The sequence below is a fragment of the Beta vulgaris genome, chromosome 1 (assembly GCF_026745355.1).
Source record: "Beta vulgaris subsp. vulgaris cultivar EL10 chromosome 1, EL10.2, whole genome shotgun sequence".
Classification (NCBI taxonomy): domain Eukaryota; kingdom Viridiplantae; phylum Streptophyta; class Magnoliopsida; order Caryophyllales; family Amaranthaceae; genus Beta; species Beta vulgaris.
In genome coordinates, this window is record NC_079202.1 from 6,854,194 (window position 1) to 6,926,282 (window position 72,089).

General features: G+C 36.2%; 3 protein-coding genes and 1 long non-coding RNA gene across 5 annotated transcripts in view; 3 read left to right on the forward strand and 1 right to left on the reverse strand.

The window, feature by feature from the left end:
* LOC130592068 (uncharacterized) overlaps nt 1-3,070 on the forward strand; it is a 3,493-nt gene extending 423 nt beyond the window's left edge. Inside the window, exon 2 of the long non-coding RNA XR_008970228.1 lies at nt 2,771-3,070. This is a non-coding gene — a long non-coding RNA (uncharacterized LOC130592068). The remainder of the gene's footprint in view (nt 1-2,770) is intronic.
* Nucleotides 3,071-18,587: 15,517 nt separating this feature from the next.
* Nucleotides 18,588-19,370, reverse strand: LOC130589595 (uncharacterized). Its single transcript, XM_057390920.1, has one exon. It carries the CDS (start codon nt 19,368-19,370, stop codon nt 18,588-18,590), a length of 783 nt encoding a protein of 260 aa, XP_057246903.1.
* Nucleotides 19,371-23,887: 4,517 nt separating this feature from the next.
* On the forward strand, nt 23,888-34,921 carry LOC104905127 (thaumatin-like protein 1b). The gene is made up of 3 exons (XM_010693575.4): nt 23,888-24,232; nt 24,395-25,088; nt 34,222-34,921. The coding sequence occupies exons 1-3, from the start codon at nt 24,169-24,171 to the stop codon at nt 34,433-34,435; spliced, it is 972 nt and encodes a 323-aa protein (XP_010691877.1). The 5' UTR covers nt 23,888-24,168; the 3' UTR covers nt 34,436-34,921.
* Nucleotides 34,922-63,066: 28,145 nt separating this feature from the next.
* The window catches only part of LOC104905128 (DAR GTPase 3, chloroplastic), a 9,288-nt gene continuing 265 nt past the window's right edge, over nt 63,067-72,089 (forward strand). The window contains exons 1-9 of one of the 2 annotated variants that reach the window (XM_010693576.4): nt 63,067-63,318; nt 63,872-64,006; nt 64,116-64,232; nt 64,342-64,485; nt 64,568-64,654; nt 66,259-66,374; nt 67,387-67,568; nt 71,508-71,565; nt 71,721-72,089. The exon at nt 71,721-72,089 is cut by the window's right edge and continues 265 nt beyond it. In XM_010693576.4, coding sequence (XP_010691878.1) covers nt 63,181-63,318; nt 63,872-64,006; nt 64,116-64,232; nt 64,342-64,485; nt 64,568-64,654; nt 66,259-66,374; nt 67,387-67,568; nt 71,508-71,565; nt 71,721-71,850 — 1,107 coding nt within the window. In that variant the 5' untranslated portion in view covers nt 63,067-63,180 and the 3' untranslated portion in view covers nt 71,851-72,089. Of the gene's footprint in view, nt 63,319-63,361; nt 63,531-63,871; nt 64,007-64,115; nt 64,233-64,341; nt 64,486-64,567; nt 64,655-66,258; nt 66,375-67,386; nt 67,569-71,507; nt 71,566-71,720 lie in introns of those variants that run through there. The other variant, XM_010693577.4, reaches the window with a different exon arrangement.

Consider the following 72,089-nt stretch of genomic DNA (forward strand, 5'->3'; position numbering starts at 1 on the left):
CAAGTTAAAAAAAAATTGTGGATTTTTTTTTTGATAATTTTGTTTTCCTTTATTCCATAACCATCAATTCCTTGATAATTTTGGATTGGGTAGTTTGTTATAGTGTTGGGTTTTGATTACATTATCTGTTCCACTATTGTGTTTGCGAGGTATTCTATGAGGACTCTATTATGGGTTTCTGTGTGTAGCTCTACTTATTGGGTATATTTTTTGGTGAAAATAGGGGAAGTCAGGCGTGGCTTTGGAGAGCTATTTGGATTCCAGCCATCAAGGGTCGGTGCTGCTCATGGCACCTTCTCGGGTGGCTGGAGGACTGTCTCAATCTTCAGCAAGTTCTGGTATTTTTTTTCCAAGGAGATGGATAGTCTCAGAATGTAATTAACTCTCACTTGAGTTCGTCTTTTGGGAACTCTGCCAATTCAATTTCTGGAACAGGGCGCTCGAACCTAGGCCCAGATTCTGGTCACGTGAATCAGACAGTTTTGAATAGTGTGACAAATTCAGGGCCAAGTGTTGGAGCTAGTTCTTTGGTCACTGCTGCAAACTCAGGAGGTCCCCAGTTGCAAAGAAGTGCCAACATCAACACAGAATCCTACTTACGATTGCCAGCATCACCAATGTCATTTTCATCCAATAATATTAGTGTTTCTGGTTCCTCTGTGATAGATGGACCAACAGCGGTGCAGCAGGGTTCTCATCATGACCCTAATTCTCAGCAAGCTATTCAGAGTCAACAGCAGTATCCTCAAGGGGCATCTGGTCCTTCATCATTGCAAGGATCTCAAACAGACCAACTCCCGCTTTCAATGGGCTTAAGGATTCCCAACTCATTCATCCATGACCCTGCTAATTTATCCCATCTGCAGAAGAAACCACGGCTGGATGTGAAGCAAGAAGATATCTTGCAGCAGCAGGTTTTTCATCAGTTGCTGCAGAGGCAGGATCCAATGCAGTTGCAAAGCCATAACCCACAGTTGTAGGTTATCCTTCAGCAGCGAAGACTACGACAACAGCAACAAATGTTGCAGGCAATGCCACCAATGCAGCTTGTTCAGTTACAGCAACAGCACCAACAACAACAGTTGAGACAGCATCTTCAACAACAACAAATTGCTGCCATGAAGAATCCTTATGACACTGGAGGTGTATGTGCGCGTCGTCTGATGCAATACCTGTATCATCAACGGCAACGACCACAAGTGAGTTGTTTCCTTTGCTCTTCCTAGCTTATGTTAGATTGTTGACCACTTTAGGTTGTGAAGAGTATAATTTCAAGAATATGGTTTGCTTTCATCTTGTTAGTAGTGTTCCGTTATCATGCAGCCGACCTGTCCTATTGAGGAAGTACATCTTAATGTGAATAGCTTGAATTTGGAGAGTTTAGACTTTGCTTGTCACTTACTGAATGCACTTGACCCTGATTTAGTAACTGTTGCATGTTAGCCTAGCTGTTGAAGTTTCTATAGGCGTAATCTTCTATACCTATAAACGAGCCCAAGTAGACAAGACTCAAGGATATCATACAATCTCTTTCTGAAATGCTTTTCACTTTCCTTTATTAATATGTTGTGGTGTATATGGAAGGCGTTCAGGGTTCGTTCTTTTTCTGTGCTCACATAGTCTGATTGGATTTTATCTATAAACAAATTTCTGGAAATATGTTTGTTGTGTGAGAGCTCATTGGGAAAGAACTTTCTGTATGTGGGTACTGGGTTGTAGTTCATTGCAGTGTCAGATTGATATCATTATTCATCCATAAACTCTTATACTAGTGTAGCCCACATTCATATGTAGCTTCGTGTCCATGACTTGAAAATTGTTATCCAAGATAGTGCTCTGCTTTAGATGGATCCTGGATGCAGATCTTGAGTGAACTATAATTCTATTAGTTGAAGGTGAAAATTTTGATGATGTAAGCTGCAAGTATTGGGGAATTTCAGGATAGTGGAATGGATCATTTTTGTCATCACTAGGTGCTGATTGCTGCTGCAGCTATGTTCTCTAATGATGGCTTTTGCTTGTTTGCATTTCGGCTTTCTATTCATTTCTTCTATTTTCTGATTCTTTTTTCCTGATTTTTAGTTTGGCGGGGGTTGTGATGGGGTGAGAATGTTATTTATGGAGATGGCACTGATGTTGAGTTTTATCCCCCCTTTTCTTGACATTTTGTGGTTTTTTCCTGGACTCTTTCTCCCTAATGCATACCTTATATGAAGCAAATGAGCTGGTCCGAATCAGCTAAAGAGATTACTTTTTGTTTCTTTTGTATGTTTGCGTGTGTTAAATATTGATGCACCAACTTGTCTATATATGACTAGTTAATGAATGTCTATAGTAAGTTATCTTAAACATGTTTTGGTGCTTAATTATGCTCATACGCCTTAGCTAAATTAATATGATTAGCGCAGCTTTGTAGTTTCTTACTTCTATATTCGACTTCCCATCTAACTTTTGTGGTGTCCAAAGGAATATGTAATTATCATTTCTTTTTTGAGTTAAGGTCACTCTCTTATCCTATCTGTCAACAAGAAACTTGCTTTTGGTAATAAGGTTGGAGGTGTGTATTTTTTGAATGTCTTCATGGCTGGTCCTTCCATTCAATTCATTCATTCTTATCTTATCTCTATTGCAGTCAATACCTCACATAAATTATCTTTAGATACTCTTCATGCTAGATTAGGACATAATAGGAGTACTGTAATTTTCTCTCTTTTTTTCTATGTTGTTGATGGTGTACGTTTACTAACTATTACAATGTTTGAATTTTTAGGTGAATGATGAACCAACTGGAGGAGATCAAACGTAGACGTCTCACTATACATACTACGGGCCAGATTTAGTTAGCTATATTATAGTGATGCGGTACTTGGTGGTTAGAAGGAAAATGATCTATTTGTACTTATTAGAAGTATTTGTGGTACTAAAACAAATATTTATTAGTTGGGTTTGATTAAGTACATTAATTTTCGTTAATTAGGATTTGTCATGTATACTCTTAATTTAATTAGTTTTGGAAATTATAATACGGATATGACAATTATTTTTGGCATTTCAAGAGTATTTTTGCATTTGTTGCATCGTTACTAATTTATATCCAGGCTGTAATATTTTTCGGTAGGTTATAGTAATATCGTTGCAATATCCCCACAAAAAATGAAAAAAAAAAATTCTGTCATAAAGGCGTTGCAATAGTTATATGATAGTGTTGCAATGTATACAGAGGCGTTGCTATAGAAGCCAAAATGGGACACAATATGAATATTACGGTCGTTGCAATAGCTATCAGATGGTGTTGCAATAGATACAGAGGCGTTGCAATAGACCTTATAGGTGATGCAACGACTCTTTACATCTATTGCAACGGCTTTGTGGTAGCCGTTGCAATAGGTCCCAAAAGTCGTTGCACTAGGCCTATTGCAACGCCTTCAAATGCAACGGTTCAAAACCGTTGCAATAGGTCTACTGCAACGACTTTTGGGCCTATCGCAACGATTTTTGTGTGTTGCCTTTGCCTTTTAATGTAGTAGTGACACTGCTTTGCACATCAATTTTAGTTGACACAAGTTGCCATTGCTAAGAAGAATTCAAATTATGTTTAGCTTTTTGTTGATGTGCTTGAACCTCTCTTAAATTTGTGGGAGGTTCACCAAAGAGGAGAGAATTTCTTCTAGATAAACAAGCACAACGAGTTGTAGAAGCAGTATCATTGGGTGAACTTGAAACAGGACAGACTTTAATTAAGAATGCGGCTTAGGTAGACTTTGTCACACTCGTTGGGGATCTCACTTCAAAATATTCTTGAATGTTCTCGATTTATATCCTGTAATTCTTCATAAATTTGGAAGTGTTTTCGATACAATTGATCAAATAAAGTACAATCTATTACACATTTGTTGATGCCATTTGATTTTGTGTTTGTGGGACAATTGATGGTCTGTATATTTGGAATTACAAATGAGTTAAATGAGACATTTCAAAAACATGATCAAGATATTGTAAATGCAATGGCGATGGTTGATATAACCAAGTCTAATTTGCAAAAGTCGAGAGATGAAGGGTTGGATTCACATATGGAGAAAGTGACCTATTTTATGGAGATATATGAAATTGAGGTTCCAAGTATGGAGGAGAGATATCTTGTCCCTGGAAGAGGATGTTTAGAGGTGAGACTCTACAAGTGACAAATGATCTTCATCATTTTCGAGTTGAAGTTTTTCTAAGCGTCATTGATCTGCAATTACAAGAACTTGAAATTCGATCTCCAGAGATAACTAAGCAACTACTTCAATGTATGTCTTGCTTTAATCATGGTAACTGGTTTTCTTCCTTTGACAAGAGAAAATTGATTGAACTTGCCAAATTCTATCTGAATGATTTTTCAAGCAGTGAATTGACGTTTTTTAAATTTTCACTTGAGAATTTCATAGTCTCTGTTAGAGAGGATGAAAGATTTTGGAATTTGAAAATTAATGAGCTTTCTATGAAATTGGTTGAGAGGGGAAATCTAAAAGTCAATATCAGGTTTGCTTGCTTTTGAAGTATGTATTGCTTCTTTCCGTTGCAACGACAACTATAGAAAGAGCATTTTCCGGCATGACACAAGTAAAAGATAAATTGTGTAATAGCATGGGAGATTAATTGTTAAATGATTGCTTGATTATTATCAAGCAAGATATTTGTGTTTAAAGGTTAACATTGATGATATTGTAAATGGGTATCAAAATATGAAAACTCGTTGAGAAACAACTGTAACATTTTTTAGGTACTATCTATACTAATATATTAAAAAATATTCCTAAAAATGTATATATGCCCCGTGTCACCATCCATCATTCAATAACATTCTATCCACGTCCTTTTCATATAGTAAAAAAAAAAAAGCATTTTTAATGTGAAGATTTGAACCCACAACCTCAAGCATAATAGAAAGAGATCCAACCATCACTCCACCATATTATAATTCCTTATTTAATCAAAATTAATGATGGTATATGAATGGAAAACTTTTGAAATCCATTATAATGAATGAGATGACTCTTTTAAATGAGTATAAGATGACTTATTTAAGTACTATTAAATTGTAACACAGAAAAATCCCAAGGTATCGCCCGAGCCTAAACACTAGCTAGTTTTATTGGAATATGAACTATGATTAGTCAAAAAAGTTATTTTATTTGAAGTAGTTTTTTATAAAAAAAAAAAATCATGGGTTGGACAATTACATAATCAGTATTAGATAGTTACCCACAATTCGTAAATTCCTGGATTCGTCATAAGTAATAATGAAAATGCCGCAAATATATGTCACGCTGAACATGCTCTAAAATTACATTTTATTTTAAATTTTATTTGAATTGGGCCGCTTTGAATCTACTCATTCAAGTGACCCTTCTCTCATCTGTCTATAAACAAAGCTAACGCAAAATTAATTAATCATGTAAAATATATTATTCTTGATTATGTTTATTTTTTTTTTATCTCTCACATTTTTGCTATAATATTACACTAGAATTTGTAAAGGCACCAGTTGCAAATTAACTAGCCTAACTAATCATAACAATATGTAATCTCTTATCCATGTTTCATAGTGTGAAGGCACTAGCAAAGCATAATTAATCATATATGTAAACTCTTATCCTGGTAATGTCCTGTCCCACTAATCACTATGCTCAATGCTGTACTGATCTATTTGCATCAGCTGATGTAATTTGATTAATGCCATATTTGATGATATAGCATGTTGCCAAGCTTGCTGAAGTAATATGCTTGCCTTTTCTATAATATTTTTAATTTTTTGTGGAATGATATGAGTGGCAAGTTACATTCTTCAACCCGTCACTATGAATAATGATGGGAATTTCCCTCCACTACAATGGAATTTTGTGTATTGTTTGACAAGCATATGATATGTATGTGACTTGATGAAGTTGAGGACGGCTGAATTTGTACTGACTACTGACTAATGTGTCCTCGACTTCTCGTGAATATGGTGTGTTGCACTATAAATGAATTTTATGTATTATTTATATATATCAAAAAGGACATTTGGTGACTATTAAATCTATTGCTAGAAGTTGCCTCTTCTATGACTATAAGTTTAGGAGGGAAAATTTTAATGTATACACCGGTAATTTATGTTTTAATTGTGTTATGAAATACACTTGTTTAATGTAAATTGAATGGAACTTATAGAATTATTGTTAACCTCGTTCCTCGTAATCTAAAAGAATATAATATATTCGTTTCTTTTTAAAAGACCATGCAAAATTATTTGAGAATAAATTAAACTATATCTTACTTTTGATAAGAGGATATATATAATGAATTCACACTTGGGAGGAGATTGTTGAGAACAAGTGTGACTGTGTGATTATATATTATTATGTTTGTCTAAATCGAATATCTACTTTGTAATTTAAGCCGATCAAAACTCTTGTCACAATCAAAAATTTGAGGATAAAATGTCAAATGGGCTATACTAGTGGGCTTTTCGCTTCTTGTCTCTACTATTCTTACAACTAATAACAAAAAGCTATTGGTTTAGATGAGTGCCTTATTTAAGCTGTTTAGGCTCGAGAGGAGCATTGAACCCCTCATCGTGCACGTGTGAGTTATTTGACATAGGAGAATTAAAAAATATATTAATCTTATAAGCTTAATTGCTTAAGTACCTATTCTTTACCTTGTCCCTTTTTAACGATCACAAGAACCAAAAATCAAAATGTAAATAGTTAAACTTTTTTTCTAACAATTTCAAGTTACACTAATAATTAACTACATCTATTTAGTGGGCTAATTACGCGCTCCTAATAAACTTTATAAACAAATAATTGTTAGTCTTAAGTTGCATTCCATCATAAATTAAATTTTATTAGTAGTGGATAAACTATCTATTTAATAAACTAAGTTTTTCCTGATGTCAAATCAATTCAATTCACTCAAAACGGATTTTAATCCAAATCCACCAATTTTGCGGCACCTCCACTGATAGGCTGATAGCCTGGCGCAACCGCGGAAGCATCACATAGTTTTTACCCATATCTCTATTATATAAAGGAAGGGGGGGAGCAATGGTGTCCTCTTTTGAAATGCCTATTTTTGTCCTCCCTCCCTTTCTAAATTACAAAAGGAATGTCAAAATCAAAATTGGTACTCAAAGAAAACTACCAAAAATTAATTTACAACACTTACTCACAAATCAATTAAAAGAAGAAACTTTACAAATCACTCATACAACTGAGAAAATCACGTTATAAAAATCACGCAAATCACTCAAAGAATCGGAAAACTTTATTAAAACTTAAAATTAACATACAAACTAAAACTAATAACCTAGAACGTCAATACATACAAAAACATTTACAAAAAGTTACTTATAAATCACTATTATCAAGAACCATTCACAATTAATGGTGGGTCACGATAAAAATAGGGTGTATTTGTAGTGAAATCGGTATTTAGAAGCTAGACAAGGAAAAAAATTGTTTACTTTTTTTATAGTGTTTAGAATTTAGAAGTTGTACTTAATTCAAAAATAAACAAAAAAATTATAATATTAAAAATCATAAATAAATTCAATAAAATTTCTATTTTGTTCATAGAATTTAACTTTGAAAAGTTAAAAAAAGACAAAAATAATGGTGAGAGACTTAAGTGACAGAAACTAAACCAATCAAATTTTGCAAATGAAAACAATTATACTTCATATATAATGTTCAAATTTTGACTCTTATACCGAAGAAAATCGAGTTTCTGTTTCGAAAAAAATTCAAATTCCACTAACAAGAAAAAAGAAAAGAGGCCTAGGATCCGTAATATTGATAATCTATTGATAATTGATATGCCGACTTTCTTTGATGAAGACAGCAATTGCTTTCAGAAAAAATAAAACAAAAGACAGCAATTGGTAGATGTTACGATCATGTTTTGATTCTTTGCATGAATCAGATAAAAAAACGTGGGCCTTCTGCTGCAGGGTCAAGCCTAGCTCACCTAAGAAAAGCCATTTGTAACTTTGCTCTCCCGAGTCTCGAATGGGTTATTGTCTTTTTTCATTTTTGGACAATAACTAGTTGGTGTCGAGTAATACATTCCGGATTATCTATCAATGTGTATTTAAAGTTTTTCAAAAATAAAAATATATTATTTTGTCTTTATATAATTTTTCCCTCAAAAATAACAAATTGAGTATTGTAGTGTAATTGGTTAGTGCTTTAACATATCAAACGAGAGGTTAAGAGTTTGAGTTTTAAAACAAACATTTTTATTGTTTAATGTCTCATTTGATTGTATGCAGAATGTGAGAATACATGTGGCAGCATGACATTTGTTTGAAAAAAAGAGCTATATGTGTGTTGAGTAAATAATCTTTCAATTCTTTTTAAATAATTTACATAGTAAATTGTTATAACATAAATTATTTATTTGTATAACCCTCAATTTTGATAGAGTACATATATATAGTCATTTATCAAGACTATAAAATGATCGTATTTTTGCAATTAAGGTAATCTGTAAGAACATAACCGATGCAACTTAATGGTGTAATGATTTGATAAGGGAGGTTATAAAAAATTTGAGAGAATTTTTAAAAAATAAGAGTGGAAGTACACTAATATTAGCATTAGATTATTGAGTATTACTATAAATATCACTAGGGGAAAAAAAGGAAGGGTTGCGGAGGAAGGGTTGCGCTTTTTCTACAAGCGCAGCCCTACTAAGTAAAGGGCTGCACTTTTATAAAAAGCGCAGCCCTTCTGACTAAGTAGGGCTGCACTTTTGAAGAAATGCGCAGCCCTTCTTAAAAAAATTTGAAATAAAAAAATCGCGAGCTTTCAAATATTGAGCGGGCTTCAAATATATTATCCCTCCTTCTCTCTCCTCTCTCATGTCCCTCATCCATTTTCCTCCTTCTCTCTCCTCTCTCACGACCCTCCTCCCTTTCCTCCTTCTCTCTCATCCTCTCTTCTCTCTCAAAAACTCCCAGAACAGTTGCTACAAAAAGCCTGAAATGATTTGCACGAATCATGCCGACGGAGTCCGATTGCCTATTGTGATACCTTTTCGGAAGTGGAACGGGCCAACGAGTCAAACACACCGCTACGCCGTGACGTTTAGGCTTTTTAAGCCATCCGAGTTCGTTTAAGGCTCCAAATAGGCATTTTAAGTATTTCCGAATTTTTTTTTCCTTAATTATGTATTAGGGTTTTGTTTTTATGTATTTAAACATTATTAGGTTAATGTTTGGACGTAGTTCTTGTATTTTCAGATCTATAATTTCTTAATCTTTGTTTTGATTAATGTTCTTGTATACTTCTCTTTGTTTTGATTAATGTTCTTGTATACTTCTCTTTGTTTTGATTGATCTTGTATTTTCATCTTCCTTTTGTTTAATGTTCTTGTATTTTCATCTTTGTTTTCATTGATGCTCTTGTATACTTCTCTTTGTTTTGATCTATAATTTCTTCTCTTCTGTATATTAGTTTTTGTTCCTTTTTTTCATTTTCATTTCGTTCTTTTTTTTGTTTTGAGTATTTTCATTTTCGTTTTGTTTCTCTTCTGTATAATTTCAGAAAATATGAGAATATGAGTAAAAAAATGTCAAAAAAAAACTTTTTTTTATTTTTTTTTGGTAGGAAGGGCTGCGCTTTTTAGGTAAAAGCACAGCCCTTCTAGCTTAGAAGGGCTGCGCTTTTACCTAAAAACGCAGCCCTTCTTCATTTTTCCACTAGTGTGTGTGTGTGTGTGTGTGTGTGTGTGTGTGTGTGTGTGTGTGTTGTGTGTGTGGTGTGTGTGTGTGTGTGTGTGTGTGTGTGTGTGTGTGTGTGTGTGTGTGTGTGTGTGTGTGTGTGTGTTCATTTTACGTTTTTGATAACTTAATGTTTTCAACTCATTTTATATTTATGCTCATTTGTTACTTTTTTTTTTGCTCATTTTAGAAAGTTTTTGCTCATTTTTAGTGGTTCTCACGGTTCTTACAATAAGAGGGTTCTCACTACAACCCAACCATATATATATATATATATATATATATATATATATATATTATAAGGGAGGGGGAGGAAGATGGTGTCCCCGTTTAAAAATACTAAATTACCCTTAATGATCTAATGGAATATAAAAATTACAAAAGAAAATAAACAATATAAGAATCGTTTTCCATTGCAATTTTGCATTTTAAGTGAATATAAGACTCTATTTTAAATTGACGCACGCATCGCGTGCATATAAGGCTAGTTGATTAATATTGTAATGGTGGACTATGTGATAGGGACGTGAGAGGGTAAAAAGGGGAAAAAATTCAAATAAGGAATAAAGTAGAAGAGGGAAGATCTTTTGGAAACACACTTAAACGGAAAAAGGGAAGATCTTTAGGAAACGGAGGGAGTAAGTGGTAACAATCATATATTCATATGACAATAATTTAATTTAACTAAGCACATAAAATCAAATAGGCAAATACATGATTAAAAAGAAAGGTACATAAAACATAAAGTTATGTCACGTGACACATACATACTACATTGGAGAGTACTGTCATGTCATGTGGCACCTCCACCTACGCATCTTTCCTTTAATAGAAACGCCTTTGAATATAAACTAAGACCAATTGCCTTAAAGTAAAAATCAAAATGAGAGTATACATACATTATACATTAATAATAATAAAAAAAGACTAATTGCTTCAAAGTTGGAGTCGGATGTCGGAGTCGGACATCAGTCGGAGTCGGGTCGAAGGTGTCAGATGTTTTATGAGATCTGACTCTGACCCTATTCCTACTCGGAGTCAGATGCAGATTATTTTTTTCTCGGTCGACCCGAATTTTTTGCCTCGGATCGGGGCGGACTAGGGTCGGATGATCTGGACTAGATTATCATCCCTACTCAACAATCTCCACGCTTGCTTGCCTAGGAGAGCCTAATTAAAAAGTTTGAAGTCTCTAAAACCCAACTCCCCTTCCATTTTAGATAGGTAGATACAACTTCTTCCAAGCTACTTACCCAATGGACCTTTCTTTCACCACTCTTTTAACCTTATCAATTGAGCAACAAGGGAGTGTAATTCATCACAGAGAGAGCAAGGTAAGTTAAACACACTCATCACATAAATAGGGATAGATTGGGCAATTGTATTCACTAGTAAAATAAATGCTTATTGCTACGGTCAAAAAGTGGCCTATTGCTACGATTTTGGGCGCGCAGCAATTAAGGGGGCAGCAAGAGTTAATTATTATATTGATGCGGTTAAAAACCGCAGCAATATTTGAACATATTGCTGCGGTTCATGGGAAAAACCGCAACAATATTAATATTTTACATCATAATAATACGGCATATTGCTGCGATTTTCTAGGGAAACCGCAGTAATATGATGTATTTAATAATAAAAAAATAGGCATATTGCTGCGATTTCTTCCTGAAACCGCAGCAATGGACGCTGGGTAGTAAAAACATTTTTTTAAAAAAATTTCTCGAGCATAAATTTTTTTGTAGTTTTAGTACCATTATAATATGTTTATAACTACAAAAATTCACTGTTAAAAACACCCAATACAAAATCAAAACTGAAATATAACAGACAAAAACAAATTAAAAACTAAAAACATAAGAAACTATAAAATTAAGAAAATACAATGATATATCTAAGAAACAGTAGCATCAATGAGAAAATTAAACCAAGATATCAATGAGAAAATTAAAATATAGATAAAAATCAAGTGACACTAATAAATCAAAAATAAAAATAAGCAAAACAAAAAAAAAACAGAAAATATATTACAAATACAAAATAAACATCTAAAAATCGAAAAAAAAATACAAATATCACCACTGTCAACACCCATCTTAAATCTGAGGAAAACAAATGTTAAAACTCCAACTGTCAAAAGAAAGCAGTCGAACGTGTTGTTGCAAGCGAGGCTGGTGCCGGACGGCCGACGACGTTGTTGTTGTTGTTGTTGTTGCTGATGACGTTGAGGAGAGAGAGGGGGGTGCGAACGAGGAGTGGAGCGAGTCGAGCGACGAACGGCCGACGAAGTAGCATCAGAGTCGACGAACAACGAGTCGAGCGTAAGGAAGAGGAGAGATCGACGAACGGCCGGTGAAAGGAAGGATGAGAGAGGAAAGAAGAGTGAGGAAGAGGAAGGACGAGTCGAGCTTGAGGAAGAGGAGAGTGAAAGAAGAGGAATTAAAACGGCTGGGTGTGTAGGAAGTCTCGAGAAAAACCCTAATGGGTCGCGGGTCTTGTTTTATAAGAAAATAAGAGTATATTGCTGCGGGTGTTTAATGAAACCGCATCAATATTGTAACGCCCCGACCTCTAAACATCATTTTTAAGTTAATTAATCAATTATTGGCAGCGGAACTTAGATGGTCGGTGCGCTACTGCCGTATTTTCCGTTCGAGAAAATACAAGGCAAACATTCGTTCATGACGCTAAACATATTATGATCATTAAAATAAGCATCTTAATATATTAATATAAATATAAGCATAGATGATTACGTAGTTATAGTTAAACTAAGTTCGTGTTCTAGTGATCATAGATTTAGATTACATAACCAATATAGTTTTCATAATGTAAAGTAGTTGGCCATCCTCACTTCTACGCCATCCCGTCATCTTCATAGTACCTAAAACCAAAAGCAACATCGTGAGCCGAAGCTCAGTAACATACTACCCTAACAACGTAAATTCATTTCAATTCATTTTATTTGCAAACAGGGAGAAGAGAATATAGTAAAACATATTTCAAATTCGTAATGAAATAATAGCAAAGTAAACAATTATAAATAGCATCTGATACTTCATAAGTTCCCATTATCTTTTCATCTTTTAGCTTGGTAACTGGCGAGTATAGACATGTGATGACCCTCAAGGAGCCCAGCTCCCTTTTTGGGTACACCACCATGTGATGATCCTCAAGGAGCCCAGCTCCCTTTTTGGATACACCACCATGCGATGATCCTCAAGGAGCCCCGCTCCCTTTTTGGATACACCGCTCGCACCAAAATAGCATGCGGTACCCCTCAAGGAGCCCAGCTCCCTTTTCGGGTGTACGGCGGGTGCGAAGGTACGTGCACGACCATAAAGTAGATAAGCGTAACATTATACTGCCAGAACCTCTTTCACTTTTATTTATCATGTTTCGTTCGTTTAGCATTCATCGGCATAAGCCATAGATCTTTCATGAATCATACTTGAGCATCAATAACTCATAAGATCATCATTTACGAAACTCATTCGAAAACAATTTAATCCCACAATCCATATAAAAATCACACGAAAATCTTAACATATAATAATTAAACATCATTTCTAAACACATTTCGAAGGGGATCGTGGGTGTTAGCAATAGATGTTACCTCGGTTCCTGCGTAATAACTTGAAAGCCGGGGGAGGCTGTAATATCCTTTCCGTTTAATCTAACCATGAAATGACGACAAAATATAAATATTTGATTTATTTTAACAATTGTCCTTTAGCTATTATTAATCCTTTTTATTATCGAAGATTGTTGTTGTCGCTACATATATTTATTATTTAAGCTTACGTTACTTCAGTTAATAGAATTATAATTAAACTCATCATTTGTTTATACTACTAGGTATCTTATTCAATTTAATAAGTAAATTAGCTTAACAATTTATAATAATTAAAGTTATCGTAGCCCAACTAATCATAAATTACTAATATTCATTTATTATTTCTAGATTACCAGAATAATTTGACAACGAGTGTTACACAACTATATTTATTTAGTTTATAGAACAATTCATCAACTCAATTATGAAATATCTATTAAACTTAACAAACTAAGTATATGAATTTTATTAATTGGTTTAATTAAAACTAAAACCACACCTTAGGCCCATATTAATGAATTACACTTGGGCTCAAACTACAAAAGAAACCAAAGTTTTAAAACAGAAAACATGAAGAGGTTTCTTCATACCTCTCCTTAGTGAGCAGACCAAGAACAGGGGAAAAAAAAAGGGAGTGGAGCGGTGCACTGGAGCTCCGGCAGCAGCGGCACGGCAGCGTGGCTGGGGCGCGGGATTCGGCGGTTCGTCGGAGCAAGATTTCGGCGTTGTGCGTGAGTTCGTCGGCGCACGAGAGAGAGAGAAAACACGAGAGAGAGATGGGGCGAGAGAGAGAAAAGAAGGCGAGCGAAGGTACAGGGAGAGGAGGAAAAGGCGACGTGGTTAGGTGTGGTGGTGGCGCACAGGAGGCGCAGGAATGCGGCGGCGCCGCGGTGGGGCTGCGGTGGCTGACCCGAAACAGAGGAGAAAAAAAAAACAGAAGCTTTGGGGAGTTTTTGGGTGGCTTTTTCCGGCGAGGTTTAGTGGGTTTCCGGCGAAGACTCAAGTGGTTTGAGTGAATGGTTTGAGGAGATGAACATGGCTATTTATAGCCATAGTTGAGTTTCAATTTCTGCCCAAATGAATTGATGGAATTGAATTACCAAAAATGGGTTATTGGGTGATTTTGGTTGAGAAATGAATTTTCTATGAATATGATTTGATTGAGCAAGGATAATCCATTTTAGAGTTAGAGTTCATGGGTGGGTTTGGTATAAAAATCAGATTTTCAGGTGGATTTGAATTGAATTGAAGTTTCTAATTGCAATTGAGTTTGTTTATGTGAAAAAAATTCTGTCATGGGTCAAAATCCATTGTCGGGTTGTTTGGGAAGGAAAAATGAAAAATGGGTTGAATGTTGATGAAAACAATTTCTACTGTTTTCTTTTCTTTTCTTTTTTTTCTTTTTCTTTTTTTTTTTCTTTTTCTTTTTTCCCTTTTTTTTAATTTCAAATACTAACAAAGTTGTTCCAATATTATTGGATTAGTAGTGTATCTAATTTGTTAACTACTTTGTTTCCTTACTCTAATTTATTGTTAATGTTTAATCTAACATAACTTTATTATTATTTGTAACTTTAACGATTTAATTATCATTATGTGGTTATAGAGTAACAAAATTTCAATAATAACTTATGATTAAAGGAAAATTTTAACCACTAATTATTATTATTTAATTTAGGCGAGTTTAAATTTTCGGGATATTACATCCTCTCCCCCTTAGAAAAAGTTTCGTCCTCGAAACTTAGTAATGATAGCCAATAATCATATTTTCATTAACTCATATATACATACAAGCACATAATTTCCAAGTCACATATTCACATGCATATTATGAATAACCTTATAAAATTATCATTTAAGCAAATAGGTGGGGGTATTTCATTTTCATCTGATCTTCTACTTCCCAAGTGGCTTCTGACGACGAATGGTTAGCCCATAAGACTTTTACCATAGGGATTACTTTATTCCTAAGTTGCTTTTCTCTCGATCGAGAATTTCGATTGGTCTTCTTCGTAAGTTAGATCATTTCTAAGCTCTAGGGGCTCGTGTCTAATTACATGATTAGGATCTGGTATGTACTTTCTCAGCATTGATACATGAAAGACATTGTGAACCTATCCAAATCTTTGGCAACGCTAAACGATAAGCCACTTCGTTGACTCGCTCCAAAATCTCGTATGGGCCGATATACCTCGGACTTAGTTTTCCAGACTGTCCAAATCTCATGACACCTTTAGTAGGTGAGATTTTCAGAAAGACATGATCGCCCACCATGAATTCTAGTGGTCTCCTTCGTCGATCTGCATAGTTCTTTTGTCGACTCTGAGCAGCCTTGATCCTTGCTTGAATCAATCGCACTTTTTCAGTTGTTTCTTGTATCAAGTAAGGCCCAATCATTCTAGCTTCGTCTATATCACTCCAACAGAGGGGTGTTCTACACCGTCGTCCATAGAGTGCTTCATAAGGTGCCATCCCGATGCTAGCTTGATGGCTGTTGTTATAAGAAAATTCCACCAGTGGCAAATATTCTCCCAGCTTCCTTGGAAATCTAACATACATGCTCTCAACATGTCTTCGAGAGTCTGAATTGTTCGTTCTGCTGACCATCGGTTGCCGGGTGAAAAGCAGTACTAAAGTCAAGTCTGGTGCCAAGAGCTTTTTGCAATTCTTTCCAAAATTTCGCCTGAAATCGGGAGTCTCGATCAGACACAATTGAACTCGGAACTCCATGTAGTCTGACAATCGTGTTCATATACAACTCCGCTAGCTTATCCAAACTCCAATTATTCCTTATAGCCAAGAAATGAGCGGACTTTGTCAATCTATCTACAATCACCCAAATAGAATTCATGCTTCTAGATGATGGTGGTAATCCCATAATAAAATCCATTGAAATCGAATCCCATTTCCAAGTGGGAACATCTAATGGTTGTAGCAATCCTGCAGGCCTCTGATGCTCGATCTTTATTCTTTGACAAGTCAAGCACTTGAAAAAATTCTGCAACTTCTTGCTTCATATTACTCCACCAGAATGTTTGCTTCAAATCTTTATACAACTTGTTTCCTCCGGTGTACCGAGAAGGACTATTATGGCCTCTTCTAGAATTTTCTTTTTACGACTCATTATTGGGAACACATAGCCTTCCTTGGAATCTCAAAGTACCATCTTCTTGAATCACAAATCCTGGTGATTCCCTTTCTTCACATCATCCTTTGTTTTCTCTAACTCCATATCTTCGCTTGTGCCTCCTTTATTTCTTCCAACACGTCGGCCTTAACTCCAATGCATTCAAACGTGCTTTCTTTCCCTTGAATGATCTCAACTTTCATCTTCCATAGATCCCTTTGGATAGCTTTGGGTAGGGTTAGGATGGTGTTTAAGCGGGGTTTTCGGCTTAGGCATAGCCACAACATTATCCTTTCCAGTGTGATATCAAATGTCGAGATCGTAATCCTTGAGGAGTTCTAGCCATCTACGTTGTCTCAAGTTTAGCTCTTTTTGTGTGAAAATATATTTGAAACTTTTGTGGTCTGTAAAGATTTTCATGGAACACCATAGAGATAGTGTCGCCATATTTTGAGAGCAAACACCACGCTGCTAATTCAAGATCATGGGTTGGGTAGTTTTGTTCGTGTGGTTTTAGTTGTCGGGAAGCATAGGCTATAACTTTATCATTTTGCATTAAGACACACCCTAATCCATGCTTGGAGGCATCACTATACACCACAAAGCCGTCTTTATCAGATGGGAGGGTGAGAACAGGGGCGGAGGTAAGACGCTTCTTCAACTCCTGAAAAGCTGCTTCACTTTCATTGCTCCATTCAAATTTGACAGACTTCTTCACTAATCGGGTTATGGGTAAAGCAATTTTGGAGAGTCTGGACAAATCTTCGATAGATCCAGCTAAACCCATAAAACTTTGGATTTCTGTGACATTAGTGGGTCTAGGCCATTCCATTATAGCCTTTATCTTTTGTGGGTCAACAGAGATTCCGTTCTCTGAAATAATGTGCCCTAAGAAGGCAACTTCTTTAAACCAGAATTCACATTTCTTCAACTTTGCATATAACTTGTTCTCCCTTAATACCTCCAATACTTTTCTCAGTGCTCTTCATGTTCACTCGAACTTCTGAAAACACCAATATGTCGTCAATGAACACTACTACGAACTTGTCGAGGTAGGGTTTGAAAACTCGGTTCATCAAATCCATAAAAACAGCAGGAGCATTGGTCAGCCCGAGCATTACTGTGAACTCGTATTGACCATATCGAGTTCTGAAAGGCAGTTTTCGAGATATCTTCGGGTTGATTCGGAGTTGGTGGTATCCGATCTCAAATCAATCTTCGAGAAAGTGCTGGCACCTCGTAGCTGATCGAAAAGGTCATCAATCGGGGAGTGGATATTTATTTCTTGATGGTGATCTTGTTTAACTCACGATAATCAATGCATAATCGCAAGCTTCCATCTTTCTTTTTCACGAATAACACCGGTGCCCCCAAGGTGAGACGCTAGGTCGAATATACCCTTTCTCAAGTAATCATCTAGTTGCTTCTTTAATTCTTGCAACTCTGCTGGTGCCATTCTGTAAGGTGCCTTGGATATGGGAGCGGATCCTGGAATCAGTCAATGCTAAAATCTATTTCTCTTTGTGGGGGCATGCCAGGTATCTCTTCTGGGAATACGTCAGGATATTCACAAGCTATGGGAATTTCAGACAAAGAAGGTTCAGGGGTCGTTAGGTCTACCATGTTGCAAAGGTATCCCTGACAACCAGTCATGAGAAGTTTGAAGGCTTTTAAGGTTGAGACGATTTTGGGTTTGGTTTTTATCTTCGAAAAGATACCTTACTTCCGTCTGGTTTACTAAGGGTTATTTCATGGTTAAGATAATTTATGTCGGCTTTGTGTTTGGATAACCAATTCATACCTAATATAACATATAAGTCGGTTAATCAAACTGGACTAGGTCAACGAGAAATTACATTGTTGATGAGGTTGAACAATTCTTATATAGGACATCGCATGAAATTGATTCACCGTTTGGAAGAGCAACAGACATAGCAAAGGATTGAGAACATGGTTTGACTTTCAAACTTTTAGCAAATGACGTGGAGACAAATGAATTGAAGCTCCAGAGTCAAAAAGAACATAAGCAGGTATAGAATTGACAGGAAAAGTACCAGTTATGACGGTATCATCGGCTTCTGCTTCTTCTCGTTGCATCATGAATACTCGTGCAGCTTGGGGAGGTCCACGTGGAGGATTACGGTTTGTAGTGCCACCATTTCCACGGTTCTGACCAGTTGGTTCATTTCTCCCATTGACTTGTCCTTGACGCCATTGAGGGCAATCTCGGACCATATGATCTTACTTCCGCACTTGTAACATTCCCTTGTACCAAATCGACATTCCTTCTCAGTATGGTTCCACTTTCCACACTTAGAGCATTTTCGAGTTTGATTCTGATTTCCGAAATTTCCACCTCGATTTCCAGTTTCTTGCCTCTTGAATGACCCATTGTTGGGTTGGTTTTGAAAATTCTTCTTTCTTTTCCCGTTCTCAAAGATCTCTTTTCGAAGCTTGCTTTTTCTTTCAACATTGATAGCCCTATCATAGAGCTCTTGGAATGATGTACTCATGTGCGCTGCGAGTTTCTCCTGAAGGTCAAGATTAAGGCCTTCTTCAAAGCGGTTCATCCTTTGTCGATCCGTCGATACTAAGTCAGGAGCAAATCGAGCAAGCTCGTTGAATATCACAGCATACTCTAACACGGACATACTCCTTTGCTTGAGATGGATGAACTCAGATTCCAATTTGAGTTGCAGGCTTTGAGGGTAAAACTGATTTCTCATTACTCCCTTCAGATTTTCCCATCCGAAGCCGGGTTGACTTTGCATTTCCTTTGCAGTCTTCCACCAAAGGTCTGCTTGCCCTTTGAGATAGAATACCGCGAAATTCACCTTCCATTTTTCAGGGCATTGAGTGACGTCAAATAGTTTCTCCATATGATTAATCCACTCTTCGAACTCCGTAGGATCCGGCTTGCCATCATAGGTCGGTGGTTTGTGAGCAGAAAATCGCCTTAAACATGTTAGAGCACTCTTCTTGCTCTGATTTGGGCTTTTGTCGATTTCCTTGCAAGAGTTCCATCATTACAAGTCTTAATAAGTCTGTTCTGTTATCGTTAGCAACGTCTCCGGTGGCTTCTCCGAAAATGGGGTCACTTCGCAAAGCATCGAGCCTTAACCTCATTTCTTCCAGTGACACATCCGACACGTGATTTCCGTTTCCTCCTTCAGCGTGATCACTCTCACTTGTTGCCATTTTCTATCACATTGAACGTTTCACATTCATATTACTTTTACCGTAATTAAGGCATAGAGCATTCAAAAGCAAAGAAAATTATCCCATTCCCGTTCCTACGCTCACGCTCATGGTTATTCCAATTTTCTTATTCATTAACTTATGAAACTTAAATTTTCATTTATTTTTCCTTAATTATTTTACGTAACTCAACTATTTCTATCATATGATTAATAATATTATCGTCGTTTATTATTTATTACGCCATTTCACCTAAACCATTTTAATATTAACATTAATTTATGTAAAACCATTGCGGTTCTACTTAAGGTTTCAGAAACCTTCGGCTCTGATACCACTCTGTAACGCCCCGACCTCTAAACATCATTTTTAAGTTAATTAATCAATTATTGGAGCGGAACTTAGATGGTCGGTGCACTACTGCCGTATTTTCCGTTCGAGAAAATACAAGGCAAACATTCGTTCATATGACGCTAAACATATTATAATTATTAAAATAAGCATCTTAACATATTAATATAAATATATAAGCATAGATGATTACGTAGTTATAGTTAAACTAAGTTCGTGTTCTAGTGATCATAGATTTAGATTACATAATCAATATAGTTTTCATAATGTAAAGTAGTTGGCCATCCTCACTTCTACGCCATCCCGTCATCTTCATAGTACCTAAAACCAAAAGCAACATCGTGAGCCGAAGCTCAGTAACATACTACCCTAACAACGTAAATTCATTTCAATTCATTTTATTTGCAAACAGGGAGAAGAGAATATAGTAAAACGTATTTCAAATTCGTAATGAAATAATAGCAAAGTAAACAATTATAAATAGCATCGTGATACTTCATACTTGAGCATCAATAAGTCATAAGATCATCATTTACGAAACTCATTCGAAAACAATTTAATCCCACAATCCATATAAGAATCACGTCGTAAAATGCTTAACATAATTGTAAACATCATTTCACAAATACATTTCGAAGGGGATCGTGGGTGTTAGCAATAGATGTTACCTCGGTTCCTGCGTAATAACTTGAAAGCCGGGGGAGGCTGTAATATCCTTTCCGTTTAATCTAACCATGAAATGACGCAACAAAATATAAATATTTGATTTATTTTAACACTTGTCCTTTAGCTATTATTAATCCTTTTTATTATCGAAGATTGTTGTTGTCGCTACATATATTTATTATTTAAGCTTACGTTACTTCAGTTAATAGAATTATAATTAAACTCATCATTTGTTTATACTACTAGGTATCTTATTCAATTTAATAAGTAAATTAGCTTCAACAAGTTTTATAATAATTTAAGTTATCGTAGCCCAACTAATCATAAATTACTAATATTCATTTATTATTTCTAGATTACCAGAATAATTTGACAACGAGTGTTACACAACTATATTTATTTAGTTTATAGAACAATTCATCAACTCAATTATGAAATATCTATTAAACTTAACAAACTAAGTATATGAATTTTATTAATTGGTTTAATTAAAACTAAAACCACACCTTAGGCCCATATTAATGAATTACACTTGGGCTCAAACTACAAAAGAAACCAAAGATTTAAAACAGAAAACATGAAGAGGTTTCTTCATACCTCTCCTTAGTGAGCAGACCAAGAACAGGGGAGAAAAGAAGGGAGTGGAGCGGTGCACTGGAGCTCCGGCAGCAGCGGCACGGCAGCGTGGCTGGGGCGCGGGATTCCGGCGGTTCGTCGGAGCAAGATTTCGGCGTCTCTGTGCGTGAGTTCGTCGGCGCATGAGGAGAGAGAAAACACGAGAGAGAGATGGGGCGAGAGAGAGAAAAGAAGGCGAGCGAAGGTACAGGCGAGAGGAGAGAGAAGGCGACGGTGGTTAGGTGTGGTGGTGGCGCACAGGAGGCGCAGGAATGCGGCGGCGCCGCGGTGGGGCTGCGGTGGCTGACCCGAAACAGAGGAGAATGAAAAAAAAAAAAAAACAGAAGCTTTGGGGGGAGTTTTGGGTGGCTTTTTCCGGCGAGGTTTAGTGGGTTTCCGGCGAAGACTCAAGTGGTTTGAGTGAATGGTTTGAGGAGATGAACATGGCTATTTATAGCCATAGTTGAGTTTCAATTTCTGCCCAAATGAATTGATGGAATTGAATTACCAAAAATGGGTTATTGGGTGATTTTGGTTGAGAAATGAATTTTCTATGAATATGAGTTTGATTGATGAGCAAGGATAATCCATTTTAGAGTTAGAGTTCATGGGTGGGTTTGAGTATAAAAATCAGATTTTTAGGTGGATTTGAATTGAATTGAAGTTTCTAATTGCAATTGAGTTTGTTTATGTGAAAAAAATTCTGTCATGGGTCAAAATCCATTGTCGGGTTGTTTGGGAAGGAAAAAGGAAAAATGGGTTGAATGTTGATGAAAACAATTTCTACTGTTTTCTTTTCTTTTCTTTTTTTTCTTTTTCTTTTTTCCCTTTTTTTTTTATTTCAAATACTAACAAAGTTGTTCCAATATTATTGGATTAGTAGTCTATCTAATTTGTTAACTACTTTGTTTCCTTACTCTAATTTATTGTTAATGTTTAATCTAACATAACTTTATTATTATTTGTAACTTTAACGATTTAATTATCATTATGTGGTTATAGAGTAACAAAATTTCAATAATAACTTATGATTAAAGGAAAATTTTAACCACTAATTATTATTATTTAATTTAGGCGAGTTTAAATTTTCGGGATATTACAAATATTCTTATGAAATTAATGAGGATATTAAAATATTATTTTTTTAATATATTGCTGCGATTTTTTCCAGAAATCGCAGCAATATATCTGGTCAAAAAGTCAAATTTTTTTCGTTGAAAGTATATTGCTGCGGTTTTTGGCCGAAACCGCAGCAATATCTTTATTTTATATTTTACTTTTTTTTAACGTAATATATTGCTGCATATGGGTAAAACTGCAGCAATACCACCGCAGCAATAATCAATTATTCTACTAATGACTTATCATTACCTCCCTTCCCGCATTAAAAAGTAACATCCCCTTCCATTATTGGAACTTTTCCCATATTTTTTTCCTCTATACCCTTAGTGATAACCTTCTTAGACCGCCCAACCACAGTGGATAGCCCCAAATACTTCTCATGACTAGTCACAAATGAACGCCCAAATTTTCAGCTAAGCTCCTACGCGTATTATTCGAGACAACATCACTAAAAGAAAGACCAATTTTAATTTCTCAAGATTCACGTTTTGCCTCAAATCCAACTTGATCATAAGTAACCAAAATATCTTTTACCACCTCCGTTTTCATGTGCTAAGCAATAGAGAAGATTATGCAGTCATCAGCAAACAAAACTTCAAGGGCCCCGACCAATCACTAATCTCATACCTTGAAGGCTACAATTTCCCCCAGCCTTCCTTAATAAGTTAGAGAAGACCTCCTCACATAGAATAAAAAAGGAGACAAAGGATCACCATGTCTAAATACAAGTTGGGTAAATTCCTAATAGGGGTTGCCATTGATGAGCGTAGAAAAAGAAACATACTGCACACAATCCATGACCCTAGCACACCAAGCCTCATCCAATACAAATTTCAGCAACGTAGCTTCCAAAAAATCTTAAGCAATCTTGTAGAAGAAAATACGCAAAAAGTGACTGTTTGTAACACAAATATTGATAAAACGAAAAATCAATCTTCCCGTCGAACTGATGCAGTTTCAATTTTAGATTTGCATTATGTCACGTGTCAATATCATTATACCATATACTTCCTCCGTTTCTAAATAAGTACAACATTTTTGGTTTTCACGTTTCCCAATGTATAATTTTAACCATTAATATCTTCAATTATCAATAAGTAAAAATTATAAAAAGTTGATATTAAAAAAATTCACATCCAGACGAATCTAACAAGATCCCACATAACTATGTTTTTCCTAAAATGTAAATCACCAATGCTAATTAAAGTTTAAACTGGAAATAGTAAACACTATGCAAATGTTGTACATATTTATAGACGGGGGAAGTAATATTTGTAATAATTGTCGGAGATATTTTTCTAAATCACCTCTCCGGAGGCGAATTTAGCTTCTAAAGTGCCCAAGATATTTTTGTGTCGTTTATTTCGTGGCAAAAGTCCAAAAAGAAAAGAGAGAGAAAGGGCGGTTACAATGCATTGGCAAGTAATGGCAAACTACAGAGTAATACAGTCAATCCTAGCCCACTTAACCATTCACCATTGAAAAAGTTTGGTAACTGCGCAACGGAAAAAATCAGTACTACTACTATTTTAATACCACATTCGCCTGATATTTCCTCTTACTTCTCTTTTTCCCTATAAATACCACTTATCCATCCCACCTCCCAAATTCCCATTTTATCAACACTCCATTTTCACACCAAGAAGAAGAAGAGGTTGGGATTTTCCATTTTTCTGGCCTTCCTTAAAAAATCAATCCCCCTCTTTCTTCTCCATTTTCTTAAGCATGTCTCACTCTGTCGTCATTTTCTCTCTCCTCGCCCTTTCTCTCCTCCTCCAACTACTTCCAGGTAAACTTTGTTTCATATCCTCAATTTTTGAGAAAAATTACAAGTTTGATAAGTATCAAATGAATTTTATGTTAATACACTATACCGATTGTACATGTTTTTTATAACTTGAAGTACACATTGTACGCAAAATCATCTAAATCTAGTTTTCCATTATTGCAGGAGATGCAACAACATTTACAATAACAAACAACTGCGACTACACTGTATGGCCTGGATTACTCTCTAACGCAGGAGTAGCACCACTCTCAACTACCGGATTCTCTCTCCAAAAGGGCGAATCAAAATCCATAAACCCACCCTCAAATTGGGCGGGTCGTTTCTGGGGTCGGACCTTCTGTTCCACCGACAAAACCGGTAAATTCTCCTGCTTAACCGGCGATTGTGGGTCAGGAAAAATCGACTGTTCCGGCGCCGGAGCAATCCCACCGGCGACACTTGCCGAGTTCACACTCGACGGTTCAGGCGGGATGGATTTCTACGATGTTAGCCTTGTGGATGGGTACAATCTAGCTATGCTAGTGGCACCGCGCGGCGGGGGTGGACCTAACTGCTCGTTTACTGGTTGCGTGAGTGACTTAAACGGCGCGTGTCCGACGGAATTGAAGGTGATGAGTGAGGAAGAAGAGAGTACAGTCGCGTGTAAAAGCGCGTGTGAGGCTTTTAATAGTCCGCAGTATTGTTGTAGTGGGGCTTATGGATCGCCTGACACGTGTCAGCCTTCGAGTTATTCGTCGGTGTTTAAGAAGGCATGTCCACGCGCTTATAGTTACGCGTATGATGATAAGAGTAGTACTTTTACTTGTAAAGGCTCGCCTGATTATACTATCACCTTCTGCCCTTCGCCAACTACCAGGTAAATTATGTTCTCACCTTTTTTTGTAATCCTTTAATTTTCACTAATTTTGGTAATTTTCTTAGAATTTTTTAGTTGCTAAACTTACTTGCAAATTGCAATACAGCGTGAAATATACTCCCTCCGTGTCATTTCCGTCCGTTTCATTTTAATTATTACACTTTGATATTTTGCACTATTTACAAATTTTACTTTTGAATTATTTGTGATTTATACTTGAATGAAAATATATAGTAAGGATCTTGTTAGATTCATTATAACATGTATTTTATTAATATGTATTTTTTATAATTTTTAGAAATACAAAATTAAAGATGTATTTACTTAAAGTTTCATATTAGCATACGGGAAAAGTGTAAGTGTGTAGGATTAGAATGAAACGAAAAGAGTAATAATAAAAGGTGAGTTAAGGAGTAAGAATATAAAATTTGTCATTTACAAGGTTGTGAGTTACAAGTGTAAGAGCAAATTAGTAAAAATGTTTGTTGATATGTTATATTGAAATTAGCTGTGTGATGGAGGCCCTGCACAACTATAAAGAACTGGGGTTGTGAATTCTGATTTATTGTAGTTATAACTTATGAAGTGAAAAAAACGATAAGAGATATAAAATGCTAAGAAATATAAGTGTTTTTTTAATATTATGCGTTGAGTATAAAGAAATTCGACACCTACACTAAAGAACATATAGTATAGCAAGTTAGCAACTAATAATTAGAGGTCCCGAAATTATTAGGGCCTTGTATGATTGTCCAAGTCGCCTATGTCCAGCAACCGCCTTACTCGATACACTTGTTAATTCACATTTTTTATCATCAATATCTTTAATTTTATATTATTGATAATAATAATATAAATAATATAAATAATATTTTGAATATAAACATTAAGATTATCTCATTAATAAATAAAATTAGGACGTTTATTTTTATAAATTTTTAATTAAAGATGATCAAAATTGATATCTAACTAGTGTAAAAAGTCGATATGATATACTACCTCCGTTTCTTAATAAGTGCAACATTTTCCTTATTTGGAATAGTCACAATAAGCTCAAAATGGCAAAAAAAGTTCAATATTATTACAAATATGCCACCAAAAAGCAAAAGGGGACCACAACTTTTTTGTTTATCACTTGAATTACTCTACTTTATTGTGGTCCCAACTTTCTCTCTCTACATTCCTTGATATTCCCCCACTTTCTCTATGTTGCACTTATTAAGAAACGGAGGAAGTATCTATTACAGATGAAGTAGAGTATAAATGGGAAAAGGGTTGGCTGCTGCTGAGTTAGAGTACTAATGATAATGATGGTAATGTCCTGTGTGAGACTCTGTTGTAATTAGCTTAAACAGTTTGATTTATATAGTCTACAAACTACACCTTGGCCGTATTAGGTAAGAAAAATGTACGGTGGAATTACAAATATATTGGTGGCACAAATTTGACAAGAACCACAAAATCACAAAATGCTTTGTTTATGCTGTATAAAATTATACTCTCTATTCTATGTCAAAGTTGAAAACTTTTGACTAAATAATCAAACTGTGAACTAATATAGGACAGAATATTGTTCAACAAAAAAATTAAATGATAGGTGAAGGAATTATCTCATTAATAATTGCTCTTGTTTGCGTAAAGGGAATGACTTGTAATCTCTAAAGGTTTAATGGGAAATCACTAAAATGGTTATTGTGAATTACATCCGCCATAGACGATTAAACAAGATTTTTGTTATTTGTCTTATTAGTGCCCACTTGAAATCATAAACTATGACGATTAGTTATATAGATGAGTGAATGTCATATGTCAACATGTATGGTTAGTAATGGGGCCACGCACAGATTACCAATTTTGCTTCAACTTTACTCTTAGTGTTTGGATGTAATGTGTACCAACCAGATTCTTAGCTTTCGTTTTCGTAGTTTTTTTTTTTTTTTTTTTTTTTGAGGGGAAAGCTAGCTAACATTAATTCAAGGACAAAGTGTCCATCAAAATATAGGGAGCCACTTCCGGGGGATAGTGGTTCTCCCAGATTTGTTCAACACCAAATGGAGTTAGCTTAGCTAAGTGGTGGGCGACAAAATTCCCATCACGCTTAACATGAGACCATACAATGGAAACAAAGCAATCACAAGAAGAAATAATATTCTGGAGAACAAGATCAATAGCAGCAAGAAACGTGGTCTTCTTCGAAAGTCGGTTTATCACTACTTGGCAGTCAGATTCCACAACAATCTCCTGTAGACCGAATCGCTTGGCCAACCGAAGTGCCATCTCAATGCTTTTGGCTTCCGCAAGATCCGCAGCCCAGCAAGCCCGAACCTTTCGGACACCCGCGAACTGAACCTCCCCATCCGAATTGCGAGCCACCACACTTAGCCCAACCCATCCTTCTACTGCGAGAGAGGCATCAACATTGAGCTTGGTAATTCCCGGCAGTGGAGCAACCCAAACACGAGGGCTGAGACAAGCAGAAGGAGTCCGAGAAGGATAGATATTTTTGGTGTATGCACCATTTTCAGCCACTAAACGATTTACTCGGTCCAGTAAGATGGGAAAAGGTGTGATGGCATCATTAAACACAAGCGCATTCCGTTCACTCCACACAACCCAAGCTAAGAAGGCACCTTTTATACGCACTGCCATATCAACATCTTGAAGGCTAATCAGAGCTTTAGTTATAGGGGCAGCATTGGCGATGGCTCGATAACTCTCACACCCGCTTTCAGCCCATAAATCACGAAGGTAGGGGCAACCAAAAATCGCATGGTTCTGCGATTCAGCTGAGCCGCAGCCGCGAGGGCACAAGTCCTCCTCAATCAGATGGCGGTATTTTAACAAGCTTCGAACAGGAAGGGTTTGAGTACATAACCGCCAGAAGAAGTGTTTAACTTTTGGGCTTACCTCCATACTCCAGACAAATACCCATGCTTGATGGAAATTGTCAATATTACCTCCTTTCCCAAGCATGTAGGCTGTTTTCACCGTGTAACTAGCATGCTTTGTAAAGGCCCAAGTCAACTCATCCTTCGCAGGGAGGGAGCTGAGAGGCGTGCTAAGAATACAACGAACATCTCTCTCATTAAAATGAGCCTCAATCAAGGGAACTTTCCACTCCATTTTTTCGAAATCAATAAGTTCACTTACCATGGTAAAATCATTATGATGCGTGCTAGTAACAAAGCGCCCCAATTCATCTAGCACCCATGGATCCCTCCAAATGTTAACTTGGGAGCCATTTCCCACTCGCCACATTAAGCCTTCCTTTAAGAGAGCCTTCGAACTCCAAATACTACTCCATGAATAACTATTAGATCCCCCAAGAGGAGCATCTAGGAAATCACATTTGGAATAATATTTTGCCTTCATGACTCTAGCAAACAGCGAACTAGGTTCGCGAATCAACCGCCAAGCTTGCCTTCCCAATAGAGCATCATTAAAAACACGAAGATCTTTAAATCCCATGCCACCAAAGCATTTTAAAGTACACATTGCCTCCCAACTCTTCCAGTGTGTCTTACGAGTAGTATCGGAACTACCCCACCAAAATCGAGCCATAGCAGAGTGAATTTTGTTTATAATGGAACAAGGAATTTTGTACACTCCCATAAGATAGGTGGGGATGGCTTGAATCACTGACTTGAGTAACACTTCCTTCCCAGCTCGGGATAATAGTTTCTCCTTCCACCCTTGGAGTTTCTTCCAAATTCTATCCATAAGAGAATCAAAAATTACTTTCTTTGATCGCCCAGAGATAGAAGGGATACCAAGGTATTTCTCATGTCTATCAACCTGCCGCATGTTTAAGAGATTTGTCAACTCATTCCTTTGCATAGAACTAACTCCCCTACTGAAGGAGACCTCCGATTTTTCATAGTTAATTTTCTGACCAGATGCTGATTCATAACAGTTGAGAATATCAACAATAACAGCACATTCCTGACGAGAGGCTCTAGTAAAGAGTAGACTATCATCTGCAAAGAAAAGGTGTGAAATCACTGGACCGCTGCGACTGGCCTTGGCACCATGCAATTGCTTCTCCTGGATCTTTTTCTGAATCATTTTAGAAAAGGCATCAGCAACCATAATAAATAGATACGGAGAGAGAGGGTCACCTTGGCGAAGACCCCGGCCAGGAGTAACAGATCCACATACACCACCATTGATGATAAAGGAATAAGAGACAGAGGATACACATTCCATTATCAAATTCACCCACCGTCCGTCAAAACCCATAGTAAGCAGGAGTTTCCTCAGAAAACCCCATTCCACTCTATCATAAGCCTTGCTCATATCAAGTTTCATAGCAATGGTACCCCCACGACTTCGATTTCTATACTTCATCGAATGAAAAACTTCCATAGCAATAAGAGCATTATCAGTGATAAGACGCCCAGGAACAAAAGCACTCTGGTTCTCAGAGACCAGATTAGGGAGAAACTTTTTCAACCGGATGACCAGAGTTTTCGAAACCAATTTGTAAAGGACATTACATAGGGCAATGGGCCGGAACTCAGCAGCATGAACAGGCGTTTTGACCTTAGGGATCAGAGCAATATTCGTATGATTTACGCAACTGGGAGAGCGAGAGCCATGTAAAATACTACTCACAAAATCAGTGATATCATCGCCAATGATATGCCAGAATTTCTGATAGAAGATAGCATGCATTCCATCAGGCCCAGGAGCCTTTGAGGGATGCATCTGAGAAAGTGCATCATAGATTTCCTCCTTCGTGAAAGGTCTAAGAAGCCATTGGTTACATTCCTCCGATACCACAGGATCAACACAACATAGTACATCATTAAGCTGCATGTCAGATGGGTTAGTAGAAGTGAAAATAGAAGAAAAATAATCAGTGAAAATTCTTTCTAAATTATCAACTTCGTCACACCAAACCCCACAAGAATCAAATAAACCTTTTACATAATTTCGTTTTTTCCGTTGCGAAGCATATGTCACCTCTGACCCTACCTTGAAAGACAGGCCCTCCTCTCTGACCTCGTTGGAGATCCCTACCGTCTGGTCACGCTCCGCCGCGGCGGCCACCCTCCTCAGCCATGGCCGAGGAGATCATCCGTTCTGTTTCCAGCCTCCGTATTGATGAAGAGGAGGATCAAATCCTCGATATCGCAAACCTTAACCCTAATAACGAAAATAACGTTTCCCTTTTGCTGATCGGGAAACTTCTAACCGAGCGATCTTATAATGTTGATGCGTTCAAGAAAACCATTACAACAGTCTGGGCCCCTCAACACGGTCTTGTAATTCGCACCCTCAAACCAAATCTGTATGCGTTTCAATTTTATCATTGGCGCGATATGTCGAAGGTCATGGAGGGGCGCCCTTGGTGTTTCGATAATATGTTAGTGCTCCTTAAAGAGGCCGAAGGCGATGAACAACCGGACCAGGTAATTATTCACCACTCCCCTTTTTGGATTCGTCTAAAAAACCTCCCTTTAAATATGCGTTCTAATGATGTTGTTAAGGCTCTAATCGGTAATATGGGGGAAATTTTAGACATTGAGGATGATGTGTTGGGTATTGGTAGATATAGAAGAGTTAAAGTATTACTTGACGTTAACAAGCCCTTGCGCCGATACCGTAAAATTCGAGATAGAAAGGGTGCTGATCTGCAGGTTGATTTTGCTTATGAGAGACTCCCCTTTTTTTGTTTGGCTTGTGGTATTATGGGGCATGCTGAAAAAGACTGTCATTCTGTGTTTGATGAAGATAAATGTGAAAGACTTGGGTGGCATATGGGGTTAAAGGCAACCCCTAGAAAAGGGAGAAACCGAGAACTGGAGGAAGAAGCCAAGTTTAAGAATTGTAAAAAAGTTCTTTTTGACAATAGGAATGGTGACGTGAAGCATGCTGGGGGAGTATTAATAAAAGAAGCTGATAAACATTTGCATGAGTTAGTTTGTGGTCCCAGTAATAGTGAAGAATTGATTGTTGCTGCAGTGGACATTAATGAACCCACGCTTTCCAAAGCTCCCAACTCCCTGGAGCCCCTGCACGTGGACCCTACCATTAATGAAGGTCCTTTGACTTCACAAAACTCCCCTACTGAAATTTTCTTTTTCTCTAGTGTGAAGGAGGCCTCGGTGGTTAAAAAAAGGGCATGGAAAAGGCTAGCCCGTGGGCCTATGATTGATAAAGGGGGTAGTCAGATGATGGAAATGGACCCAGAATTTATGGTTAACAAAAGGCCCCCAGAACATTCTCTCACTGCAGGTAATTTGACTGATGATGCTACGATGAAGCGCCCCAAGCTTAGTGTGTCTCATGATGTTGTCTATGCTGATTTGGCGGAGGTTGGTGATGACCAACCCCGCCAGTCATTATGAATATTTTGTGCTGGAACTGCCGAGGGATGGGCAACCCTTGGTCAGTTCGTCAGCTCCGGAGGTGGAGTGCTTCTTATGCCCCCGACATATTGTTTTTGTCGGAAACTATGATAAATAAAACTGATGCTGAAGGTTTAAAGAGTCGTTTGGGTTTTTCGAATGCAGTTGGAGTTTCTAGTAGTGGGCGAGCTGGGGGCTTGTGTGTATACTGGAAAGAGGAAGTTCTGTTTTCTCTTGTTTCTTTTTCTCAACATCATATTTGTGGTGATGTCGATGATGGTGGTAAGAAGTGGAGATTTGTGGGAATTTATGGTTGGGCAAAGGAGGAGGAGAAACATCACACCTGGGCTCTTATGCGCCAATTATGTAGAGATTCGAGTCGTCCTATCTTGGTAGGAGGCGATTTTAATGAGATTCTGAGCTATGATGAGAAGGAAGGTGGAGTAAATAGAGTCCGTCGAGAAATGGATAATTTTCGAGATGTTATGAATGATTTGTCGCTCCGGGATCTGGGTTACAATGGATTGTGGTATACGTGGGAACGTGGCAACTCTCCAGCAACTTGCATTCGTGAAAGGTTGGATCGATTTGTCTGCTCGGTTTCTTGGTCTGCTCTGTACCCTCATCATATGGTGGACCATTCTATTCGCTATAAATCGGACCATGTTGCCATTTGTCTTAGGTCCAAAATCCACCAAAGGCCTACTGGGAATCAGCGAAGGTTTTTCTTCGAGACAAGCTGGCTCCTTAACCCAGCTTGTGAAGATGCTGTCCGTGCTGCTTGGACAGATTCTGCGGGTGATGCAGTTCCGGGCCGGTTGGCTTTTATGGCCCAAAAACTAAAAGTTTGGGGTGCTGAAAATGTGGGCAACATTGGGAAATTGTTACAGCGAGCAGAAAAGGACTTAATGCAAATCCAGCAACAGCCCATTTCCACCGTAACTTGCAATGCCCGCATTGCTATTGAGAAAAAACTTGATGAACTCAATGCAAAACATGAAGCTCACTGGTTTATGCGATCTCGTGTGTCAGAGGTTAGAGATGGAGACCGCAATACAAAGTATTTTCATCATAAAGTTTCGTTTTCGTAGATAACATTTCATTTTTGCCCATAAAGTTTTGTTATCTACTAGTAACCTTTATACTCCCAATTCCCCACTATCAAATATGTATTTTAGGAGTGAACATTCCGCTAACAATTTCCTCCAACTCTCAGGCTTGCTTGTAATAGTTGAGTCGGATTAGTTGGTGTAAGCTTTGCATATGATAGAATTCTTTTGTCCTACCATAAAAATATACTCCCTCCGTCCCATAATATAGTGCTTGTTTCTTTTTTACACGGTCTCCAAGACGTAACTTTGACCTTTAATATCTTCAATTTCGTATTAATAAAAAATATAAAAAGTTTATATTATGAAATTACACATTAAGACGAATCTAACAAGATCCCACATGATTATGTTTTTTTGTATATACAAATGAGAATATTCGGTCAAAGATTTTAAAGTTTGATCCATGAAAAATGAAGTAGGCACTATATATTATGGGACGGAGGGAGTACACCAAAGTACTTTATGAGTGAATATTCTGTTGATAATTTCCCTTAACTTTCTAGCTTGATTGTATAGTTGAGTCAAATTAATTGGTGTAAGGATATAGTCTTCAGACTAGGAGTATATCTTTCTTGCTAAACTAGCTAGATATTTCAATAAATCCTCCGTTCTATAATAAATAAAACCCTTATCATTTTAAAACGTTTTAAAATAAATGAAATATTACTTTATTTGGTATTCACCTCCTTCTATTTCTCACCTCATCACATGAATTTCTCTTTTTCTTTTTCTTTTTCTTTTTCTCTATCTCTAATATCTGCTTTCTTCTAAATCCCTATATCAAGACCTTATGTTTCATTTAAAACAGGATAAAGTATAATCTTTTGTTTTACTGAAGAAGTTTTGATTTGATAAAAAAAGAAAAAGGTTACAATTTGCTGATATTTTGGTGTGAGCTGACAGCCTGACAATTCGAACGTTGGGTGGCAATAGTAGTACTGTAGTAGTTCACTCGTTCTTCTCTTTTCCACTAAGAAGTAAGAACAAAAATAAAATGCTCCAGTTTCAGCTGTAGTTTTGTTATTCTTGTCAGAAAGGTAATCTGTCAGTATGTTAAATACGTGTACTTCTCTCATGAAATTCCTTAAATACCCATCATCAATGGAGGATCTGTCATAATTGCATGGGCTTAAGAGTCCTTTCATGTGTTCTATTTAGGGAACGTTGGAGATGCATTTGCAGAAGATACCAAATTTTCACCGTTTTCGAAAATCTTACTTCACTATTCCCCAGGCTTAGTTTCTCCTTTTCACCGTTGGATCATGCAAAGTGCAACGGTCCACACATAGATCTGTTGTTTACTTGGAATTTGGAATCATAAACGAGATATTTTATTTCTGTATAGAAAAAGAAATCATTTACGTTACATGTTACATTATTATGGCTAAATAAGTTGTGTGTCAAGTTGTAAGATTGGTTTTAAATTTATCTTGTGCAATTTTGATTCAATATCCTACTTTGTTTTTGTACATTTTGTTGTTTGAAAAGGAGGTAATGAATTTTTCGTAGTACTATTAAAATTTCTACCATTAGAAATGATTTGCGTTAATGACTAGTATCGTAGTACGTATTGGACATTTCTCTTAAACTCGAATGTTGTGTTTTGCCCAAGGCTATTCTATTGGTTCTAATTTGGACTGTTTTGTTACTTGTGTTTGAATACAATAGCCAAAAGGCATCATCATCGGACAACGACGACGATGAGACACCATCAACACCAACACCGTCATCAGATGTGATAATGAACAGTTCAATGATATATGAAGGTGCTCTGGATGCATCATCATCACTGTCCACATCCATTTATGTCCTACATTCGCGGCTAGTTGCCGGTGGGGTCGCCGCCTTGATAGCCATCTGGCAGTTGTCACAACTCTTATAATTCACATTTAGCCTGTGATGGACGTTGTTATCAGGTCCAAAAATTATAGAGAAAGTCCCAACTAACTTTAACTTATTCGTAGTACAAATTCATTTCCATCAAGAGATGAGGACTTTTGGTCTTTTCCTGGCATATGATCCCCTACTACAGTACTACTTGTGGTAATGGGCTGGTGATGGGCCTTAAATCCTTTCTGGACCAGATGGTGATGATGAACTAATTCATTATAAACCGTGATTGAGAGAGAATTCAGATTATTTGGTGGGTAGTTGAATTTTTTTATTAGTATTCTTTTTTATTTGAGAAAAAATTGAATTAGGTTTATAGTTTTTTTTTCCCTTGAGTGTGATATAGGTTAGACATAGAAGGGATTAGTGATTGTAATATATAGAAGTTGCTATTATTAAGTTGCTACCACTGAGGTTGGTGTTTAGGAATATTATTATTGATTTAATTTTGTCATTCTATTTTATTTTTCTTGGTCTACATTTGGGATGTGTCATGCTTCTTGCTGTCTTGCATATGCCTGTCTATTATGGTAGAGCATAATGTTCATTTTCTTAACATGACATTTAAAATTATGTTGTGGAGAATGATTCGAGATTTACAACTTATTGTATATAATTAGTTTTTCTTGGCTGAGAATATTTCGGGCCTGTTCTTTCCAGTTTATTTTCAGTTCAATTCAGTTCAGATCAGTTCAGTTCAGACCAGTTCAGTTCAGTTCAGTTCAGCTCTTGACAATACTTTTACTCTCACATATCACTATTCATTTCAGTTCAGTTCAGTTCAGATCAGTTCAATTCAGTTCAGTTCAATTCAGTTCAGTTTAATTCAGTTCAGTTCAGTTCAGCTGTTTTATGCCGAAAAGAACAGGCCCGAAATCTCAGGTTCATCAATCTTAGTTCTAATTGATGTTATACAATTTTTTGTTATAGTAATCTCATATTCTTTTAAATTTAATGTCTATTTTTAATATTATATGACTTTTAGTTAAGCCAAATGCCAATGGGTGTTTTTCGGGCACTAGATCAAGAACCTACATTTAAACTCTTTTGTGTTAAAATATCTAGCGCGTTGGGGTATCTATTTGCAGGATCAATTAATCTAATGTTTACTCCAATAAAAACAATCTATTGGTCTTTTTGTCTGTTCTCTGACCTTATTTTCCTTAATTTTCTACAAAACATTGGATAACAAAAGTAACTCAAATTTTTTGTAGTTACTTACATTTAATACGTTTTGCAAGAAACGGAATGAATTGCCGACTAAAGGTGATATATGCCTTGCCATCAAAGATAGTACAGAAATTAAGTAGGTAATTGAAAATTAGAATGCAAGACGAGTTGACTCCAACACGACAGATTTCGTAACTAAAATTCCACTTATGATTCATTTCACTATTAGGAACTGGAATGCTAAACATCGCCTCAAATCTTCTTAAAATCGCCACGATCCCACCAAATTTTCCAACTTTACCTTTTTTTAACAAGTTGGCCAGAAATCGTAATGTGGTGTTAAGTTGCCAACGGAAGTATTTTAATTGGTCTTTCACTCCAAAAAAAAATTTAAGTGGTGTTTCCCCCACAAAAATCCTATTTTAATTGGTCCTTTGTCACAAAAAATCCCAGAAAATTAACATAATGTTGTTTTGACAATTTATAGGATTTGAGAATATATACTTACAAGAGCTGTCAAAAAATGACCTGATGTGACAACTCAACCTGAACCTGTAATGACCTCTAACAAACTTGCGCTTGAAATTTTTGTAAAACAGGTCACCTTAAATCTGACCTGCTATAATAACTGATACCTGATCTTGACTCAATAATCTATGACATAAAAGTAAACCGACACCTGCCCCAAAAAGAACGATAACTGAAGTGATCATATCTGACAACGATTTGACACCTGACCTGATTCGGACCTGAAATCGGTTATAACTCTACTGAACCTGTTATTGTCCTGAACTGTTGCGACTCGTTACCTGATTTACAAGATTTGTTGCGACTTGGTACATGGTTTTACCCGATTTGTTGCTACATGTTACACGGCTTGTTAACTTTTGATAACTCGACTTGTCATTGATTTCACCACATAGTAACATAAACTATAAACTAATACTATTAAAAAAAGGCATATTCAAGCATTGATTTTTAATGAAATAATAAATAATGAAACAAATTTGAAGCAGCGACACACAAGTTTCATGACACGTTCCATACCTTAAGCGATCCGAAACCAAGTATGGCACAACCCATATATAACACAATCTAATAACTAACGACTTGAACTTGACTCGAACCTGACCCAAAACGTTTTTCTCCTGACCTGATAAGTATCTGACCCACGCATGACATGAACCTGAAAGTACCCGTTACAAACTTGTAATAAACCTGACTCGACACCACAAGACCGCGAAAGATGATATGTCCCGCAATTTGGCCGCCTCGAACCCGATCGAACCTGAAAGAAGAAAAAGCCGAGGCAGAGGTGATCGAATTACGACCGTATCCGACCTGCATCTGACATGTTTGATTTATTGGCCTGACACGACATAACTGAACATGACCTAAAACTTGAGATGACCCAACCTGAACTCGACTCGAGTAACTGAATTGTAACTTACAAGGTACCTTTGCCCTTAGCTTTGAGTCCGTTTATAGGTTGCGGATGAGTTAGTTGTTCAAATCGGGTTCAGTTTAGGTTTATATTCAAATGATTAGGTAACTGAATTATCCTGACCGAATAAATGGATATCTGAAGTTTTTGTATGGTCAATTTTACTAGGTTCAGGTTCAACGATATTTTGGGGAAATTTTTGGCTTCTACAATCTGCCATGTATCCCTTTCTTTAATTTTTCAATGGCCCATTCTTGGGTCAACCACCATATATGCATGAATCATGATTCGTCCATATTCCAACAGACCACCATCGATATATAACATTCGGCATTTCTCATCATATATACAAATTACTGCCTCCGTCTCATAATATAGTGCTCAATTCTCATTTTTGACAAGAATTAAGGAAAATTAAGAATTTCACAAAAATATATTTTTTCACAAATGTTTATTGGGTATTTTTGTCTTGGAACTAGTTTTTTTCTTCTTTTTCCTTTAAAATAAAATGAAAGAGTAATAAATATACTTTGAAATGATGTAAAACAATAAATAGCGGCACATATTTTAAAAGAAGGTAGGGGTATTTTGAAAAGTTTTATGTAGAAATGAAGGATAATTTCGTCCAAACAAATTGATAAAAAAGAAATAGGCACAACATTTTGGGACATCCAAAAAGGAATGCAAGTACTATATCATGAGACGGAGGAAGTACCTTATTAAAAAAAAAATTATAGGTCAATAAGCTAAGCCATAAAAATTGGAGCCCAAAAGACTTAAGAACTGCAGTAGGAGGAATAGGAACGCTTGGCGGCTGGGACTGCGAAATTATGGTGCTCGACTAGATTGGGGAAGAGAAAGGCTGATGGCACACAGGGGGGACAAACAGTAAACGAACAACAACAATGCAATACGAAATGGGTTAATTACACACATTTGGATTTGAGAAGGACAATTTATATTAGAAATGGGTTAATTTTGTCATATTCAATTTTTGGATGATTGTAAATGAATGAACTTCGTTGGGTAATACAACTTCTTTTTCCCTTGCTCACCTAAAACAAGAAAACCACAAGAAATTGGCCATTCCAAAACCATGTAGTTGGTTTTGTTATGAATTTAGACACAATCAAGTAGTTAAGCAATCGGTTGAATTAATAACACATGATATTTTGGTACACCTTTTCTAAACGAAGTTACCTAAATGTTGGACATTTAGACGACGATAGTTATATAATTTCTGAAATTAGGCTGCGAATTGTTAATTTGGGTGGTTGTCATGTTAGTAAAGGAACTAAACTCCAAGAACAAATTTAACAAACAAAAGCTGCAAAAGGATTAAGCAGAGAGTGAGACATACTATTGTACGTTGCTTTCAGAAAAGAAAATTTAAAAAATAAATGGCAATTGTGCTGTTCACGTTATGCAAAGCATATCGTATCATTGCGGAATTATGCACAAACACAACCCATTGGGTACATTATGAAATGCATGGTGACCAGAATTATAATTATTTGTTGTTCTTGTTTGGTAGCGAAGCTTGTGAAGAGTTGTTGATTTGAAGCTAATCATCCTAAAATCATAAGACCAATTTAATTATTTTCAACTACTCAATAATATGTGTTTTGACTTTAAACAAACAAAAAAGCTCCATGAACATATTGAAGTCTTAAAGAAGAAAGTGATTAGACCTTGAAAACTATATGTTCCTCTTTTTTTTCTCAAAGATTGGATGATCCATGCCAAGGCTAAGGGGTAACCGCGTTCCGTCGCCGATGATCCTATCCAGCAGCGTCTTCAGCGGCTAGAAGACATGATCGCTAGAATCCCCGGTGTCCCTCGCCCTATGGAGAAAGCGACGCCCAACAGCTATGCAGACTTGCCTTTTGCTGATTTCATTGCCATGGTCGAGGTTCCGAAGCGGTTCTCCATCCCAACGGATGATCACCATCTCGATTCTTCGTAGCATGTGCGAGGCATGCATGTGCAAAGGATTCGGATCGACGTTGCTTGGACCAGCCCTACAGTGGTTCATCCACCTTGGCAACGACACTATATCTTCCTTTGCTCAATTAATTAATATTTTTAATGTACAGTTTGATAGCAGTCATAAGATGGAAAAACAGGCTAGTGACTTACATAGAGTCGTGCAAAAATTTGATAAATCCTTGAAAGAGTTTGTTCACAGGTTTAACAAGGAAAAGGTGTCGATTCCAAATTGCGACGTTAAGACGACGATTGAAGCTTTCTGACGGGAACTGGATGAAGACTCAGATTTATACAAAGAACTTACCAAGCATCTCTGTCCAACATTCGAGGATGCTCAAGCCAAAGCCTTGGCCCAGATCTGGTTGGAGGAAGATATGCAGTCAAGAAAGGAATTCTATGACGTCGATAGCAGGAAGTCGACGCCAAAAAAAGAAAGTTCGTGGCGTCCAAAGCCTTATGATCGTCCATAACAAGTTCATAACGTCCGTCAGACTCGTCAAGCCAACGATTGTGTTGACCCTTGAGTTTTGAAGATGACTTAACCACAAAAGACATATTATATTTTATTTATGATGTTGCTAGGTAATTCATTCTCGAGCATAGAGAATACTTGATCGAAGATTAAAATGGAGAATTAATCAAAGATCGAAGTGAAGATGTTCGAATGATGAAGTATCAAGCTTGAAGTGGATATTAGAATATATTAGGGTGTATTTAATATCTTCTTGTTAAGGTTGATTAAAAGCTCGATTTAGTTTATGTTGAATTCTCAAATGGAACTTGGTTCTGTTCCCATGAAAGTAACATACACTGGCACAGTTAGGAACAAGGTTAAGGAACAGATTTAGAAACGTCTTAAGGAACCCCTAATATTTTCTAAGTGGTGCGCCTAACATTATGTGTGCGCCCAACTAGTTAGGGCCTGTTCTCTTCGTTATAAAACAGCTGAATTAAACTGAACTGAACTTATTGGAGCTTAACTGAACTGAACTGAACTTATCAGAGCTGAACTGAACTGAACTGAACTGAATTGAATTGAATTGAATTAAAATAAAATGAATGTAATAAATATATAAATAATATATTGAACAAGAATAATATGAATATTAAATAATAATTATAAAGATAAGTAATAATAATGAATAATAATAATAGTATTTTGGATATTTTAAATGATAGTTACAAATAAATAATATTAATAATCATAAATTAATAATAATAATAATAATTAATGATAATAATGATAATTAATAATTATTATTTTATATTATTTGTATTAATATATTAATACTTGATGATGATATATAATAACAATAATATCTAAGAAGTAAATTAATATTATTATTTTAATACTTAGATTTAATAATATAAAAATATTTAGTAATAAAAATAATGATTGGGTTGGACCGCAAAAATTACATCATAAACCGTCTTGACGCGATTTGATTGGTTTATGGGCTAAAAAGTGGGTTTATTTGTGCTTTGACCTAAATCATGTTCTCCTAATAATAATAGTAATAATAATGAGTAAAGCTATAATAAAGAAAATAATATATAGAAACAACAACAACAACAACAACAATAATAATAATAATAATAATAATAATAATAATAAAAATAATAATAATAATAATAATAATAATAATAATAATACTTAATAGTAATGATATATATTTAAATAATAATAATGATCATAATAATAATGATGATAATAATAATAATAATAATAATAATAATAATAATAAGAGTAATTAGTAAAATAAATTATACCAACATAATAATAATATTTAACAAAATAATTATAAAAGAATAGAGCTGAACTGATCTAAACTGAACTGAACTTATTGGAGCTGAACTGAACTGAACTGAACTGAAAATAAGCTGGGGAGAACAGGCCCTTAGGTAGGAGTTCTAGGTTAGTTTTGACTAGATCCACTATTTTAGGGAGTTTGTTATTAGTTTGTTAGGAAAAGATTTAAATTGATTTTCTGATTTTATTAGGATAATATCAAGCCATTTTAAATCTTATCTTTTATATTTTAACTAAACTAAAAGATTTTGTTTTCAAAATTAAATATAATTTCCGATTTTAAAAAGATTTTCTTTTTAAATACAAAAATGATTTTCGATTTTAATTAACTTATGTATAAAGATATTCTAAAAACTATTTAAAGAAAATGTTTTAATTACTCCCCAAGGAATCAGTTATCATGCCTAAACACTACTGCTACACGTTTGTAGTTAGTGGTTAGTGGGCCTAGTTAATTATTTTCCAAGTCTTAATTAATTTAATTAGTTTAATTATTCCCAAGTATTTAAAATCACGTAATACTTACCGCTTCTTATTCTTAAGTTAAGTAGTGGTAGTGATGGCCACTGGTGCGGGCTGGACGGGCCGGACCGTGGGCCGTAGCGGGCTGGGCTGAGATTTCACGGCCCAGGACCAGACCGTGAAATTCATGGGTTGGGTGGGCTGGTCCGCGGGCTGAAATGTCTTGGCCTACACCGGTCTGTTATCGGTTTTCACGGTTCGAGAAGCGGTTCTGGCGGTTCGTGGGTCTAGTGGGATGGACCGGGCTGGCATGAGATTTTTTTTTCAAAATTATTTAATCATTGAAATTATTCATTATTGTTATATGAAATCTTTAAAATGAATAAAAATATATACGATTATTAAAATTAATGAATAATTTCATTATTTTAAAATTTGATTGAATTATAATATATGCAATTTGATTAAAATATATACAATTTGATTAAAATATACACAATTTGGTTCAATAATAACTTGGACCGGGCTGGTCTGGTTCATGGGTTTGGCTGGTCCGGTTTCGTGGTCCGGGCTGGACGGTTTTAGTAGCGGGCTTTAGTGGGTTGGGCTCAAGAAATTTGGCCCACGACCCACCCACCAATTTCACGGTTCGAGCTGGGCTGGACCGGGCTTTCTGCGAGCCCGGCCCACACGGCCCACGAGGTGGGCTGGGTTGGATGGGCTGGACTGGCCCGCACTGTTGGCCATCTCTAAGTAGTGGGGTGAGTGGGTTAATTACTTCTCAAGAAATATTTACTATAAACTAATTAATTAATTAAGTCATGGACATCGATCATGGGATAATGGATTAAGTAGTGGATAGTTTATGTCGTGCCTAAGTTCTCTATAAATAGGCGCCTAAACCTTAGAATATATATTTTGTGTCTGACTTAGCTAAATATCCTTAGTTGTCTAACGAGTCAGTGACGTTTCTAAGAGAATTCATACTTACTTTATTCGAGTTATTACTCTTCCATTGTCTTACAAATTGTATTTTTGGGTAAAGGTTTTTAGTGAACTCTTGTAAGTGTGAGAAGCTTTAAGTGAAGCAAGAGAAAGTAACTTCGAGTGAAGTTTGAGAGGAACGATAATTGTGGGAACTGTTGTTGGGAACTTGAGTTTAGGAACTTAAGTTGTGGCTCAGAGAAAAGTAATGGGATTGTAAATAGAGTTGTTTTGGCCTGTTATAATGGAAAGTTTAAGTTAAAATCCCTTGTGGTCGAGGTTGTTTCTTCCTATTGGGCCTAGGAAGTTTATCCTCGCTAAAATCTCTCGTGTTCCCATTGTGTGTTCCCAAGTTAACTTTTAATTCCGCAAAAAGTATAGCTTATTCTCTCACTATAATTCACCCCCCTCTTATAGTGCTCATATTATACATCAGATTGGAAAAACGATCCTAGTCAACAAAATATTTGCAACGACGTCTGACAGTTATTCCATGAAGTTGGAACGCCGTCCATCTAAAACTCTATCATTTTTAATCGTATTATGTTGAGAACAAAAGGGACACCACTACAGGTAAGTAACCAACAAGTTAACTTGAGTTATTCCATTTCATTTTGTTCTTAACATATTCAATTTTCTTCGTATTTTAAGCATTAATTATTTTTATATTATACTAACTTGAGCGTCGTAGGATCGTTTGTTATATGAAGACAGGCATGGGGACGAGGACTCGTTGACAGTCAACTTTGAGACAAATCGAACACCACAATGTTCACATTCACCTGACGTCAACATAACCGTTGACGATGACATCACAGCATGACGTTGACCTTTATTATGATGGCGACAATTTAAGCTGGGGCATCGAGGTTTGACGGCGTTTAGGTGAACACAAAATGACTTTTATACAAAAAGGGACACACACCTTAAGATGTCATCACAACAACATACAAAACACCACACGCAATTAATTAGAAGGGGAAATTTAGCCAATCGTAATAATTAATACTGCAAGTGGTTTCAAACATCAAAGGTACCTACACACATACGTACATAAGACCCTACACTTGACGACATATCCTGGATGACAACGTTTAGTTTTGAAACTAAACCTCTAGTCATGATGGAAAAGTCATATACATACGTACATACATACTTACAAACATACATTTGCATAACCCACAACAAGGATATACAACGACTTTTATACACAAAAACTAACACTGGAAACTAGTTTGTCTCCATGGCATCTTTGTCCTCTGCAACAGGGGGCATATTCAGTAGTTGTCGTCGTCTCAGCAGCGGCAGCGTGCCATCAGGAAGCATGTCATCGAGAGTTCCAAAAGCAACAAGGAACTTATGGATGTCGTCTTTTGGAGTCCATGACGTCGTCTTACCTTCCATCAAGTTATAGCGTCCATTGCTTCCTTCTACGACGTCTCCTTGACGATTTTGGCGTCATCCAGGATGACAACAACAGTAGTTATCGCAGCACTAGTGACGGCGGCAGACGACATGGTGTTCTCTGATGACGACGTCGGCGTCCGAAATGAACAAACATGAAGTCATATAATGGGAGGAGGTGTGTGCAGATATACAAAAGATGGAGAAGTCTTAGGGCATATAATTGTTGTCACTTCCTCAAGCGGTTGAGCAAGTGTCAACAATTAGGGACAATTGTTGGGCCTTAGAATTTACGTGTTGGATTTCAAGTGCAAGGAAATAAGAAGAACCAGTTATTACAAGAGAGCATATGGTGGCAGGAGTGGACTCAATCTTTAACAAATTAAGAGAGGAATAAGGAGATTGTCGAGGAGATAGAGTTGCCCCCTATTTTGAAGGAAGCACTACAACAACAACCAAGACTTTCTTTTGGTCAAATATAAATAGGAGATATGCAATTTATTTTAGGAGGACTAGCTACCATTAACTCTCAGTATTATCTCACTAATATTCTCTCTCTAGCTCCTACACTCTCACAGTGCATTCTAGGCTTTCTAATTAATATTTCCTCTCATCCATTCCATTATTATTCGGCAAAGCTTGAAAGCTAATTGTATTTATGCAGTTATATTGAGTGTGACATCTTCATAGTGAATTGGTGATCAAGAGTATCCCCCGCGGTTTTTCCCATTCCTTGGGTTTTCCGCGTCAACAATTGGTTGTGTTCTTAATATTTTGTTTACATTTTCATTATTCGTTATTTATTCCATATCACATTAGTATATTGTTCTTGTTGTTGGCTCCTCAATACCTTTTGCGTACTTGGTACAAAATCGACATAAACAATTAACGGTTGGAAATTTATTTAAATGGTGAAATTTATGAAATTCCTCTAAATTGGAGACATTTAGGCTTCATAATTACAGTTTTCTTGGATGATTTAAATCCCAGCCCCTTATTCTTACCTCTTTGGCAGCCTCATGTCTACAAACTACCAGGCCCAAAACCCACACCAAACCCGATTGCACCCCAGCTGCACATCCAACATCACTAGTTTCTTGTACTCCCCTTGGCGCGCTCCCTGCCCCAGGCCCACATACTCCCTCAATTTTCGCTGATTGCCACGCGTGATTGCTTTCAACTTTACACCCATCCTATTACTCTCAATTGCAACAAATCCCTCAATCTCGGTACAACCCTCCTCTACATGGGCTTTCACACATTAGGCTCCACGCCCCTCCCCTCACCATATAGCCACAAGATCTAAATCTAGAATTACGCTGCCCAATCCTAAATCAGGTCTTAATTCCATTGTTCCTTTTCCATTACATTGCTCCCCTCTTCCAAAATCTCACAAAACAGTTTTGAATGACCCGGATTGGAACGCGACGATGCATGATGAATATGGTGCTTCAATTAATACATGGACATGGGAATTAGTATCTAGGCCTATGGGTGGTGAATATTGTGAATTGCATGTAGATTTTTACTCACAAAGAAAATGATAAAGGTGACCTTCACATGCACAAAACTCGTCTTGTCTGTGATGGCCGGTCTCAGGAGGTTGGTGTTCATTCTGATGAAACTTTTATGCCTGTTTTCTCTCCCCGCTACTATTCATATCGTGTTTGGGCTAACTATAGCTCGAAACTGGTTTATTCATCAGCTTCATGTAAAAAATGCCTTTTTACTTGGTGACTTACAGGAGACTGTGTATATGAATCAACCCCTCGGCTTGGTTGATATCTCCCTATTATGTTTGTCGCCTTCGTAAGGCTCTCTATGGTCTCAAACAAGCTCCCGGAGCTTGGTATTAGCGTTTTATGCACTTTCTTCTTCAGATGGGGTTTGTTGTTGCTTAGAGTGACAACTCATTATTCACTTTACGTCAGGGTAACGATATGGTATATCTTCTTCTATATGTTGTTGATATTATTTTGTGCACATCGTCTGATTCTTTGTGGGACCGTATCATTGCTCACTATAACTATGGATTTCCTATGTCTGATTCGGGGCCACTGAATTATTTTTTAGGCATTTTTGTTACTCGCACTCCTTCCTACATGCTTCTTTCATAGAAGAACTATGCTCTAGGAAATATTGGAGCATGAAGGCATGGTGACTTGTCGACCTGCAGCGACTCCTGTTGACACCAACTCCTAGCTTAGCGCTGATTGTTGGTCCACCAGTGTCATATCCGACTCAGTATCGTAGTCTGACAGGTGCTTTGCAATACCTTACATTTACTCGTCCAGATATTTATTATCTTATACAACATGTATGTCTTTCTATGCATGCATGATCCCCAGGAGACTCAGTATAATGCATTAAAACGCATCATGCGTTATATTTAGGGAACCATTGATCATGGGTTTATAGCCTACTACTCAGATACGCTTGATTACTTATACTGATGCTGATTGGGGTGGGTGTCCTGACACTCGTCGTTCGACTTCCGAATATTGTTTTCTTGGTGATATCTTAGTTTCATGACAGTCTAAGCGTCATCCTACGCTCTTTAGATCAAGTGCTAAATCAGAATATCGTGGCGTTGCAAACGTTGTTGCGGAAGCTTGTTGGTTATATAATCTTCTTTTAGAGTTACATTGCCCTCTTGGACATACTACTATTTTTATTGTGATAATGTTATTGCTATTTATTTATCTCGCGACCAAGTACAATACCAACTCATCAAACATGTTGAGATGTATATTCAGTTTGTGCGAAAAAGGTTGTGTTGGGTCAGATGCATATTTTGCATGTTCCTAATAAGTATCAGTTTGCTGACTCTTCACTAGAGGTCTTCCGAGCCAATTACTTTTGGAGTCCAAGTCTAGTCTAAGCGTCTTCCCTCCTTCCGCTCCGACTGTGGAGATGTGATATAATACAATATTTTGAAGGATATATTTTATTCTTAGATTTCTAATCTGGATAGATTTATTAATATGTATAAGACTATCTCAAGGTTGTAAACTATAAATATTTATCAATGGTAATCACTCCATTTAAGGATTTTTCCCAAATCTAGCAACCCATTTTCGTAAATGTGAATGTTTTGATGTGTATTTATGATTACCCATCACATTATAAAACAATTATTTTTGAGCTCAACTGCACAATACTATACTAGTCACCACTCACTACTAAATCCAAGTAGTTGTTGCCAAAGACGATGTTTTAAATTATTGTATAATTTGATACTAATAAAAAATTAGCATTCTACAATCAATAATATAACCTTTTTTTGTAACCAAAATCTGATAAGTCATATTTATATATAGTCTTTAGGTGCATTTAGGTTGCATTTTAGAGCATTTGGATTCATATCTAGGTTCATTATTGCATCATATTCTTAAGCTCTGTTATTTTACTCATATTCGGTATGTTTTCTTGTTTTTTTATGAATTTCAGGTATTGAAAACGTATTTGGAGTATGATTAATAAACTTGAGGATTAGGAGTATTTGTAAGAAAGCTACAATGATAAGGATGTTTGAATATGTCATAGTACGAGTTTAAGCGAAAGCAAAATGGAAAATCATTAGAATAAATGTGAAAAAAGAGTTATGTATACTCTTCTGACCATAACTTTTCATTTGCTTCTTAAAATAAAATAACTTCAGGATACATGAAAACTAGACTTGAAGATCTTTCTAATGATAGGTGGCACGCCTCAAGGAGACTTATAGTCAAGGAGTTATGCCTTTCGGAAGATTGCATTGCTTCTGTTGTAATCTACTACTGTACGCGCGTATCATTAATCCGCCTATTTAATGATTAATTTGAGACTTTCCTTATCTTGTAAATTATTTTGCTAGTCATATTAGGTTTTTTAATATTATTTAGACCCCATCGCTATTTACCGTCCGTATTTACTAAAAATCACACTAGTAGAATAAATGCTTATTGCTGCTCCAAAAAGTGTCATATTGCGGCGGTTTTGGCCACGCAGCAATTACAGGGGTAGCAATAGGTAATTACTATATTGTTGTGAAATATTGCTGCGGTTTTTGGGCAAAACCGCAGCAATATATATTTTTTTAATATTAAAAATACAGGTGTATTGCTGCGGTTTCTTCCCGAAACCGCAGCAATATACGCATGGCAGGTAAAATTTTTTTTTTTTCATTACTCAAGCGTAATTTTTGGTAGTTATAATACACTTATAATATAAACATTTTTAAATTCAAGGAGACTATTGCAGTACAATAACAAGACAAAAGTAATTAACCCAAACTATCAAATATTCAATAAAAATAATATTTTACAAACCATAATTACAAAATATATATAAAAAAGAAAATGAAAATAGACTAATACGAAAAAAAATTAAAAAAACGAAAAAGAAAAAATTAGAAATATACAAAGATCTAAATAAAACAGAAGTACAAACCAATGAGACTGTTGCAGTACAATAATAACACAAAATAATTAACCCAAACTGCAATAAATTCAATAAAAATAATATTTACAAACCCTAACTACAAAATATAAAAAAAATAAATAACAGAGCTAATAGGAAAAAATTTAAAAAAACAAAAAAGAAAATACAGAATTCCAGAAAACTAATAATGAAAATTTAAAATTAAAGAAAAAAAGAAAAATATCATTAGATCTTGAAAAGTTTCGGACGAACGGCTTCGGTGCATATTGGTGCGGATGAAGACAACGAACGGTTGGTGGAGACGAAGACGGCGAACGATTGGTGGAGACAGATGAAGACGACGAGCGGTTGATGGAGACGGACGAACATGCCCGCCGATTGGTGGAGACGGACGAAGTTGGGGGGTACGATTTGGTAGAGACGAACTGGTGCGGACGAAATTGGGGATTTTTCGGCGGAAACGAGGAGGGAAAAGAGAGAGGAAGAAGCGATTTCCGGCGGAAACGAGGAGGGAAAAGAGGAAGAGGCGATTTTCGGCGGAAACGAGGAGGGAAAAAGAGAGAGGAAGAGAGAGAGGAAGAGAGAAGAGAGAGAGAGGAAGAGACAAGAGTGGCGTGAAACTGATAAGAGGAGGAGAGAGAGTGAGTTGAGTGAAATCCTAATTTAAGAAGGAAACCCTAGATGTTTATCCTTTTATATTAATTTTAAAAGCCTATTGCTGCGGTTTTTAGAAGGAACCGCAACAATAGGTTCAAATAATATTTTTTATATTATTTTAATATATTGCTGCAGTTTTTGTCAGAAACCGCAGCAATATGTTTGGTCAAATAGTCAAAAATTTTCAAAAAACTTCCACTGAAAACATATTGCTGCGATTTTCGGCCGAAACTGCAGCAATATGATTATTTTATATTTTTCCTTTTTTTTTTACGTTATATATTGCTGCGTATGGGTAAAACCACAGCAATAAGCAATTATTCTACTTGTGTCACCGGTGTTTTTTCCTTTAAATACCCCCATACCCCTCCCCTTTCACCCCACTCTTACTCTCACCTCTCATCTAACTTCACCCCACTACTACTTTCTCACCTCTCGCACTACCACCACCCGACCACCACCCCTAGCGAACCACCACCACCGGAGTCACACTTGCGCACCACCACCACCGGAGGTACACTCTCGTACCACCACCACCAAAACTACCGGAGCACCACCTCACTATCGCGGACCACCACTGTCACAACACCGCCGGAGAAACACAATGTCCGACGAAGAATCGTCAACGCCGCCAACATCACTGGAACATAATGTGGTTAGTCTTTAAATTTTTTTTCCGCCACCAACGTACGATACCAATTTTTTTCGTTTTTTCCACCGAGGAAACGTAACAGAATTTCGTTACATCCACGAAGGAAACGAAATTCCATTCCGTTACCACGGTAACGAAACGAATTTCCGTTTCCTCCATGGAGGAAACGAAGCACATAAAATCTTTAATTCACGCATTATTGAAAATATTTCGAAAATTAATAATAATTTTCTAATTAGCATGGTTGTTGTGAAAATCTCTTAATGTTGTTGATGAACAATTGTTATTAGGTTGTGTAATTATCTATTTAGTTAATATTAAGTTATTAAATTTGAAATAAATATGTTTGCGTATTATTGGAATTATTCTGATAATTAGTTGTTATGTTTTTGTTAGCATATAATAGTCGTGCAAGAATTTGCTAATTTTGTTAATAGATATTATTGAATATTTAGTTGATATTAATAGTTGTGATTAATTAAGTAATTAGTAGTTACGATTAGTAAGTGGTTGATTTAATTAGTCAATATTAATGATTATTGCATGTCAATAGTGATTATATGTTGTCTAACTAGTTAATGTTAAAATATTTGAGGTTTATTTGCCGGATTTTGGGGGTGAATATATAGATTATAATCACATGTTTTATAATGAATTGCTTTGTGATGGAAAAAAAAAGAAGTACAAGCTTGGGTTAAAACAAGGGCACGTTAAATTGGATTTGTGATGGTTATTTCGTCAAATCATAGACTTGAGCCTAGTGGTCTAGAGTATGTTTATATGAAATGTAACCGGGGTGAAAGATATTGGGGAGAAGGTAGAGATCTTAGCATAGAAAAATGTGTAGCTACAAAAACAAAAGCATGTGGATGCAGAGCGAGAGTTATGATAGAGTTTTTGGATTACCCTGATGTAGAGGTGATCAAGGGCCGGGCAGAGTCGAGATTTGGCAAAAAAAAGTGGCCCGTTTTGGGCCAAAGCCACGGGCCGGGCCAAGGTTCGGGCAAAAAAATACGCGCCAAAGCCTGGTAATCTCCCATTTATTAATATGAGAATACTCATTCGTTAATAACGAGTATCACCATTTAATCATAGGAGTACCATTTTGTTCACATAAGTAATTGGATTTTATTTATAAAAGTAACCCCTTATATTGTTACATGGAACTTTAAAATATTATATGATTAGCCTCATTTATTATTGTTACAGTAAACTCGTTTAGTTTTTGGAGTAACCTTGTTTAATCTTATGAGTAACCTATTTTGATTATGAGTAACCTAGTTTAATCTTATGAGTCACCTCATTTTTAACATACTAGTAACCTCTTTTGTTCATACCAATAATCCCAATTGTTTACAAAGGTAACCCCCAATTTATCAATATGATAACCTTATCTATTAATACGAGTAACTCCAATCGTTCACAAAAACAATCCTCATTTATCAATACGAGTAACTTATCTATTTATACGAGTAACCTTATGCGTTTATAAGAGTAAGATCATTTAATAATACGATGATGCTATTTAATCATACGATCGAGTAACTCCAATTGTTCATAAAAGTAACCTTATTTATTCATACGAGTAATTCCATTTATAGATACGAGTAACCCCATTTCTTCAAACGAACAACCCCACTTAATCATGCGATGATCCTATTTAGTCATACGAGTAACCCCAATTGTTCACAAAAGTAACCCCATTCCTTCATACAAGTAACCTAACTTAATCATATGGCAAACCTATTTAATCCTATGAGTAACCTCGATTATTCTCAAAAGTAACCTCATTTATTCATACGAGTAACATCATTCGTTCATATAAGTAACCTCATTTAATCATACGACAACCCTATTTAATCATACGAGTAACCCCAATTGTTGACAAAAGTAACCATATTTCTTCATACGAGTAAGCTCAATCGTCTATAATAGTAAACTGCCAGTATTCTCGTTTGTTATATGAGTACCATATTTATTTATAGAAGTGACACCCTTTTATTGTTAAGTGTTATTTCCCTAGGAACACTACAAGAGGGGGGTGTAGGTGTAGAAATAAACGTAACTTTTTGCTGAAAAAAACTTAAACGAATAAACAAGCTAGAGAACACAAGGCTTTTTACGAGGAAAAACTTCTTGGGCCCAACAAGAAGAAACAACCTCGACCACTAGGGATTTTAAACTCAACTCTTTCACTAATTAGGCCAAACAACTTTGTTACAACCTAATTCTAACTCGAGCCACACCTTGAGTCCTAAACTCAAGTTCCTGAGCCACTGTTCCTTAACAGCAGTTCCTCTCAACTTCACTCGAAGTTTTCTCACTCATATAGGCTTAACTCAAAGCCTCTCTCTTACAGAACTTCACTCAAAGTTCCTTACCCCAAAAACCAAAATACAATTGATCGAAATAAGCTTAGTGGAATTAGAGTAAGAAAGCAAAAAACAAATGGCTATTATGAGAGAATGAAGGCACTGACACTTAATTAGTTAAACTCACTTAATTACTTAGTCAGACACACTTTGGAACTCATTTAGACTCCAATATTTATAGTGATAATCATGAAGAACGGGAGTAAAACTCGATTACATGTTAAGTCCATTAACCCATGATGTTCCTTCCCCTAAGGAAACTTTCTCATCATGTCCCATGATCCCATGATCTCATTTGAACGTGGATTATTTAAGCCACAACTCCTAAAGATTACAGTTTCTTGAGTTTTATCCGAAAATCAGTTAGACATAAAACAGATTTTATTATTAAAACTGAATTTTTAATCTTTAAGAAAATATTATCTTTTAAACAAACTCTTTGAAAAACCGGATAATTATTTTCTTATATTTTCCGGAAAACAAAATCTTTTCCTTAAACAGATTTTCTATTAAAATCGATTTTAAATTAGATAAAACTAATTTCCTATAATTTAGGCATGACTTACTGAATTGCATAATTGTACCGTTTATACTTTTGCACGCCTAAGTCTAGTTCCTTTTATAAACCAAGTTCCTTTAATAGATTCGTTTAGTGCCACTTAGTTTGTTCCTTAGAAAGGAACAAACTCTCATTCTCAAATAAAACTGCCACTGTTCCTTACCATCCTTACTTTGTTCCTTTACACTGGAACTAGAAAATAAAACGCCTAGCTTTTATTCTTCTTGATCCAATGCTTGCTCCAGTATCAACTTATAGAAACTTCTTTACTTAGCCTTTGAAATCCTCTCTTGACTTCTTCCTTGACTTCGTATTCTCCCAGTTCCTTTCATTGATACCTTAAACATCATACACTTAAATAACTCATTAGTTCACTACTTAGTTTGCATCTTTGTTTCTTTGTCGTTATCAAAACTAGGGTTCAACATTAAGAGTAACCACATATTCATACAAGTAACTCCATTTTATTATAAGAGTGACTCTAGTTGTTCATAAGAGTTTGGCTTTCGTAATACGCGAACCAGCTGAGCGATAGCTCTTCGATCGCTATATTCTTGCAATAGCGAAGGCATGGTTCATCCTCTAAGAAAGAGTAGATGCGAAGGTTCGGATCGAAGATCTTCGCGAGACGGCCCAAGCGAAGATCGGCATTCGAAGGCTTGAGGAGCAGCCCTCAAAAGGGAAAGACGCGGAGACGGCAGACTCGCCAGTCAAGCAAATCTTCAAACGATTGCTCTTCCTCACTCTCTGAGGAACAATAAATCTAGGCTTGGTGGCAATGTGGTTTCGGTTCCTCCGGGTTCGGAACATGTTCCTCAAAGATAACATCATTATCTTGTTCCTCTATGTCAACCTTAGGCATTTTCCTTTTGCTTGAGGAACTTGGAGCTATTCTCCCTTGAATGAGCACTCCTTCTTGGACAGAAAGACCAAGTCCATTAAGAGTCTTTTCATTCAAGATGTTCCCTTGTTTGACTCCTAATGTAGGCCAACCAGTAAGTCTCACTTCAAAGTGGTGAAGGAGAGAAGTTATCAATGCACCGTACCCAATAACACAATTATTTTCAATACAGTGGGTAAGATGTTGAATAAAAAGAGAAGGGAAGTTGATTTGAATGTGGTGGTCCAAACAAAACATATAACACATATCTAAGAGACCCACTTCATTCCTCTTTTCAGTGCGAGGAATGAGTGCTCTCCATACCAAGTTGAATGACTTTGTGAAGGGGAGAGAGTAGGTTATGGTTTAGTTTTTTTGACCAGCAGTTCCTCCAAAATATTCACAATTTTGCCTGAGGAAAATTCGGAAAAGAGAGTTCCTTTCCGTTTAAAGTACAAATCAGTTCCTTTGCAAGGAACTTCCCAAACTTTGCCCAATGTGGCTTGATTAAACTTAATTTTCTTTCCTCTAACCTCAGTTGTGCAAAGACCATAGTGTTATAAAATTTGCACAAATTCATCCATAGCTAAAGGAACAAGGCGTTGTTTAAAGGCGAATTCAAACAAGAATTCCATGCCTGTTCCTTTAGAATGGAAGTTAATTCATGAAATTCTACTTATTGCCCATTCTAAATCTACACAAAAACCCAATACATACCTAGATTCGCTTCTTTCACCCGTTTCTTGGAAGATGAAGAAACAGTTCCTTTGGAAGGAACAGGCGTATTCTTCTTCTTCCCCCTGAGTTGTTCCGGGGTTTCTTCTTCATCATCTTCCCCAATTAATTTCTTTTTTGCATGCTCCTTCTTGGAGATTCTAATTGTTGTTCTTTATGGGGTTTCTTGAATTTGTCGGTTTCAAGGGTTTTGGTTGGAGAAGAGAATTTTCCATTTTTGAAGTGTTGGTAGTTTTTGATGTTGGAAAAGGAGAGTTTGCGTGAGTTTTTGCCATGATTTGAGGAAGAGTTGAGGTTTTTATGGAGTATAAGAGGTGTGATGAATTTCGGCTATGGTGAAGATGAAGGTTGGAGGAACACGGTTTCTATAATGTGAATTAAGGAGGAGTTTGCATGTAATAGTGTTTTGACACGCGGGAAAAAAATAAAGCAAATAAAAATAAAAAAAAAGAAAACGAAAAGATGATAAATAGAATCAAGATTTAATTAAATCTGATTCCTTTTATTTTTGGATTTTTCGGATTTTTATGGTTTTAATTTTTGAAAGAAAATAAATGCTAAGGAACTTGTGCTATAGGAACAACTAATGCTACATATCAATGTCCTTCATTCATGCATGTTTCTTACCTTAGGAACAGTAAGGGGAGTATTATGTGACATTTGTGAGTTGTTTAATTTCTTTGAATTCATGTTTATTTTTGAACATTCCAATTTGCAATGGTCTTAGGCAATTAAACACAATTATTTTTAGCACACAAAGTCACTCAAATTGATTCAAACATGGGGGAATGACATAGGAACAATCACTTAATTTTTATTAACCCTAACTCAAGCCTTAATTTTTCATATCTATCTCTTTGCAAAGGCTTAGTTAGTGATATCAGCAATCTGATTCTAGTTTGACAAAACTCAAGTTTAATCAAACCTTTTTCAACATTTTCTCTTAAAAAGTGATGTCTATATGTATATGTTTACTCTAATGATGCACTGGATCTTTAGAATACTATAGCACTGTATTATCACAATAAATAGGAACACAATTCAAAGTTTATTCCATAGTCACTAAGTTGTTGTTTTATCCAAAGCATTTGAGAGCAACATGCAGCAGCAGCTACATATTCTGCTTCAGCAGTGGATAAAGCAACTGTGTTTTGTTTCTTGGTACTCCAAGAAACTAAACTATGACAAAGGAATTGTGCCATACCTGAGGTGGTTTTCCTATTTACAAGATCTCCAGCATAATCTGCATCTGCATATCCTTTTAGTTCGAATGTATCACTTCTTGGATAGTAGAGTCCAAGATCATCTGTTCCTTTAAGATATCTAAGAATTCTCTTCACAGCAGTAAGGTGAGACTCCTTTGGATTTGCTTGAAATCTAGCACAAAACCAACACTGAAAGCTATGTCTGGACGACTAGCAGTTAGATACAAAAGTGAACCAATCATTCCTCTATATTTTGTTTGATCAACACTTGTTCCTATGGAGTCTTCATCTAATCTAGTTGAAGTTCCCATAGGAGTGTGATTTATCTTTGAATTTTCGAGGCCATATTTCTTTAATAGTTCCTTTATGTATTTTTGTTGGTGAACAATTATTTCCTTTTCAGTTTGTTTGATTTGTAGTCCAAGAAAGAAATTTAACTCACCCATCATACTCATTTCAAATTCATTACTCATGAGACTTGAGAATTCTTTGCACAATGTTTCATTAGTAGCTCCGAATATGATGTCATCAACATATATTTGAACAAGCAAAATGTCAGTTCCTTTAGATTTTAGGAACAAGGTTTTATCAACCTTTCCTCTTTTAAAATTGTTTTCTAAAAGGAACTTTGATAATCTCTCATACCATGATCTAGGTGCTTGTTTTAACCCATAAAGAGCTTTATCAAGCTTGTAGACATGATTTGGGAGATTATTATTTTCAAAGCCAGGGGGTTGTTCAACATATACATCTTCATTTAGATAGCCATTTAAAATGCACACTTAACATCCATTTGATATAGTTTAAATCCCATGTAAGCAGCAAATGCAATTAAAATTCTAATGGCTTCTAATCTAGCTACAGGAGCAAAGGTTTCTTCATAATCTATTCCTTCTTGTTGATTATAACCTTTTACTACAAGTCTAGCTTTGTTTCTTACAATGGTTCCATATTCATCTAGTTTGTTTCTAAACACCCATTTTAAGCCAATTATTTTTGTTGTTTAGATGAGGGAACTAGATGCCATACCTTGTTTCTTTCAAACTCATTTAATTCAGCTTGCATGCAGTAATCCAATCAGAGTCAGTTAAGGCTTCTTCATGATTTCTTGGTTCCATCATTGATAGGAACGCATGAAATGCACAAAAGTTCCTTAACTGAGATCTAGTTTGCGTACCTTTGGATATGTCGCTGATTATGAGTTCCTGGATGTGACTTTTGTTGTCTCCAAGGTTTTGGTTGAAACTCTCTTATAGGAACATGTTGTTCCTCATGAGTTCCTTGAGTAGATGAGGAACTCTGATAGTTGTTCCTCTGTTAGCCTCGGTGGACTCAGTTCCTTCATTTTGAGGAAACATCTTCTCCTCCTTGAGGAACAGGAACATCATTGATGTATTATTTTCAAATTCCTCGTTCCTTTCCTCTTTCACTTCTTCTTCTTCTTGTGAATCTGTTCTTTACTTGGTTGTACAACCCATCTCATAGTCATCAACCTGTATGCTTGGATTATATTTGTCAGATTCATCAAAGATTACATGAATGCTTTCTTCAACACACATAGTTCTCTTGTTATATACTCTATAAGCTTTACTATGTGAAGAGTATCCTAAAAATATTGCTTCATCACTCCTTGCATCAAATTTTCCAAGATTATCTTTTCCATTATTATGCACATAACATTTGCAGCCAAATGTTCTAAAATGTGTATTTTGGTTTCTTTCCAAAATAAAGTTCATAAGGAGTTTTATTAATGATAGGTCTCATCATGGCACGATTAATTATGTGACAAGCAGTATTAACAGCTTCAGCCCAAAAGTTCCTTGGAAGTTCACTAGCAATTAACATGGTTCTAGACATTTCCTCCAAAGTTCTATTTTTCCTTTCTACAACACCATTTTGTTGTGGTGTTCTAGGGGCAGAAAAATTATGATCTAGGCCATTATCTCTGCTTAAGTCATCAAATTTATAATTTTCGAATTCTTTGCCATGATCTGATCTAATGTGCATTATTTTATGACCACTTAAGTTTTGAACTCTTTTAGCAAAGACAAGGAACTCATCATAAGTTTCATCTTTACTAGTGAGAAAAATAACCCAAGTATACCTAGAGTAGTCATCTACAATACAAGTACATACCTCTTTCCACTTCTGCTTTGAATTCTCATGGGTCCACATAAGTCCATATGAATTAATTCTAATGGTTTAGTGGTACTTACAATCGTTTTAGATTTGAAAGAGGATCTTACTTGCTTACCTCGTGCACATGCATCACAAACTTGATCAATATGAAATTTTATGGATGGTAATCCTAAAACAAGATCTTTTGATCTAAGTTTCTCAAGTAATGAAAAGCTAGCATGTCCTAGACGCTTGTGCCAAAGAAGTGAATCATCTTCAATAACACTAAGACAAGTTAAATTGATTTGAGGAACAAGGTCTAGATCCACAATGTATGTGTTCCCTTTCCTTGTTCCTTCCAAGATAACCTTCTTAGTTTTAATTTTGATGATCAAGCATTTTTCTTTATCAAATTTTACAGTATTTCCTTTGTCACAGAATTGAGAAATGCTTAATAGTTATGTTTTAGACCTTCAACTAAAAATACATTTTCAATGGAGTGTAGTGGTGACTTACCGACCTTACCCATGGCAACTATGTTACCTTTCTTATTATCACCAAATGTTACACTTCCACCTTCATAGGTTGTGAGTGAGAGAAACTTAGTTTTGTCTCCTGTCATGTGCTTGGAACAACCACTATCGAGATACCATGTGTTGTTCCCCCTCACTCCAACCTGCAAAAATCAACTAGGTGTTAGTTGTAGGAACCCCATCTTTCGTGGGTTCCTGTTCTTGACTAGGATTTGTTTTGACAACCATTTTTCTTACTTATTGTCACATTTTTCCCAATCATTTCAGATTTTAGTTGACTGATTATTTAGTGACCTACCTTCCACAATACATACAGAAATTATCACTAGGTAGATCAACATATTTCTTTGTCTTGTTCCTTTTCTTGTAGTTTTCAAAACCAAGACCTTCCTTCCTTTGGTCTGTGGTTTCTCAATCCACTTAGGAACTTTCATGATTTTGCCTCTGTTCCTTGCGACAACCAGTTCCTTTTTAAGATTACAGATCTGTTCCTTTAAAATATTTTTCTCTTTATTCAAATTTCAATCTCAGATCTGTATCCTTTCAAAGGGGTTAATCTTATATCAAAGGAACTCAGAACAGGGACAAATTCCTTCAAGTGCAAAATCTCTAAATTAATTAGATAATTTTCATTTTTCAAACTTTCATAAATTCTTTGATTTTTAAGTTTTTATCAAATAATCAAAGAATCTTGTTTCAACATCTGTTCTCATTTTCTTAAGCCATTCTATGTGTTCCTTGCAACTTTAAGGCTTGTTCCGTTGTTTTACGTTTTTCACGTTCATCTCTACATTCAAGAATTGCATCATAAAGAAGATCATATATTTCAGCCTAGTTTTACCATCAAGTCTGACTCAAGCCATGTTGACTTACCTCAACTTTTTCTTCATCTTCTTTTTCGTCAGTGTTTGCCATGAGGCAAAGGTTTGCTGTTTCTTCAGTTGGTTGTTCCTCTTCTTCTTCCGTCTCTGAATCTCCCCAAGCAGCTATCATAGCTTTGCGCACATTTGCCTTAGAGAAAGGTGCTTTGATTCTTTGTTCCTTTCAGCAAAGCGTTCCTTGTTCCTTTCTTTGGTTTTGTCATTTTCCCAAAGAGGACATTCCTTGATGAAGTGATCTGTACTACCACATTTATGACAAGCAGCTTTGTTAGAAAATTTCTTAGTTTTACCTTTGAAGTTTCCATTCTTCATGTTCTATACATTTTCGAAATTTTCGAACCATGAGGGCTGCTTCTTCTTCTTCTGAATCCGAATCATCTTCATCATCTGCTTTGAGAGCAATTGATTTTGATTTGGAGCTTTCACCATATCAGTATCAAGGTGAAGCTCATGAGTCATAAGTGACCCTGCCAGCTGTTCTAAGTTGAACTTAGTGAAGTCTTTTGTTTCTTGAAGAGCAGTGACTTTAGCCATCCATCTGTCCTTAGGAAGACTCCTAAGAACCTTTCGAACCTGTTCCTCAGATGAAATAAACTCATTTTTGTCATTTGTAGTTGTGACTTCGAAATCACCAACTTCAATGACTCTCCATACCTGATAGTTTTCAGTTTTGATGAATATCTCCATGCGGTTCTTCCAGTAGTTGTAGTACTTCCCATTGAACATAGGAGGCCTTTGAGTGGAATAACCTTCTTCAAGTTTCTCGGTGGTATTCATTGTTCCTTGGATCTTATTCGCAATAGGGTTTCCTATCTTAGGTGAGTTCTAGCTCTGATACCAATTGTTATTTCCCTAGGAACACTACAAGAGGGGGGGGGGAATTGTAGGTGTAGAAATAAACGTAACTTTTTGCGGAAATTAAAACTTAAACGAATAAATAAGCTAGAGGAACACAAGGGATTTTTACGAGGAAAAACTTCTTGGGCCCAACAAGAAGAAACAACCTCGACCACTAGGGATTTTAAACTTAACTCTTTCACTAATTAGGCCAAACAACTTTGTTACAACCTAATTCTAACTCGAGCCACACCTTGAGTTCCTAAACTCAAGTTCCCGAGCCACTGTTCTCTTAACAGCAGTTCCTCTCAACTTCACTCGAAGTTTTCTCACTCATACAAGCTTAACTCAAAGCCTCTCTCTTACAGAACTTCACTCAAAGTTCCCTTACCCCAAAAACCAAAATACAATTGATCGAAATAAGCTTAGTGGAATTAGAGTAAGAAAGCAAAAAACAAATGGCTATTATGAGAGAATGAAGGCACTGACACTTAATTAGTTAAACTCACTTAATTACTTAGTCAGACACACTTTGGAACTCATTTAGACTCCAATATTTATAGTGATAATCATGAAGAACGTGGGAGTAAAACTCGATTACATGTTAAGTCCATTAACCCATGATGTTCCTTCCCCTAAGGAACACGTTTCTCATCATGTCCCATGATCCCATGATCTCATTTTGAACGTGGATATATTTAAGCCACAACTCCTAAAGATTAGCAGTTTCTTGAGTTTTATCCGAAAATCAGTTAGACATAAAACATATTTTATTATTAAAACTGAATTTTTAATCTTTAAGAAAATATTATCTTTTAAACAAACTCTTTGAAAAACCGGATAATTATTTTCTTATATTTTCCGAAAAACAAAATCTTTTCCTTAAACAGATTTTCTATTAAAACTGATTTTAAATTAGATAAAACTAATTTCCTATAATTTAGGCATGACTTACCGAATTGCATAATTGTACCGTTTATACTTTTGCACGCCTAAGTCTAGTTCCTTTTATAAACCAAGTTCCTTTAACAGATTCGTTTAGTGCCACTTAGTTTGTTCCTTAGAAAGGAACAAACTCTCATTCTCAAATAAATCTGTCACTGTTCCTTACCATCCTTACTTTGTTCCTTTACACTGGAAATAGAAAATAAAACGCCTAGCTTTTATTCTTCTTGATCCAATGCTTGCTCCAGTATCAACTTATAGAAACTTCTTTACTTAGCCTTTGAAATCCTCTCTTGACTTCTTCCTTGACTTCGTATTCTTCCAGTTCCTTTCATTGATACCTTAAACATCATACACTTAAATAACTCATTAGTTCACTACTTAGTTTGCATCTTTGTTTCTTTGTCATTATCAAAACTAGGGTTCAACATTAAGAGTAACCACATATTCATACAAGTAACTCCATTTTATTATAAGAGTGACTCTAGTTGTTCATAAGAGTTTGGCTTTCGTAATACGCGAACCAGCTGAGCGATAGCTCTTCGATCGCTATATTCTTACAATAGCGAAGGCATGGTTCATCCTCTAAGAAAGAGTAGATGTGAAGGTTCGGATCAAAGATCTTCGCGAGACGGCCCAAGCGAAGATCGGCATTCGAAGGCTTGAGGAGCAGCCCTCAAAAGGGAAAGACGCGGAGACGGCAGACTCGCCAGTCAAGCAAATCGTTAAGGCTGACTACAGCAGACCGGGGGTTCAAATTCCTCTTTTCCTGTTTCAATTTCCGGGAGTGAATGTAGGACGTGCAGACGGTGCATCAAGTGTGAACATTCAACCAAAAGCGTTTTAAGGATCGGCAATAGCTAAGCATTGTGGCCATCACAGTTCAAGCTACGTATGGCTGGCGTACAACCTACGGGCTTCTTAGCCAAAAGAAAAAAAAAAGATACCTGGTTGAAAAAGAAACCCTTTTTTATATGCAACATCGAAGACGCTATTTTATAAGGGACAATTTCAAAAGTCCATATCTCACATCACACTCAATATATTTGAAAAATTCAAATTGTAGATGATAATTTGGCTCGATAAAATTTCAACGCTTTATTAAAAGCTCGATCCGGATGAGAAATGAGTGAGATATGACCTTTTCAAAATAAGTTGGCTGGCTGACAAGCGCTTGTGCGAGGGGACACACCTTTATTTGTAGGTGTGGCCGGCGTACACAAGACACTTTGTAAAATCAGATTTTTCAAATTAACATGCCCAAACGAATCTAATAATATATCACATGAATAGGTATTGCCTTGTAGATTGGCAAAAATATAGTCAAATTATAGTCATATTACAAGACTAGACCAAATAAGATCATAATACAAAATTCATACAACACCAAACCTGACAATAAAAAAAGTTAGACCAAATTACCTTATTTTATTTTATGTTAAAAGAACATAGCAATATATTTCCCCTGCTTTTTTACTTACTACATTGTTTTTATACGGTTTTCAAGACATTTTTATTAACCCTTAATATCTCTTTTTCTTTTCAAGTAATAATAATTTTCTTTGATATTATAAATCTATATATTAAAATAAATTTAATGGACCGTTTGGTTCATATGATTCTAGTATAAGGTATATATTTAAAATGAGCAAAACTCATATCTAATATTTGTTTAATAATTTGATAGATTTAAAACCCATACCTCAAACCCATAAGGGAGTGTTTGGTTCATACGATTTTGGTATGAGGTATGGGTTTTGAATGAGCAAAACCCATATCTAGTGTTTGTTTATTAATTTGAGAGATTTAAAAACCCATACCTCAAACCCATAAGGTATGGGGTTTAGAAACCCAAGGGGGGAGGTTGGTTTGGCTCATACCAATAGCTCTAGGTATTAGATAGAAGAAAAAATTTCATTCCCAATTAAAACCAAACACATGGTATTAGGTATCAAGTTCCAAATCTATACCACCTTGATATCATTCCTGATTCCAAACCCATACCATTATATGAACTAAACGCTCCCTAAGATATGCGATTTAGAAATCCAAGAGGAGGTGGGTTTGGCTCATACCAATAACTCTAGGTATTAGATAGAAGAAAATATTTCATTCCCAAATAAAACCAAACACATAATATTAGGTATCAAGTTCCAAACCTATACCACCTTAGTTTCATTCTTGATTGCAAACCCATACCATTATATGAAACAAATGTTCCTCACAAGACTATACATTGCTATATTTTTTGTTATAAAAAAATTAAAATAATATATTAAAGTTGGTATGTTGTTTTTCTGAAATAGAAATATAGCGAGTAATAGAAAAACGGAGGGAGTAATTAGCTTTGGTGATTCACATTTTAGGAAAAACATAGTCATGTGGGATCTTATTAGATTCATTTATGTGTGTATGTTTTTAATATCAACTTTTTCTAATTTTTTACTTATTGATAATTGAAGAGATTAATAATTAAAAATAATATATTAGCAAACGTGAAAACAAGGAGTGTTTCACTTATTTAAAAACAGAGAAAGTACGTCTTTCACTCTCTCTCTCTCTTTTCTTTGTTATTTTATTGTTTCTTTGGGAGACCGAGAGAAGTTGGATAATGGTAAATGCGCAAGCAAGAGCTTTGAGCTATAAACCCCTCAACTGTCACCTCTGCCTCACTCAAAATGGCAGTTCAATATTCTGGGTTGTGTTTGCCAAATTCCATAACTCACCTTTGTTTTCTGCAACACCGTCCTCTTCATTTAAGACAACCTCTTAAAGCTTGTGCGTCAACTCATCTGCAATCCTCACCCACCATTCAGGTTCCTCATTTTTTTCTACATCTTTTCTGCAATTCTGCTATCCAATTTTCACATACTTCAAATCTTTTATCTTGTTAATGTGTACCTTACCTTAATTTGAGGGGCAATGAGTTTGACGGGTATATACTAGAATTTTGTCATCAATATATGTTGGGAGCAGTTGCAATTGGTGGCTGGTATTGGTTTTGAATGTCGCTATGTTAAATTTAGATGTGAGTTTTCTGGGAAAGAATTGTCTTTTTTTGAGTTGTTTATATGCAAAGAAGTTATATCGTCATTTTGCGGACTTGTGGTGATAAGAAATCCCTTCAACTTTTCAAGAACTTTTCAAGAACTCCATATACATAAGAAAAAACATATCTTATTTGATTCGTCCCAATTTGTATTTTCTAAATATATAATTTTTATAATTTTTTCACATATGTAACTTAAGATATTGGTGTTTGTAGCTGTATCTCATAAACTGTGAAAAAGCAAATGTAGCAACTAATTTGGGAAGGGAGTATGCTCTAATGGGATTATTTGTGCTGTTGTATCTTACGGAAACATGCAGATTATTGGTGGAAGCACAAGTCAATATAGAAATGGAAATGGTAGCAGCATACTTGACAGCAGAAGGGTTGAGGATGATTGGTTTGATCTGGAGACAGATCTTTATCAGTGGATTAAGACACTGCGTCCTGTTCAGGTTTTTTTTTTAATTTTGTGTAAAAAATATAATTATTTTTATCATTAATACCAACTTTGGTTGTCTGGATTTTTCTTACATTGATTATTATTGTCCTCCTATATGACAGTGGTACCCCGGTCACATAGCAAAAACTGAAAGAGAGCTGAAAGAGCAACTCAAACTAATGGATGTTGTGGTGGAAGTACGAGATGCCAGAATACCAATGTCAACAAGTCATCCCCAGGTAGATTATTCTTTGATGTATGACTGATTAATTCGTGATTAACATGCCATTAAACTCAAATGTGTGTGTTACTCTGAATGCAATTGATGTATTTGCTGAATATCCTCAGATGGACCTGTGGATCGGTAATCGAAAAAGAATTTTAGTTTTAAACAGAGAAGACATGATATCCACGTCAGACCGAAATGCCTGGGCAGCCCATTTTGCAAAGCAGGGAATAAGAGTTGTTTTCTCTAATGGACAACTTGGAATGGTATTGATTTGACATGATCAATCCTTTGTTAAAATCCATTTTGAACACTGCAAATGATGACCTTGCCTTGGGATATATACAGGGCAGCATGAAATTAAGTCGCCTGGCAAAATCACTTGCTGATGATGTGAATGTCAAACGGCGGGCCAGAGGGTTACTTCCTCGTCGTGTATGCTCTTGAAACTTTTTGACTGCTTTTGTGTTTGATGCAATATTACCATCTTTCAGGTTTCCATTTCTCCAGATTACAAGGCAGTTATTCTGTGCCCCAGGTGTCTTATCTCTAGAATATATGTCTTTGTTGAATATTATTTGGTCCTCTTTCTTGCTGAAAAATGACCTATTAGCTGTTGTGCCTTTATCTATTCTTTGGAACTTGCTGTACCTACAAAGTTAATTTTAAGGTTACAACCATCTGTTACAAAGTTCACACTGGTATTAGTTATTACTAGCTGTTTCGAAGTTCCTTTTGGGAACTTCCAGTATGGAAAAATTGGCAAGTTTTGCTGAACGGAAGTAGTGCTTGTTTTAGTGAGAATTTATGTGCCCCCTTCCTTTTAATAAAGAATGTAGTGTGTAATAGAATTCTGGTGCAAGTTGCACAATGTACAGGAACATTCAAGAATCTACAGCTCGAAGGTCCAATTGTCAAAACAAATATCCAAGTTAATAAGAAATTTTTTGACAAAATTGGCAGGCGGTTCAAATTGGAAGACAGGAGTAAAATTCTTTTTTGCTAATTTGATAAGTGTGTATATGGTACAAAACCCCAGGAGAACCGTCTCCAAAAGCTAGCCCAAGGGGGGGGGGGAGCTTGTAATCCTAAATAAACCCCACATCATCCCCTCATATGATTGATTGTGGGACTCAAGTTCCGTACCGTGCAATGGACCATAACAGTATATAATAGTGATAACCATAGTTTCCTTGAATAAGATTGGATGAGCCTCTGTACAAGTGTTCAAGCCATCTCTGTTGGATTAAGCATGTGATCATGTAGCTTGTTATTGTTATGTACATGACATTCATTTTCTCATTTCATCATATCACTTAGCAATTAATGATTTATCCAGCACAGCCCTTCTATTCCCCTACCTCTTCCGCCAACCCTTCCTATATAGTCTCAGTGGAACTTGCATCTGATCATTTAATTTGTCTCTAACTGATCCTGTAGACCAGACGGTTGGACAATAACTGAGATTGCCTCTTCTCTCTTATTATCTATTGAGGATATGGCCCGTTTTTTGGAAAGGGGTGCAGAAGAAAGGGCACGTCTGTTTTCTTGTAGCATGACTTGTGAAAGTCTGCACTGGCAGCAATAGCAGGCAAATGGATCATGGATGGCTTGAAGGATAGTGCTGAAACTACATAGGCAGAGAATATTTGGAACATAATTATGAGAAAGAACTAATTTACCAATTATAACACAATTATGATGCGCTTGTTCTTCTTCCTGATTTTCCTAACAGATTATTTTGTGATGCAGCAAAGAAAGAAAGGAATGATAGATCTTCTATTGTTGAGCTGTTAATAACTAACACTTGACAGTTGAGATAGATTTGCATTTTAGATTGTTTTTCTTTATGATGCTCATTGTTGAAACACAATGTTCTAACAGTTTCCTTCTCCTCTGACTAATGGTATAATCTCAATCAGCTGAGTGATTAAGCTATACTTTTACAACCAAAATATGCTTGGTTTGTTGTGTGTGTCTCTTCACTTGTGATTCTGGACAAGTTCTTACTGATCTTATGATGACTTCTCATCATATAGGTTCGAGCTGGAATTGTAGGGTATCCAAATGTTGGTAAATCATCGTTGATTAATCGTTTATTAAAGCGTCGAATGTGTCCAGCAGCTCCTCGACCGGGTGTTACAAGAGAACTAAGGTCAGTACGTTATTGAATTTTCATCATGTCTTTGTGCTGGGTCTTACTGTAAAAATAAATATTGCTCTTCCATTTTTCATCTTGCAATATTTTGATAGCAGTTGAATGAGATCTTGATTGTTTAGACTACAAAACTGAAACTTTGTCAGCCACCAGTTTAATTTCGATCCTTATTCAAAAAAAGAAACAATTTGGGCTTTGGGTTGTGACGAATCAGCAAACTTGTCTTCTCAAAGCAGATGAAGCGAACTCTACAGTCTATATATATATATATATATATATATATATATATATATATTTGGAGCTTCATAAGCGCAAGAGAAGGAGAAGTGAAGCACCTATACAAGATGGAGATTATTCGAAGAAAAATATAACTTTCGAGCACAAAAAGTTAATCATTATTTTGATAAAGTTTTTCTGTATTTTTCTTCTTCTACATTTCCTTGTAATACTCTAAGTGTTTGGGTGAGAGAAAAATCTGAGAATATTCTTGAGATAAAGGAGAAAGAAAAGAAAGAGGGAAAAGAGAACTTCGAGTGAAGTCAAAGTGAGTGTCATCAGGGGAACCGAGTGACTAGGAACAAGTTCCTAGAGGAACAGAGAAGGTCCATTAATAGGTTGTAAAAGAGAGAGTCTTTTGGCCTATTATAGTAAAGAGTGTTTGAATTAAAATCCCTCGTGGTCAAGGTTTTTCTTCCTATTAGTCTTAGGAAGTTTTCCTTGTAAAAATCTTGTGTCTTTTCTCTTATATTTTGAGTTACTTTGATTATGCATTATAAATTCGAAAATTTCCCCAGAAGTACAATTCACTCCCCCTCTTGTAGTTGGTTTAGTGTTCATATTAGAAAATTTCTCATGTGATCTTGCCCCTACGTGTGTGTGTGTGTGTATATATATATATATATATATATATATATATTGTTTATGAAGCTTGTGATATGATGATTTCTCCTCTTGAATAATTGGAGCGGACTATCCTCTTACTTATCCTATTGAATTCGTCTTTGGAAAGGTGGGTTCGGTTCGGGAAGGATCTAGAGTTGTTAGATTCTCCTGGTATAATCCCAATGAGGATCAGTGACCAATCAGCTGCTATAAAGCTCGCTATATGTGATGATATTGGTGAGAGATCATATGATGTTGCTGATATTGCAGCATTACTTGTGCAAATGCTCGCGAGGATACCGTCAGTAGGTTAGACACAAATCTTTTACTTTCTTTTTTTTTAAATATATTTTAATATGATTAAACAAATTGAGGATCCATATCATGTTCTAGTTCAATACTTAAAGTATATACCTCCAGTTGACTGCCCTTTATATCTAGTGTTGTCGGTTTCCTGTGACAGTCAGTTTATAGTAATTCAATTACAACTCGGCAGGCAGCCGGGACAAAGCTGTGTTTAGGCCCAACGGGGCCTTAGCCTTTGTCAGAACTTATGATTATTTTCGGTTAAACTAATCTCGTTCCTGTAAAAAATACATATGTATTGCGATAATGATCTGTTAGTGTCATAGGCTTCAGCTTTACCATGTAAAGTTGACTTAGCTCTTGTTATGTTTCCTTATGTTATGGAACACTACAATTGGGGGGGGGGGGTTTGAGGGGAACTTATATGGAATTTAATTGATTCTTTTTGTGGAATATAAGCTAGAAAGAGTAAGAACTTATAATGCAAGACAGAATTTTTACGTGGAAACTCTTACCTCAATATAGGAAGAAAAACCATGACCTCCTCCGGATTTAAACTCTTCACTTTAATAGGGGAATACCTACACATGCACACTCTCGCAAGTTCCACTTCGACCTCAACATTCTCGCAAGTTTCACTTGGAATTCCACTTTCCCCACTATGATTCCTCAATCACAGTGCTACTCTTTCTCTCTCTATACTCAAGACTAAACTCTTAAGTTGCTCAAGAGTTCCTACAACTCTTTTCCCAACTCCCAACTCTTTGAATGAAATAAAAAGTCTACTGTTTAAACGCTTACAATTCTAGGAAAGGACTAAGAATTCCTGACTTCTTGAACGCAAGCAGATTTGCTGCAAGCTTCACGTTGCGGGGTGCGAGCATCCTTTGTTCACCAGTCGCGGGGTGCTACCCTGCTACTTACATCCCCAAGTTTGCATGCAAACATACCACGACTCATATAGCATATTGTACTTCATACATTGTTTGAATCACGACACCATAACCAAGCAATTCAAACAAACATATCATGAATTAAAACTTACTCTATACTCTAAATCTCTAACAATTTAACTTTAAAAACTTTTTAGGTCAGAATGTTTTTGTTATGACAGTTAGGATTTGCTTGGTAGGATTCTTCCTCCTTCTAAAGAGGGAGGTTCCTTGACAGCCTTCTCCTAGAATCACTTAGGTTATTGAGAACTTGCGGAACGCTTACTCACTGATCATATGAATCATCTTAAACTGATAGAATTATCAGAGTAAACTTAGGAAACATGATAAAACATGTTTGTTCGAGAATAATCAAAGATCAATCCAAATATATTTTTCACAAATATTTTCCAAAAATTACACTAATCATTTTGTCATACTTAATTAGCCCTTCATGTTCCATAACATTTTCCTTAGCAAAATTAAACACTTTCATTAATCCTAATAATAAACCCATATTGTTAGCCTTCATGTCTTTACACATAGAAGCTTCAACTCGACACTTCATCTTCATTTCCAATAAACGTTCAAAATTCCCCGTAGAAATTTAGTAACCTCTGCAAGAACTTGCTTTGGAACTTGCACTTGAATTGATTCTTTGTATTAGGTTGTCTTCTTCCAAGAGTTATTCCTTCTTTGGAAATTAGTTGCACGTCCACTCATAGAAATTTCAGTTCCTCTCTTAGGAATCCCAGTTCGTCTCTCAGGAACTCCTAATGCAAACTTCTCCTCTTGAACTTATTCCTACTCTGGAACTTGGTAACCTTCACACAAGCTAAAACCATTAATTTACAAGTTCGCTTGTCATCATCAGCACACTAAGGGGCAACACCTTAATATTAGGAATTAGTTAGTTGCTTGTAATAATATGAAGGGCTCATTAGCTTTATACTTGGTAATTTCTAGATTACTTCATGTAATAACAAAATGTAGCCTACAACGTTTTCTCCTTACCTCTTCGAGCTCTAGCCTTTAGTGGTTTTAATCAAAGTTCTTTGTTCTTTTTTCTCGCCTAAACCTAAAGGTTTAACACCATGAAAGTATATTGGGAATCACAAAATAAAAACAACCCCCATCTCTCTTGAATACTGACAAGATGGTGCGCACTAGTAATTGGCCCATACTAATTTTCACCAATTACCCCCTTTTGAAAGAAATTCCGATTCAGACAAAACCCAATTCCATAGTTAAATACAACACCAGTATGCGACCCATTATCCTCTAGTAATTTGTTGAGTTGGCTACTTTTGCAAATTGCAATTGATTAGAATAAGAACATACAAAGTAAAGAGTAAACCAATGTAGCACAATATAAACTACACTTGGAGGAGTTTAATTGGTTCCAAATGGGTTATCTCTAATGGTTGTTGATGGAGAGTTCGTCAGAATTATACAAGGATGGAATTTACTCCTCGCATTCAGGCTACCACTTCATTCGTTGGTTTAAGGCGCTAGATGAGAGGACTTCTACCTCCTCCCGCCTTTCTCACTGGAAGCAGATTTTGTCTCTTTTACTCCCTCCTAAAGTAAAGTCTTTAATCTGGAGAGCTTGTTCTAATGCTCTTCCAACTCGGAATGGGCGAAAGAGGAATCCTGGAGGTTAGTGGTGAATAAATGGCTGCCTGTGTTGAAGATGTGTACATGCTTTAGTCTACTGTCATCGAGCTCAAGAGGCTTGGGAGACGACGGGGTTGGTCAATGGGCTTATTCTGGATCGCAAGCTAGCTTCTTTTCTGGACTGGTGGTGCAAGGTGGCAATGTGTGTACAGAACAAGGTCCTATGCCGCGTTACCATGGTTCGCTGGGATATTTGGAATGCTAGGAATGAGGACATCTTTCGAAGCTCGGCGAGGTGCTATAATGAAGCTGTTGCTGGTGTTCTTACCTATTATGATACCTTTGTGGAGGCGTGCTTGAAGGATAAGGTGTGCTCGATGCCACTCCACAATGCTTGGTTGCTTCCTCCTTCAGGGGTTGGTCAAAATCAACTGCGATGCAGCTATTCGTGATGATGGGGGTGCTAGTTTTGGAGGTTTTTGATGGCTGTCTCTGTCAAGCAAGACCGAGGAGCTTGGGATACCCCCATAGCCGAGGCAAAGGTGCTGCTGTTTGCCATGAAGGTAGCCCTTAACTGTGGCTTTGTTGAAGTGATTTTTGAGAGATTGTTTGGAGGTCATCATCATCTACAAAAAGGCGTTGTCTTTATCTTCTCTTTCTCTAGTTTTTGATGATATTTTAAAGCTTTGTTCTGTTTTTCGTTTTTATTAGTTGGAGGCATGTTAAAAGGGAGGGCAATGTTATAGCCCACCTACTAGCTGAGACTTCTTCCTTGAGAGTGAGGAGAAAGTATTTGGTTGGAGAGTGCCCCTGAGTTCATTGCTGATGCTGTAGCAAGTGACATTTGTGATAATTTCACTCATTGAACTACTCTTTTCCTTTCACAAGAAACAAAAAATGTAGCATAATACAACTAGGTATACAACTTGAAGTAACAATTTATTGTAGATTCACGGTTTCAAAGCAGCCCAGGAAATAAGAGAGAAATTCCCCAACTTATTTTGGGATTCGAACTCTAGGCAAATCCTTAAAATATTTGGGGTGATACTCGAGTGAGCTACCACATCTTCCTCACTCTTTCTACTATTTTGATGCATATTATTCATTCTTTACGAACAAATTATAGTAAAATTACTGTAAAAATTCTGAACATGTTAGATTGATTTGGGCATTTGGCCCCGTTTTCATAATGTCTTAAATTTGTCCCCGCAACCAGGTATCTTCTACTATCCACATACTACTTGTTGAATTTACGATTAATATGTACATCGGTCTGCAATTCTGCCAATGAGATGGGAGTACTATTCTTAGCAAAAATGTAACTTCAACCTATCCAAATATTTTTCTTGCATAATAACTTTTCTGTTATTTAAAAACTTGCCTCTTCTTTTAGGTACAAAAGCTCTTTACAATCGTTACAGGATTGAGACAGACGGTCAGTCTGGTCAAATGTACGTTCATATTTTCTTACCTTATTTTGTTGTGCCTTCTGAAAGGAAATACTTTGCTGAAGGCCTGTTTGTGGGGCAAATTTGTTTTTGATACAGATGTAATTTTTTCCCCTTTTTTTTATGCCTTCAATTCTTCTTATTTTTCTGAATTGCAGATTTGTTCACAAGCTTGCTGTGCAACTATTTAGTGGGAATGTTCATCAGGCAGCATTTCGCATCCTTACAGATTTCAGGAAGGGTAAATTTGGATGGTTTGCTCTTGAAAGGCCTCCAAGCCTAAGGTAGAGCTTCTGATGAAGCCAAAAGCGAAATGGAGGAGAAAGAGGCGACAAATTGGAGATAAAGTGATACTCATGAATATATATATATCTATAATGTCTCAAACACAAAAACTCCCCTAATGTACTCATCAGCATTTTACTGGGAGAATCAGCATTTTACTGGGAGAAGACATGTAGACATGATGTTAACCTTCAAGGCTCGGACGAGGTTTTGACAGCAGCCAGCTGGCCAGTAGCAACACG

Excerpts from the sequence above, each read along its gene's own strand:
- LOC130589595 (XM_057390920.1), bottom strand. The coding sequence starts at position 19,370 with ATGGAGAAACTATTTGACGTCACTCAATGCCCTGAAAAATGGAAGGTG.
- LOC104905127 (XM_010693575.4), top strand. The coding sequence starts at position 24,169 with ATGTCTCACTCTGTCGTCATTTTCTCTCTCCTCGCCCTTTCTCTCCTC. Across the intron at positions 24,233-24,394 it reads CCTCCTCCAACTACTTCCAG|GAGATGCAACAACATTTACA; the intron begins GTAAACTTTGTT and ends CCATTATTGCAG. Across the intron at positions 25,089-34,221 it reads TGCCCTTCGCCAACTACCAG|CCAAAAGGCATCATCATCGG; the intron begins GTAAATTATGTT and ends TGAATACAATAG.